Source organism: Amblyomma maculatum, chromosome 1, assembly GCF_055883805.1.
Source record: "Amblyomma maculatum isolate TAMU_Amacu chromosome 1, ASM5588380v1, whole genome shotgun sequence".
NCBI lineage: Eukaryota > Metazoa > Arthropoda > Arachnida > Ixodida > Ixodidae > Amblyomma > Amblyomma maculatum.
In genome coordinates, this window is record NC_139344.1 from 238,665,206 (window position 1) to 238,735,089 (window position 69,884).

Here is a 69,884-nt window from a genome sequence, read left to right on the forward strand (position 1 = left end):
CTCTGGGAAGATTCAGTATTCCGGTCGCGCGGCCGCTCGCTCTATAAAAATGTCTTGTTTTTCACCGAGCCCGTAATCAACTCATCGTCTCTTCTCATCCTGTACGGCCGTCGCTACCGATTAACTCTGCCACTACAACACCTCATCGAAGGAGAATGCCGTGAAAATTCCCTTTTGCCACAAACTGACAGTTAATTGAATATTGTTTTCGAGTTTGTTTAAACCTTGATCTGGCTTAGTATTTTACGCTGTTTTTTAAGTAACTCTTGCCCCTACTTACTATATCTGAAATACTTGCTTTTTTACCTTTATAGTGTTCTTTTATTGCAGTAGTTTGTTCACTGTCGGCTGTTTTCCCTCGTGTCATTTACCGATTCGTATTTTATCATTATTGTGTCGTGGCGTTTTTTTTTTTATTATTATGCAGTGTAATTTGGACTACTATCTATAAATATCCAATTGTTTCTAAAAAAAGTGACTTTCTTGAACTTATTCCTCAATCGCACACCGACACACGTACTTCACGGGTTGACCTGCCTAACTTTTAACACTGTCCTCAAACCTCATAGAGGTACGGCGGGTAACCGTAAATCGGATCCTGCGCCTCTGTTGAGCGTAAAGGCGGGGGCTTGTGACACTCACCTGTTCCACTTACTCACATCCTCCCTCCCCAGAGGTGGCACTCACTGGAACAGTTCATGTCGAGCTCATCACTACAAGGTCAGCGACTCACAATCATCAGTGCCACTAACAGGCTGGTCCCGCAGGGGCTGGCGCACCGCTTGTATTGGAGAACCCGTTGCTGGGACCATAGGCCATGATGGGGGCTCTGCCCCCCACCTACATTTTTAATGGCCAATAAAGTTTACACCACCACCTAGCATACCCAGGTGCGGGGTTTATAACAAGTTTCACGGAGAATAAAACTTGAAGTCGCATACAAGACGTCGCACAGATGTATCTTCGGACACTTAGTAGTCTTAGTTCTCGTGATGAGTGCATGCCAAAGTGTTCATGAGGTTCTATTTCTTTGTTGGTCTGCTGTACAATCGATAACTTTTCTACGAATGGCATTGCCTCATGGGTACAAATAAGAACCGACAAAGGCAGCAATTAAATCGTGCGACGTCAGTCATATCGTTGGATGAGATTGTTTGGTTTGTGGGGTTTAACGTACCAAAGCGACTCAGGCTATGAAAGACGCCGTAGTGGACTGGGACTCCGAAAATTTCGACCACCTGGGGTTCTTTAGCGCGCACTGACATCGCACAGCACACGGGCGCCTTGCTTTTCGCCTCCATCGAAAAGCGGCCACCGATGCCGGGACTCGATCCAGCGCCCATGAGAACAGTAGTCGAGCTCCGTAACCGCTGCGCCACCCCGGCGGGGCAGTTCGAAGGGAGGGTTTATTAAGACGAAAGCCTTTAATGGCTCATACTGTTGTCGACAAAAGCTGTCCGCGCGAGCAGCGCACCTGATTCGTCGACAGAGAAGTGACGTCACCAGCCGCCAAATTTGAAGCGACCAACCAGAAGTATCGGATAATTTACGACTAATAACAAAATAGTTAAGCAGCTGCCAATAGAAACACATACATTTGGAGGTCATCATAATTATCACTATCATTTACTGCTTAAGGGGTGTTAAACGAACACTAACCAGACATCAACTAGTACTCAGAAAGTGCAAGTCATGGTTAACTATCCCTAATGATTAGACGTTTCGAAACGTCCATAGCCGTCACATGGTGATGTCATCGACCGTGACGTCATGACCGCATGTGGCGTCGACGTCACATTCGATCATGTCTAATAACCGAAAGCGACAATGACGTCACATCTAGAATTGACGTCATGTCTGGTGATGACATCATCAGGAGATTGACGCATATACGAAGCTGACCCCGCTGGGCGTTCTATCCCGGCGTCCGTGCGGCACCTTTCATTTGGCGCTTCCTTGAACGCCGCACCACAGAACATATATAGAAATAGACGAAGTACAGCAGGCATCAGCGGCGTTTAAAATTGGTTGACAGCAAAGAAAAGGTGCAGTATCTGCCACAATTGTAGTCAATCACTAACGGTCTCGCAGTCAATGACTAAGCAGCGCGGCGGGGAAGACTTCCGCCTTGAAGCACTTTAGGGAGCGAAAGTGCCCCTGAATTTTTGTGCAGTTCTCTCACTGAAGGAGGGTTCAACCGCACCGGGTGCAGCTGCAGCGAAAATGAATGACCAGAACCTGAGAATGCCTGGAGTTACGAATACACTATAGCAAAACTGTCTCTGCTTTCAAGGAAGGAGACCATTCTGATCCTTCACACCGTCACCGAATTTCATTAATATGCATTGCTGGCCAAATGTTACAACATATCATATGCCCCAATTCGCATTTCACCTGAACAACACCTTCCTTCTTTTCAAACAGTCAATTCAGCTTTGAATTTCCTTGCTATGCTTGCACTCAGTTAACCATTATTGCCAGCCATCGCTCCATAACTGCCAAAGTTATTTCTCATATACCCCAAGGCTCTGTCCTCGAACTACTTTTATTTTATTAGTCTTTATCAATGACATCCCTTCTGCCACTTCACGCGCAGTTCGCCTCTGGCGAATGCATATTCCGTCGTCGCATAACCATTACCGCTGACCAGTCACTCCTGCAGTCAAACACCAATATACAGAAACCTTGTGCGGCATCTCAGTATTAAAATTGAATTTGTGAAAACGCATTAATATACAAGCCTCCCGAAAGCGTTCAACCTCAGATTATTCATTCTCAACTAACTACACATCCGTTTGACGAGTTGAATCGTTCTGGTATTGAAAGGATGCATGGATAAGCCGAAGTGGTGTGTATATATCACAAAACCAGTGCTTATACCAGCCGCCTTTCCTCTTCCAGCCTAGCAAAATAACTCAATGAATGAGCCCGGGTGTTTGGCGCTGAACTCAACACACACCACTGGCGCATTCTTTATACCTGGTATAAATCATGCGTGATGATTTTCTGTTTCAATGAGCAGGTGGAGAGCAGTGCGTATCGGTTATCCTTGTCAGTGGGTGGGCTTGTTCATCTTGAATGACGAGATGAGTGCTGATCTCTCTCTCCCTCCACCTCTCTGTCTCTCTCACACCCACAACGCACGCACGAACACACACACAAGCAGCGCAAGGAGGTCGAAGCTATGATATTGGTGCCTTGTGGATGACCCCGTAATGTCTTGAATGCGCTTCCAGTAGATGGTGGTTTAATGAAACATAACTGGAGCACACCAAGAAGGGTCACCTGTTTCTCTCGCGCACAACCTTGAGACACATTTCGAGCGCCGCAAGTCGAATGGGCGATCCCTTCATTGTCCGCACAAATATGCGAGGATTTCAGCGAGGACACCCAATGTTCTTTGGACGACTTCGACGGAGCTCGTCTGCTAGGGCCGGACTTCCTGGCGGCTGCGACTGCAGCGCTCAATTTGTTATCAGACGCCACTGTGTCGCTAGCGGCTCCCTTCGCGGAAGGAGGGGCGGCGATAACGGCGCTGACTCGCCACTCCGTTCCCCGAAGTTCGCAGAGAGGCCGCCAGTAATCTGCCATGGTGGCCGAAGTGAGCGCCGAGGAATTGCAGTGTCGCCCTCGGTCCTGTGACACCGTAACGTACGTATAGCCTTACCATTTCATGTATGATCTTTTTTTAAGCAGTGTATTGCGACAGCTTCCCTTTTGTACCAACAACAAAGCGTGCGGCGTGTTTTCCTATGCTTACCTCACAGCTGTATTGTGAAGAGGGGCCGACGTTGCTACACGGCGGCCTCTCAGTCTCTGTCTTTCAACAGCAAAAGAAGAAAGCGTTATATAGGTCCTTATTTCTGTTACGCTAAGAATACGTGCACGGGAGAAGAGCTAACTGACTTCCTCTCCTTTTGCATGGGATTTATTGTTTCTTGAAGAACCAGAAGTAATGGACGCGAAGTTGGAGAAAGCGCTGGACAGTATAGGCAGCAGCACATGTACTGTGATCACTCAATGAACGTTCGCTCAAGTTTCGGAAGCAGCAAGTGGATTTGGATGAACACTAAAAGTAGATTTAAAAATTTTATATCTATCAAGTTACTTCGGCACCTAAATTTAAATTTCTGCGCACAAGTGCTTTTTTTTTTTTTTTTTTTTTGCGCTGATGCCGCTATGTTCTTAGGGCGACCGTTTGAGCTGTTTTAACGAGGGATATGGGAAACACTGCGGTGCTTCAAGTTTCGGTGGTAGGACATTTCTGATGCACCGACACCGGCCATCGGATACGGTAGCACTGTCTTGGAGTTAATCATCCGAAATTTATGAGATGAATGCTACTCTGGTCTATAAAATAAAGAATATCGGTCGTTAAACCGTGAATAAAACTCAGTAACATGGCACTCTTTCTCCCACAACCAGAAGGGAGGTGGAATTGTCGGCGTCACTGAGGTGTTGTTTCGTTTTTTTGGTCTCGACTTCGTAATGAACGCGTTCTCTGTAGCCGTTCATGGTTTTACGAGGTGGGTTCCATTTGATTATTTGATGCGATCTGTGTTATCCGTTTGGCGTAAATTGATTTTTAAATGTCCTTCAGGAGAGCGGAGCGCCTGACTGCGCTGTGAAAAGCGCTGATCTCGTTCACGCATACGGTGACAAGAATTTCCTTGTATCGTAGTGTCGACGATGAGACCTTCATTCATCGGGAAGAAACGATTCACGTGTGCGGTTTCATTGCCATGTTTTATTTTTTTTATTATGATTTAGCCTTCAGTCGAAAACAGTGTGCAGGCTGAAGCATTTACGACAAATAGATCTGAAGGCCATGAACATATTATTTAATATTACTATTTCAGCGTCCTAAACGTATATTAGCAAGAATTATTACGCAACTTTCGAAATTACGAATGTGGGTGGCTGACACAGCACTTCATGCATGGCGCTGAATACATTTCATTGCGGAAACGTGACAAAAAGCTTTTTAGTCACGGTGACTAGTAAAAAACAAGTGCCCCGCATTAAAATAACCGGGCTCCTTGCTTCGGAGTACATCACGAGTGAGCAGTTAAATAAGCCGCTTATACCAGTTCAAATCCCTGAAGTATACCGTGGGCTGTAATGCGCGGCTTGCGAAACATTAAAAAAATTATCTCACCGGCGCGTAAACCGACGATGATGAGATTGTAGAAATAAGCGAATTCCTTCCTTCTTAATATGTGGAAAAGCAAATGTTAGGGCATATCGTACATAGGGAACATGAAGATGTTTTTTGTTTTCGAAATGACCCGAATCTTGTCATCAGGAACTGAAAAAAAAAAAAAAAATGCGACCTTGTTACTCGCATACACACCGTCGTGCTATTCAAGATGTTACACAATATACTTCCCATGCAAGTTCCAGCACCTTTACACCACTGTGTGGAGAAAAACTATGGGTATAATTTTACAAATGTGTGCATGTAACTTTTGTATTGGAAGCTTTTCCATGTTTAACTCTATATTTGACCCCATCCCCCCCCCCCCCTCCCCCCAAAAAATGAGCTTCAGTGTGTTTATTTAGGCCTTTACGAAAATATTGCTTAAATATGATTCGGTGCGGTTCGTGAGGTTTAACGTCCCAAAGCTACTGAAGCTATGAGAGGCGCCGTAGTGAAGGGCTCCGGAGATTTCGACCACCTGGGGTTCTTTAACGTGCACTGACATCGCACAGCACACGGATATATCTAGCTTTTCGCCTCCGTCAAAACGCGGCCGCCGAAGCCGGGATTCGATCCCGCATCCTGGGTAATTGTAGTCGAGCGCCGTAACCACTGCTGGGGTAATAACGATAATGAAAGCAAACTTGATACACCGTGGGCACCAACAACGCTCAGGTTTTCGCATATTTGTGCTGTGTAGATTCCATAGTGCTCTCGGATTTTTTAGATATTTCAATGTAGCAGGGGCACATCCCTACACCCTTGACGACGGGGCTAATAATCATTTCGTTGTCATCGTCTTTGAGCTCAGATATCTAGTCGATTTCTTGCTGTCGAATTAGTAGATCATAAAGAGGTACAGGAGAAATAATGAACGATATCGCACTCGAAACGGTCCCAGCAATAAGGCTCAAGCTGAAACACAGGATCCTTATGAATACTCATTTTGATCCATACATCAGCAGGATTTAGCTCAATCTTGTTTGAAATGAGATTCGCGGAGCTTTTCTATGTCTCATGCTACACCTTTCGTCACTACAGGTTTTCCAGAGAAGGGATATATGAACCGGTAGTTTTTGAAAAACAAGCTTCTTGACAGAGGCTGCGATAGAAATAAAAGAAAATGACGAGGTATGGAGACGGCTATAGGTATAAAAAGAGCTTGAAATGTACTATGTCTGTAATGCTGTTTGTCTGCTTTTATTAAACGTATACGTATACAAGAAACTATCTTTTTCACACAAACGTCCCAGATCCCGCCCTCGAATGACCTGAAAAGTCAGGCTTACTTAAGCTGTAAGAATATACCGTGAAGAACTTCACGCGCTTTCAGCCGCTGTAATATTAAGAAACTTTTAAAATCCAGAAAATCTGGCTTATGGAAAACTTGCGTTTCATCTCATCTGCACTCGATATGCTGTGCGATGTCAGTGCGCGTTGAAGAGCCGCAGGTGGTCGAAATTTCCGGATCCGTACACTACGGCGTCTCTCATAGCCTGAGTCGCTTTGGGATGTTAAACCCCTTAACCCCAACTCATCTGCACTCGATCCACATCATCGTTTGGGCTGAGCAATGTGTGCACAAGCGTCGAGCGTACCAAACATAGTCAAAATTAAGCGCATATGGCTTCTGCCGACATATGTTGCCAACAAAGTACAGCTATCTGGTAGCCTTTTTTTGTTTGTCTTTTCCTCCCCGCAACATATTATTCTGTATCAAAATCACTTCATAACTACGCTGTGTCTGTCCACTTCATTTTCGCTTGATTCTATATACTCCTCCAGGTAATTGTTTTACGCTAATAGCGTAGACTTTGGTAATATTCCTTGAATTCAAAATTGGAATGTTTGTTTGAATCATTTTTTTTTTTACATATTTCACACCCTTCACGCGTCACATTGCTCATGAAGCGAGCAACGGAGACGGATGAAATGCATTGTTCCGTGACGACCATGTTTGCTCCTCATTAGTTAGCCGTAGTTACCAAACCGCTTGCAGCGAGGCGAGGTCTAATTTGAGAAAGCGAACGTCAGCTGCATGTTATATCACAGGAAAAAGAAGCGCGATCCCTATTCTTCGAAACCAAGGTAGTAGCCGATGTCAGTAAGGACATGTACAAGCAGTCTCCTTAGCCTTAGTGATGTAAACATAAGACAAGTACACAATTTTGAAAAAATTTCGTAGTAGTAGAAATCGCATTGTGCTTAACATACCATAATGGAAGATTTTGAGGACAAAATAATGTGTAGTCCGCACCCGTAGATAGCATACACGGTGCAAAATGTTTTTATTGCACCCGGAAATTCGATTCGGAAATTTTTATAGGCATTTGTAAGGGCCGACCCTCAATACACTTATACGCTGGTCACCAACGTGCCCTGAGAAGGGCGCGGGAAGAGGCACCCAGAAAACATAGCGCACACATCGCTAGCGGGAGACAGAATGACCCTCCTCGTTGTACGCTGGGAGAGCGTTTATTCCGCTCTCCACTTTCCCGCTTCTTCCCCACGCAGACCGGTTCTGGTGCCGTAGAGAAGATGCTCATGGTAACGGGAAACACACGCTTTGAGGAATCGTCACAGGGGTCTAGGTCACTTCTTTTTTTATAGAGAGTGTCACAATCATGATATCATTCAAATCACACTTGTCAGTGTAAGCTGTGGAAAAAAAAAGAACTTCATGGCGCTTTTTAATTATCAATTTGAAGGCTCTTAGACCAGTGCGGTGCATCATCGGGCCTATGGAGTGACCAGTGTACTACTTGCGGGCGTATTGGATTACGACCCTACAACACGGGATGACGTCACTTTGATGTGAACATCTCAAATTCTCAGTTTCGGAAAGTTTTCTTGCTTGTTTCGAAAAGGACACTGCAGGATTAAACAACTTGAAGTTCACTTGCTGTTTTATATACAGCCGGTGTAAAAAAAAAAACTATCGACAGAGTTACACCCCATTGTTACAGACATAACAGTGACAGATGTCACCTCGTTTCCATAACGTGAGCGTCGCCAGAATGTATCAGTAGAACGTATATAGCTGGCGATTTAGGAAGCATTCAGATTGCGTGAATAGAACGAAGACAAGAATGAAAGCCACGAACGCATCACTTTGTCCGCGAAGTGATTGTGTGCGTGTTTTACTGAAAAATGAAATGCGTATAAGTGTCGTCATGAATCTCTAACTCTTCTGCAATCACGAGGACACTTATAGCAAATCAGATTTCAGTAAAACACGTGCGCTATCGTTATCGGCGTCCGTAGCCGTCGTCGACGGGCGCCCGGACCTCTGCTGAGCTGGACGACTTCACGGCCGTCTGTCAATGCTTTGTGCCATTTTAACAGTCACAATCAGCACATCGGACTGTGGACTACGGACTGTGAGTGCACTACGAACTGCGAGTTCTGCAGAAACGCGATGCTCGTAGTGCGTCCGAAATGGTCTAAATTGGTTTAGCAACAGAGAATGGTAATTGTCTTTTCAAAGTTCTGAAAACATATGTGACCATTAATAATGATCAGCTGAATATCTTGAATTGCAACTAGACACATATATGTAATACTTTAAAGGTCAGCTATAGAATTTAGTTAATTGTATACATCGAAAAGATTATTAAGGCGCAATTAAGTCTTTAGGCTCATGAGTGTGGACATGATATGAGCGTCTGAGGAGGGTTTCACATCGTCACTGTCGTGATATGGATTGATTGATGAGTAAAAGTATAGTTGTATGAGGTAGGGGGTGAAAACTTTTCTGTGTGAAAAATTTCGTTGATCCGGAATTCTTAGGTAATTAAATAAAGGTAAACAAGTCAATTCGACGTCAAAATAGCCGAGGGCGTCGTGTGCAGCGTCAGAACAGACACAGAAGTCGAAATTCGTCAAAATACGTCAAAATTTTGCAAAAAACCTGCAAATATGTTACAAAGCTTTAATTTTAAGCCTCGTCATTGCGTTACAACATCAATAACAATGACGAGTAAAAGAGGAAAAACTGTGAAAACAGCAGAAAAAGAGAGAAATAATAACGAAAAGTGAAAAAAAAGTAGAAAGAGTAAAAAAGAGAGAAAAAGGGACAGGGCAAAGAAAAAAAGAAGAAAGAAGGATATGAGTGAAAAAAATAGCAAATAAATGCAAAAAAATCGCTGGAAAGGTTTTCGCCTTACCTCATTCAAGAGAGATCCAAGTGCTACCAACGAATTTTTCACCTATTTCCTGACGTCCGCCAACACTAGTATTACTATTCGAAAAACACCATATCTTATCACATTAAAAAACATATTTAAAAACAGTACTAATAGCTGGCTTCTCTGTCACACTTGATATATGTGCGTGTAGAAACGAAGCATTTATTTCAAACAAATGTTCGGAACGCACGCACGCGCACAAACTTGCTATCGTGTTGTCGGTAATGAAAGCACCAATCGCCTCGCTTTGTCCGCATTTTCGATCTTGCGGATACGTGCACCCAGGATTTCCGCATTGGAAACCAAATTCTCGCCAGTGTACGTACCTTTGGTAACATGCTGGATCACTGGTGCGCCAGCGTGTTTAGCTACTGTAAAAACTATGCTAACAGGGCGAGAAGGTTTAGTACAGCCACGAAACGAATTTGGCAGAACTCTAACAGGGCTGCTAGAGCATTCTTCCATTCATTTTTCCCCTTTCTTCATCAGGAAATGTAACCACACCGCGGTGATGCGGTGGTTTAGGGTTCTCGTCTGCTGCGCCCAAGGATGCGGGATCGAATCCTGGCCGCGGCGGCCGCTTTTATTGCGAAAGCAATACTACTCTAGGTTTCGAGCCTTCAGCTACTTCAGCGTAGCGCGGCGGTAGCCACGTATGTCTTACCCACGTGACGCTGTGACGTCACACCCCATGTGACACTAGGGTGAGAGCTAGGCTACCAACTCAAGCGGTCGGCGTAGCGTGGCGATAGCCACGTCTTACCCACGTGACGCTGTGACGTCACACCCCACGTGACACAAAAGCGAGAGATGGGCCCTGTTAGGTTTGGGGTCGCGAGTGCCGGGGTAGCGTACCGCTGCGGCGCGCGGCCCCTTGGTAGCGTTGGCCTGGCGGCTCCGTGGACGGCGGACGGCATCAAAGGTGCCAGCAAAGACGAGGCGTCTTTTAACGAAACAACCTTTACTACAACATCGAGAAGAAACGGGCAGTGAAGCTGACCCGGAGAGAATACAGACACTCTCACACAGCTGGTGTCTAGCGTCGTCTCAACGGCGCGTCAATGTAGTCTCTCTCTCAGCGGAGTCGGCCGCTGCTTTTTATAGTTTTTCCAGTTCACAGGGAAAGGGTAAACCCTCACAGGAAAGGGAGAGCCAAACATGTTGGTTCACGGCGAATGACTCAATCGCAGGTGTTCCGACCTCATCTCCTCCACCTCCTGCAGACAGGAGAGGGCGACGCACTTTCCCTCGAGCTCCAGGCTTGGCCAGCTTTTGCACACACAAACGCACGCACACACATTTGGCGCGTGGCAGGAACACGCTGAGACTTGTCGACGGGAGGAAGCGTTGCGCGGCCGATGAACGGCGTCGAAATGGCCGATCCGCTCGCGGTTCTGCCTGTTGCTATGCGGTGGCCGCGTCAGCTGTCCAACTTCTCGGTGGAGAAACGTAACAGACTGCCCCGCCGGGGGAGGGAGATCCCGAAGGGCAGGGGACTGCATCCGCTGTCCGGAGGGATCGGGATGTTGCTGCTAGCCGGGGTCGCCCAACTCAGCTTCTCTTGAACTCAAACAGCCTGAAGAAGTCCTTGGCAAGTCCGGGTTTCCAAGGCACTCTGCAACTTGTCTTCAGGAGAGATTTCTGGCAACCCACAACGTCACAACCACGCTAAAAACTCAACCGGTCAGCCAGCAGCAAGCACGGCACAAACTTCACTAAGTTTTGCCAGACTATTTCCCTCTTATGCCCCCATCTACATTAAAGGGCAGCTCAGCAGCACTTGGAACGCGTCCACAAATTTGAAAATTGCATTTTCAAAAACAGCTCTTTAAACAAAGATAATGCAATACGAATGTTCAAAATCCTATGCCAGGAAGAAAAACACAAACAAGTGAATACAGGCTTCTTCTCACGTTATGGGCTCCGACTTAAGCCATCGGCGTTACCATTGAGATCACCCTTTTCACTAAAACTTCGGTTGTCCGTTTCACGGAGCAACCTTACCTTCCTGTTTCTGTGCGAAGAAACGCATGAGCATGAGTCGCTCATTTTTCTAAACAATCTATCCCTCTCCTTACGTGTGGCGCACCAATCACGCATTTTCTTTGCACGGGCGCATTTGTGCCTTTGGGATAGTCGCTTTCTCTTTCGCGATAGCTTCAACTTTCTCGCTTCTTTCTCGCGCCTGCCTTTCCGTTTTTTTCTACGGCAGCACTGAAACACATGCTTTGTGCTTTCTTTTCGCAATCTTTGGAGTTTGCTCTCCTTACGATGGCAGCATTCTTTCTCGCGCCTGCCCTTTCGCATTTTTCGTCGGCAGCACGGGAATACTAGCCTTCCGCTTTCTTTCTGCAATCGTTTGCTCTCCTTACGATGGCAACCTTCTTTCTCGCGCCTGCTTTTCCGCGTTTTTCGGTGGCAGCACTTGAATACTCCAGTCCCACTTTCTTTCGGCGCGAGCTCTGGCAAGCTAGCGGTCAACGTTCTAGCGGTAACCGGAGCGAGTAGGGTACCGGTGTCGTCAAAGTGCGGCGCCGCGTCTGCACCGCGGCCAGCAGCGCATGACTCATTTTCAGTCAATTCCGAACCACAACTACGGCTGACGTCAGTCCCACTTCTAGGCATTTGCTCTGGCAGCGCCGCGGCTGCATCGCTTGACTCACTTTCATTCAAATCCGAACAACCGCTCATGCCAGCCCTCAAGCTAGGCATTTCCTCTGGCGGCTCGCCACTCACGTTACACGGGTCCTCCGATGAGCCGCATTGCTCAGCGCTAACCGGCGCACGATCAAGCTCATTCGACAGCTGGGGCGCTTCGGATAGCGTGAGGGTCATGTGTGCTACGTCCGCGTTCGCACTGGGGTTGCTTTCGCGAATACAACCTAGCGTGGTATCAGGGCACGAACGATTCTGACTCTGCTCTGGTCGCTCGCTGTCGCCTTCGCAAGTCTCGCTCTCTACAGCGGACGCGCATTCCTCGTCGGTCTGCCCTGGCTGATCACAACTCGCGGGCTGCGCAGTTTCGCTGATCGGCACTTCGTTTTTATGCGTGCCCTGCTCTACGACACCGCTGATTTCGGAAACTGAAAGTTTCTCCTCTCCTAGCTCATTTTCATCTCCGTCGCGCTCTACACAAGCTTCTGCTTTCGACTCGAGAGACGGTTCAGTTACTACCAGTTCCCCACACTCATTTGATGGAACTGTATCTCCTACAGCTACTTGGGTCGGCATGCAGTTCACCTCGCTTAACGGCGTCACTTCGGACTTCTCGCCGATTAAGCCTATGCTAACCGTCTCAGCTAGTGGCTCGACCAAGGTAACACGATGCTCTTCTGTTCGAGAATCGGTCGGCTCGCTACTGCGGTCACATTGCTCGGCCGTTTCCCCAAGCTGTTTCTCACACTCCGGTGCAAATTCGATTTGCTCCGGAACTTCCGCACTGTCTAGCCATTCGCTTACAGCGGCTTTCAACTGATAGGCCAAATCAAAGTAAGCCGTGTTACAATGTTTCTCGCTCTCATATCTTTTCCGAAGATCCTGAGGCGTTATCTGATATCGTATCAGCAATGACTCTTTTAGTGCATCGTAATTTTTCAAGCGGTCGCCAACCAATCGCTTGATTTCTTCCGACGCTTCAGCGGAGAGAAGAGCTACCAACTTCTGCGCCCAACTATCTCGCTCGAAGCGTTTACATCTACAGACATTCTCGAAGTCTGCCAAATAATCTGCCATATCCTCGGCGATGAGGAACGGTGGTAGACCATCTCGCGGTATTGAACCGTTACACCGCATGGCATTGTTAATGGCATTGCAAAGCTTTTCCGCGCTCATTCCATGTGCTGACGCCTCCAGCTGTATTAGTTTCATTACGCGGGCAGACTGCTTTTCTCTCTCCTCGCGACGTTGCCTACGTTCACGTTCCTCTTCCTCGTGACGTTCGTCAATGATCTCAAGGCATTCCAAAAGCTCGTCATCTTCAGCTTCCAACGCAAGAATAGCCTTTAACACTTCTGGTTTTTTGAGTTTGCCTGACAAATTCAGACCCAACTCCTCCGCAAGCTCCAGCAATTTCGGTTTGCGCAACGACTTCAAATCCAAATTCATGGCCGTTCCGAGTGCTGCCTTCTCTACTGCCCACTATTGCCTTGCGGCAATTAACCCAGCAACAACGACAACACAATTACCAGCTCTGTTCTCTACTTAACAAAAGCCTGGCAAAACTCAGTAGAAGAAAGTCCCGCACTCACCAAACCTCGCAGCCAAGAATCCAACGCAGTCGTTCCGCTGCAGGCAACCAGTCATCACACAGGGCTCGTTGCACTGCTCCCGCCTTTCCGCTGAGCTGCTTTGATTCACGAGTCACGCCTCGGACATCTCCGCTCTTCCCACCAGATGTTGCACCTCGGTCAGGCCTGGCTCGTTTCACCGACCACGGTCACTGCTTGGTCGTCCTCGTACCTCTGCTGTTCACGTTGGACGATGGTATCGTCTGCCTCGTCCCTCCAACCACGGTTACGGCTTGGTCGTCGTCGTCCCACGTACCACGGTTACGGCTTGGTCATCCCACCGCTGTTCACCAATTGTTACGTTTGGGGGGTTTGCGAGCGCCTGGGTAGCGTACCGCTGCGGCGCGCGGCCCCTTGGTAGCGTTGGCCTGGCGGCTCCGTGGACGGCGGACGGCATCAAAGGTGCCAGCAAAGACGAGGCGTCTTTTAACGAAACAACCTTTACTACAACATCGAGAAGAAACGGGCAGTGAAGCTGACCCGGAGAGAATACAGACACTCTCACACAGCTGGTGTCTAGCGTCGTCCCAACGGCGCGTCAATGTAGTCTCTCTCTCAGCGGAGTCGGCCGCTGCTTTTTATAGTTTTTCCAGTTCACAGGGAAAGGGTAAACCCTCACAGGAAAGGGAGAGCCAAACATGTTGGTTCACGGCGAATGACTCAATCGCAGGTGTTCCGACCTCATCTCCTCCACCTCCTGCAGACAGGAGAGGGCGACGCACTTTCCCTCGAGCTCCAGGCTTGGCCAGCTTTTGCACACACAAACGCACGCACACCCATTTGGCGCGTGGCAGGAACACGCTGAGACTTGTCGACGGGAGGAAGCGTTGCGCGGCCGATGAACGGCGTCGAAATGGCCGATCCGCTCGCGGTTCTGCCTGTTGCTATGCGGTGGCCGCGTCAGCTGTCCAACTTCTCGGTGGAGAAACGTAACAGCCCCCAACTCAAGCGGTGGCGTGGCGCGGTCGGAGCCGCGGCTCAGTTGGCAGGAGATGGCAACTTGGGTCTCTCATTTCACATGGGACGGTTATGTCAGAATCAGCTTGCTAGGACCCTGGCATTCACGTTACCCCTATAGGCCACTAAGGCACGTTCATATGGCTTGGTTAAAGCGGGGCTTTATATGTGGGCTGAGGAAGAAGAAAAAGAGAAGAAGAAGAAGAAGAAGAAAAACGTTCGGTCACCCGCAGCTAATGCTATCGCTCAATATTTGGTTCAGCAGCGTTGAACTCTAGTAATTTTTTGATGGAGACGAAAAGCAAGGCGCGCGTGTTCGGTGCGATGTCAGTACACGTTAAATAACCCCAGGTGGTCGACATTACCGGAACTCTCCCCTATAGCGTCTTTCATAACCTGAGTCGCTTTGGGACGTTAAATACCATAAATAAACCAGGAAATGCAGCCGTTGTAATGTTCTGTGCACGTGAAATAACCCACGTATACCTTAAGGGTTTCACTGCTTCTTTTCTGTTATGAACACTTGTAGTTGTTTAATTGTACGGGCACGCGTGCGCATGCGCCGTTCCCTAGCGGAGAGTGTCGCGATGACATCCGCATGATCTCGGCGGGCAGGCTAGACGATATATAAGCCCATAGGAAGATTCTGTCGGGAGCGCTGCTGGAACGCGGTCATGCTATCGGCGCCATGGCTCGTCGACTATCGGTGCAGCGCCGTCTGTGCTGGTCAAGCTCGCAGTGACACAAACTTGGAAGCAGCACTCGAAGGCCTCTGCATCCCCGTGACTTCCACCACATCAAACTTGTATTAAGTCTGCATTCTGCCTTTCAAACCGCCGAGTTCTTGTTTGTTTTTTCATTTGTTGTAGTACACAATTGATTAAGCATGAAGTACTGCCCTTAATACAGCGTCCCGTTTCTGAGAGCCCATGGTTATACGCATAGCGATGCCGATACTTTTTGCATTGTGCCGTTCAATCAAAGCACTATATTCACATTGTCTCATCATTTCAGGAGCCGCAACGATGAGTCGTCTGTCCTGACATGGATCAATGGATAAAGAGGTAACTAACGCCCTGCCAAGAGAGGGAAAGACATCACACACTCCGCACTCAGCGCTAAAGTTTACTTAAGCTGAAAGCCAATTCTGGGACCGAAAGTGCCCTCTAGCCATGCAGCGAGGCATTCACTCACAGAAATGTATGTTGAAATCGTAGGAACGTGGATACCACGTTGGCCGTTTCAGGCGTCCTTCAGACCAGGCAGCAAAGAAGCACTACTATACCATTCCGCGCCGCTTCGGAGAGTGCGTACGCATAAGAGAGAATACCAGAGCTGTGAACATTTACTGCCAGGAAACTCTAGTGTCGATTCGCTATCGCATTAGCCACTCCTCATACGGTTTTTTTTTAGCCGAGAATAGTGTATCAACCGCGCCTGCGAGGCCGCTACTACCCATTTAGTTTCCTTGTGACTTTTGTAACAAGTGCCTGCAGTTCCCGTGATACGTTATTGCAAAGGTGTCCTGCCGTGGTGGTGCATATGGCTATGGCGCTCGACTACTGTACCCAAGAATGCGGGATCGAATCCCAGCCACGGCGGCCGCTTTTCGATGGAGACGAAAAGCAAGGCGTACGTGTGCTGCGCGATGTCAATGCACGTTAAAGAACCCCAGGTGGTCGAAATTTTCGAAGCCCTCCACTACGGCGTCTCTCATAGCCTGAGTCGCTTTGGGACGTTCAACCTCATAAACTAAACGAAACCATTATTGCAAAGGTAAACTGCATGCAATACGATACACTAGCATGGTACTGAGAGCAATGCAGCAAGATAACACAGCGTATGAAAAGAAAAAAAGTTCGAAACGAGTCAGTGTCAGCGATAACATATTTTGGCACAGCGCAGGTAAGCACATGATTGCAGACGTAGAAATAATGTACTGCAAGTGATCTTCTCAATAACTGTTTCAGAATCGGAACCACAGGCCATGTCATTTTGACAATAAACTTCAGTCAGCAGTTGTGAACAAAAAAAAAAAAAGAGCACCCTAATTCATTAACTCCTTGTATGTATTGTCAATGTTGCCTTGTCTATCAGGTGCGCAGCGTGGCTGCTTTAGATAGGTATTTTTATCAGTTCTATTGCACTCATTGTAAAGCCTGTGTTGAGATTTCGCCTCATGATTTTTGCCGCACAGATCGTGATACCTTCATATTCAAGTTATAATTTCCTGTCACAGGCATTGCAGGCCGTTTGTGTAGCCTTTCCAACTTCTCTGTTACAGTGCCTGTGAAAGGATTTCTTTCTATAGAAACATAATCTAAGAAAGGGCTGACACTCAACAAATACTTTTTCTTCATCGCCCAACGAAATTTCTTAAAATCCTTTTGAAGTACAGATGACAAGAAACTTTAGCAGTTGTCATATCAATGCAGGTACACCAGTCAATAAGGATGTTGTGAATAACGTCGAGATGTTATCTTTTATGTGTAGCCTGAACAGCGTCATGGCTTAACAAATATGGTCCAACTATTTTTGCTCGTGTTTTGTAAATCGCACGTTGCAACGCATATATATGCACCTGGCGTCATACCTGATTTCAAGTATACCAGTCAGAAATTGTGTTAAGGTCGTTCTTAAGTACACTTCTCAAAACGCGTGATGGAATACAAAACGCTGTCTTTGACATGCCGCACCTTCTAATGAATATTTTAAAAGCTGGATTGACATTTGAGAGAGTACTCAGTCGCTGTAGCTCTGCGTTCGGGGTGCTCCACAGCTGCGTGTTCGACCCAGGCCACGGCGACCAAGGTGCGATGAAGCCCAAACTTAAGGAGCCCGTATTTATACTGTGGGACATAACTGCGCGTTAAAAAGCCCCAGATGGTCAAGATTTCCGATGCCCTCCACTACGGCGCCTCTCACAGCCGATGTCACTTGGGGACGTTAAACCGATAAAACAAATCAGTCACTTGAAAGGCAAGATATTTTACTGGATTCTAGCCATAACAGGTGTTTGTGTGAACAAATAAATGTATTGAAGGGACTAAGGTCTCTCCGCCTCTGGTATCACGCTTGAAAAAAAAAAAAAAAATAGACAGCTAAAAGCTATTTTCCGTTTTCCGTACAGACCTTATTTTTTCTTGAATTGCAAAGTCTGTTGCTGTTTGGATACGGGACACTATTGAATAAAAGATAATACTTGAGCCACTTCACCCCCACCCCTCCCCGACCTCCTCACCAAAAAAAGAAGAACTGACGCCTATGGATATATGTAAAAGAACTCTTAAAGACGCTGACAATTTTATAGCGCTTGTGCTTCAATGGATGGAAAAGCAGCCTGCCTTATCTCAGACGTCCACAGGAAGTATAAAGGGAACATTTTACTGAAATCATGCGGCGGATCCGACTGTGCGTCCGACCTTCACCTACTCGGCACTGCAATTTGCGCAGGTATGAGGACGCCAGCTCAGCTGACTCTGGCCGGCCTCATGCTGATTGCGGCCTTCAATCGGCGCCAGTGCGAAGTAGTTGAACCGGGCGGCCGATGCGCGGTCAGACTGGACTGGTGCGCCTGCAAAGTGGTTCGTCGTGGCCCCCGCGTCCTGTGCAATGCAACCGTCGACTTCGACGTGGTGAGCGCTGACCTCACCAAGCTCATGGGCTTAGCTATGGACTCGCTAATCCTAGACGGTGTGAACCTCACCACTCTTCCTGGCAGATACTTTGAGAACCTCACTGTGAAAGCTCTGGTGGTGAAAAACACCCCCTTGCAGTCTACGGATGAGGACAGCTTCGAAGGAGTGGCGCACCTCACGTCGTTGCACATGAGCCGTAACAGGCTGCGCGCGATTCCGCGCGGTCTGACAGCGCTCCCGGCACTGCAAGTCCTGTGGCTACCGGGCAACTATATAGCCGACATTGGAAACCTGCGGCCCCTTGTGAACCTAACTGATCTTGACTTATCGAACAATCTCATTGAGAAGCTTAATGACAATATCCTCAAAGACTTTCCCAAGCTGCGGAGAGTGTGGCTAGGCAATAACCTCATATACTTTCTATCAACTTATTTCTTTAAAGGTGTGAAGAATATAACGTTCATTGACTTGCACAGTAATATGCTCACAAACATCTATACTGCCTTTCAAGGTCTTCAACATCTCATGGTACGTAAACGGATATCTATTTTGTAATCTCAAGCACATTTTGTACTTTTCACGAACTGCTTGCCTCGTTATTCAAATGTGCACGAATTGTTTTCGGTGTCTTGGGGAACTTCTGCTAAGCAGAAATTGGGTGCTCGCTGTGTTTTGGGCTAACTGCTAAGGATACAGACGCAAAAGTACTTTTCTCTGCATCGAGTTCATTTAGATCTATGCATGCAGAAATGATAGAACGGCACATTCAAGCGCAATGAATGCAGCATTGCCTACCTGCATGTGTGCAAGTTTACAATAAGCAATACCGTATGTTCCCAAATATATGCTTCGTTAACCGCTATCCGCGGCAGCGCAGCATTGCAATGGTGACAAGTCCCGTTGGTGATTGCGTAAGAGGGACTTTCGCAGAATCCAGTACGAAAATATATATATATATATATATATATATATATATATATATATATATATATATATATATATATATATATATATATATATATATATATATATATATATATATATATATATATATAAATAAATCCAGATTGTTTAGGTGATACTTGCAACTTATATATACGCGCACATGCGACAAGAGAACTGCGCAGGAGTTTAAAAAGTGCCATTAATGAGGTTTCAAAGATAACGACGTCTGGATGCAAGCTTTATTATATATTATTTGTTTCCAGGAGCTCGACTTGTCACACAACAAAATCATTGGCATCGACAAGTTAGCGACGGGATCTACATCCAGGCTCAAAATGCTTCGTGCTAGCTACAACAACATCTCGTGGCTTTCTAAATTTGGTCCTATCAACACCGCACTCGAAACTATAGAACTTACGCATTGCAATATAAGTGAACTGCGCCCTGAAACGTTCGCCCAGCTTCAAGAACTGCAGAGACTTGATCTCTCTTACAATGCCATTGAGTACATTCCAGGCAACTATTTTCACAAGGAATCCAAGCTAAAGTATTTCTTTGCTGTTGGGAATAAACTCATCAGCATAAACAACACTTTCAGAGTGACCCGGCGCATGGAAGTTTTGGACCTATCTATGAATTTTATTGAAGACCTTGAGGATTCTCTCTTCACCATGCAGGCCTTGAAAAAACTGACGTTAAGAAACAACCGCATCAAGTTTATTCGAGACGGGACGTTCAAAAGTAACTCTTACATCAAACATCTGGACCTGAGCGGCAACGAGCTTCAGTGGGTCGGAATCGACTCGTTTGAACGTCTTTTCAGCCTCGAAGTGCTTGTTATGACCGGTACCTTTGTCATGTCGCTCAACGGCTCCCTGCACGAACTACCCAAACTTCGGTACCTTTTCATTCACGACAACCGCTTGAAGAAGCTTCGTGCGGCGGACTTTGCAAATAGCCCGCAAATAGTTTCCATTGATGCGAATCGGAACAATATAACCGACGTTCAAGGAGCCTTCAAGAAACTCGACAACCTGAAGAGCCTGAGCCTGAGGCGAAATCGTCTCAAGTCCATCCACAGAGCTAGCTTCCCCAATAAACTTGACAAGCTGAAGACACTGGTTCTGGATGGTGAGTTGATATTATTTCTTCGGCACCTTCTTTACATAAAGTCTTCGCAGGCGCTTATGACGACCATGAGCTCATGCGAAAAGCTGCTTGCTTTAGTACTTGGTTTAATGAGCATTATAAAAAGCTTACGCCTTTAGTCAGTTGCAATAAATAGCAACATAAAATGCAGTTTTAGGTGCTTGGTTTTTGTCTTCCTTTCTTTAAAGGGGCCTGCACGCAACCTTTGAATCGTGAGCATCTGCGCTGTTGTATTAGCTGATTCAATACAGAAGGTATCCGAGCAAAATGGGTGAGCAGACATCTTGGATTTTTTGCAGGAGTAAACCTACAAATTCGTCACAGGCCGGAACATCGACAACTAAGCATATTTAAATAGAAACCAAATGACTAACCAGCTTTCACTCAGAATTGTTCTCATTCATAGCTATCCCGATTTCAAATTCAAATTCAAATGGTTTATTTATCATTCAAAAACAGAATAAAAATGTGTCCAATACTGTTTGCACCCTGTTTGGATTCTGACCTCATCCGAGATTTCTACGCAGAGAATGCCACAGCTCGGCTGCGGCAATGACACCATTACTGGTGTAAGCTTAAAAGACTGTAACGTAATGGACTCGCAAACAAATTTCGCCCTCGGAATTTCATGGGTGGAAAAAAATAATCTTAGATTCATATTTATTTGGTGTTTCTCTAAAACGCTATTAAAGAGCTTAATTGTCATATAATCAGTTCTTTTGACAGCAATTAATAAAGGCATTGGCTTTATGGGCAGCGAATGTGCACGGCACGAATTCAGATTATTTATCGAGACGAGAGCGGACTACGTGCCTTCAAATCTACATCAAGCAACGCCTTCCGCAAGAAAGGAACTTCTGTCCACGAATAAACATTACGATCGGTATCGCGCGTTTTGAACAATATTTCCGCATTCAGTAGCGCTATACTTTCGAGCTGGATATGTTGGTGACCAGGCAACCATTAACGTTTTCTCACAGCTCAAAAAGAAGAAAGAATGATCAGTCTGAGCGACTCCGCAAACGTTTCTTAATGATGGCCTCGTCCAGTGAATCATCTTAACGAAAGTGTGGAATGCCTCGTTCTAATGTAGTTTTTTTTTTTTTTATTTGACTCGCTTTGACTGTCAGGCAGCAGGTCTGGTTGTAAACGAATACCATTCGTTGGAAATTAGAAAATCATATAGGTATAAAGACGGAAGGGAAGAGGGGGAGGGTGTTGGGTAAGAAATCGCTCGGCCAGAACAATTAAATTAGAGTCCTTTACAAGCAAAAATACTTATGAGTGAAGTTTCGTGAACGGTTATCACAGTCATAACTGCATTTATCGTGTTTTACCCATCTGCACGAAAATATTTATGCGCGATATAGCAGAAAACGAAGTGGAGTTTAAGCGACTGAATTCTGAACTTTTCTATAGCTTCCTAACATAGATTCGTAATGTCATGCTTCTGTATAGCATGGAAAAGGGAACAAGAGCCTCATTTGGCCATTGTACAAGTCCCCGATCCCGTCAGCTTTGAATTCAGTATTATTACTACCCGTATTCTTGGATTTCGTCGGGTGGCTTCGAAGCCTCAAAAGAAGGAGAAAAAAAAAATCCTCGCCGCCTGTGGGCTTCGGACCCACGCTTAGGCAAAGAGAACAGATTTACTGACCAGTGCGTTAGGCCACTGCACCTATATTCGAGTGCGATAATAATAAAAAAAAAGGTAGTCAACTGTGCCACCGCGCTTTTTTTTTATTATTATTCCCTTTTAGCCGATTTCTACGTCAGTCTTCTGTCAGTCCACGCTGCCGCTTCTGAATGCATTCAACAGGATAGTTAAGCGGGCCAGTTGGTGATACATCATCCAAAAAAACAGCGCAAACAAACGGGGACGACAGGAAGAAACAACAGGAACAGGCGCTGACTCTCAACTAAAATTTAATCGCAGAAAACACATTTATATAAGGTACAGAAAACAATAAAACACCAAAACCAGACCGCACGTGTTACTATGTGATGTCCAGATATGCAACTTCGCAGTCACGCAGGAGCAGGGAAGGTTTGCTGACACACAATCTTTCTTTCTTGGCCATATTATACGCCTCGATGATTTCCCTGGTCAACTGGTCGGGGTGTTTGTACAAAATGTCAGTATAATGTAAAGACGGAAAACAGGATTGACACTCTAGTTGATCATTGCCGTGAGTGTCAATCCTGTTTTCCGTCTTTACATTATACTGACATTTTGTACAAACACCCCGACCAGTTGACTAGGGAAATCATCGAGGCGTATAATATGGCCAAGAAAGAAAGATTGTGTGTCAGCAAACCTTCCCTGCTCCTGCGTGACTGCGAAGTTGCATATCTGGACATCACATAGTAACACGTGCGGTCTGGTTTTGGTGTTTTATTGTTTTCTGTACCTTATATAAATGTGTTTTCTGCGATTAAATTTTAGTTGAGAGTCAGCGCCTGTTCCTGTTGTTTCTTCCTGTCGTCCCCGTTTGTTTGCGCTGTTTTTTTGGATAAAGTCTGAATGCATGTTTTGCAACCAGTATGGATACATTTATCATATAGTGTAGACTCACCAAGAAACCCAAGCGATAGCTAGTAAAGAAAACCCAACATAATCGGATTGGGAGACGGCCGTGTGCATCTGCAGGCACAAATGTCCTTCATTGGTTGAGAGAGCTCTGGTAGCGGCATCGGCCAACGGACTCGAACTAACCCCTAGATTATTTTTCTTAAATAAATGTGTATACTACTACCACTGCTGCTTGTGCTGCTGCTGAGCTTCTGACGTCTCATATTCATCATCTTACTCTCCTCTGACAAAGCTTAAAGCAGCCGTTAAATACTCAGCTAAACTTTGCAAAACATGGCAAAGTAAATTTAAACAAAGGAAAACATGGCTAAACGAGTTCAAAAAGTTGCTTTTGCGTGTATAGCCGTGCTTAGACAAGCAAAACTACACCTTATTGTTTTGTTTTGTTTTTCTACAAGCTCTATCTGAAGCGCATCCTCGATCGCTGACCGTCCGCCGCTCATATCTCACTTTGAGCGGCGGATGTTTATTGCAAGCACAGTCAAATAAGTTGCCTCCGGCTCAGCCGCCGAAATTTTCAAAAATGATTTACCTTTCAATTAGGACATGATTGGTTTCGATAAAATCGTGAAGCCAAAAGACGAGTGCTACTCCACTTTGCTTTATTGCAGAACAAGTACTCGTTACAGCTTTCGTACGTAGCCTCCCCCTCCCCCTTTCTGCCCTTGCTGTGAAATTCTCCTGTACATCGTCGTGGGTGCTGAGAAACAAGTGCGGACAAAAGTAAACTGAAATCCCCATAAGCTATGCTGCCTCGAAACGCTTTTTCATTTTACTTTACCAAATATAAATTCGGTGATCCAATACAGAAGGGTATCCAAAAAAAAGTGTGGGCAGACACCTTAGATTTTGTGCTAGGGTAACCAACAAAGACGGCACATTCTGGAACATCCACAACTTAGCACGTTTAAACAGAAACCTAATCGCTAGCGGGCTTTCGCTAAGAGTTGTTCTCATAGCTATCACTGCTTGACCTCATCCGCCGAAATTTTTACGCAAGGAATGCCACAGTACTGCCGCTGCAATGCATCGTTACTGCTGTGAAAGAGTTTAGGCACAGGGTGCAAATTATGTATATATCCCCGGACAGAGCAAAAAGAAATTGCAGATTTTAAAGAATCCTTGGACCAAGTTTCACGAGCTAACGTTAGCCGTCGGCCGCAGCCGCACTTGCTGTTGCCGCCTCGATCTTGGCTCGCTTCCGGGCTTGGTAAGCTTTTCGGCAACAGACTAGACTGGATTCTCATTGTTCGATTATCTTGGTAGCCTGCCTGGCACAGCTGCGGTTTCCGCCTTCAGCGAGATGGCGTATGTGTATGGCGTATTTACCTATAGGTTAAATGAAGGAGCGTTGCAGATGGAACTTGGTGAAGACGGAGATGTTCATTACACAGCGCCAGTGTTCTGCAGTTGGAACTTGACGACGATGTTTATTGCGCAACGCGAGATGAAACATGCGGCGCACGAGTACGTGGCACCATCTGTGGAACGCATGAGATACACATTAGGCCCAGGAATAACGCGATACTCGCAAATGAACGCGTAGAGCTAACGTTCGAAGAGGATGCTCTACCGACCTGCTCAATGTCTTTATTATACCTATACTTAACAGTAGCTCATGAACTCATATTCTTTCATTTCTATAAATAACACGTGACTACAGTTATTTAGTTTGAGGTACATCATTATTATCATCATCATCCGCCTGACTATACCCACTGCAGGGCGAAGGCCTCTCCCATATTTCACCAATTAACCCGGTCCTGTGCTAGCTGCATCCACTTGACCCCTGCGAACTTCTTAACCTCATCTGCACACCTAACTTTTTGCCGCCCCCTGCTACGCTTTCCTTCCCTTGGAATCCAGTTTGTTAACCTCAGCGACCATCGGTTTTCCTCTCTTCGCACTACATGTCCTGCCCATGCCCATTTCTTCTTCTTACGCACTGCTACGTATTTCTGCTTTGCACATTTATATGCAAACGAGACTGTGGAGTGAAAATGACGTTCTGGAAATAACTGAGCATTTGTTAATGAAAATGAGCCCCACTTGTTTCGTTTAGATGCAACTTCGTCCTTTTTTCTCATTTGCATTTCGTCGGTCGTTTCATAATACGGACTACAGATTGCATTATTACGTTGCTGTTCTTTGTACTAATTTCCTATTAATCAACTGTTTTTACTGTTTTGAGAAGAAATCTTTAGAGCCAGTAGCAGGCTTTGTTGTCTGCTTCCACGCAACGTAAACGCATTCCTTTCTCGCAGAAAATCCGCTCTTCTGCGACTGCCAGCTTTCCTGGCTCGTCGAAGTCGCGCCTTCACTGCCTTCGAAAGGTGACCCACTATGCCACGGGCCTCACTGGAACCGAGGGCAGCTCTTCAGGCTATCGCCCGACAACCTCACTGATTGGTTCGCCAACTGCAGCCGAAGCTGCAGCTGTGCCTGCCACCAGAACACCAGCTTTTCTGCGGCGATCCTTGTCAACTGTTCCCGAAGAGAATTACAAGAGCTGCCAAACGAATTTCCATGGAAAACGTCCCTGCTTGACCTGAGCGGGAACCGTCTCAGACTACTGGACGACAGATTGGTTCGCAAGACCCCATTTCTCGATTCACTGCTCATGGCAAATAACATGATTTCGTTCATCGGAACCGGTGTTATTCCACGGTCGACGAAAGAGCTGGACCTCGCAAAGAACAGCTTGAGACGGTTTCCTTTAGGCTTGGTTTCCGAGAGAACAGTGTCGTCCGTCTGGCTGTCCGGCAATCCATGGAAGTGCAGCTGTCAGGACTACCCATTTCGCCAGTGGGCAGAAGCCCATAGCTATGCGGTGAGCGGACACGAAACATTTTGTGCTTGCTTTGTTTTTACACATTTCGTTTTTGAATCCTGACGCTTATACCTGGTTCTGTTTCCACTGTTACCGCTTACGAAAATGCAGATTCGAGATTATAATGAAACCCTTTGCGAGCAGGGACAAAACCTCCTTACATCTGGCAAAAGGTTCATGGACCTTGGAGAAAAGGATCTGTGCCCATCGCGGAAAGTGTTCATGATATTAGCCTATGGAGTTCCTTCTTTAGGTAAGTGTTGGTTAATGTCGGCATTTGCTAAATGAAATGTTTGAAAAGCTGGTGGTGCGAAAAGGTGCCCATAATCGTACGCCACAGTCGGCGCTGTTTTTGCTGTGGTCTTGAAGTTCTGGGGGAGGTGCAAGCAAAATCTTCTTGTTTTAAAGTTTTTGTTTCTTTTACGTGTCATGTGGAAACAGCGGTATGTGCGTAGCAATAACAAATATCAATGTTAAACGAAAAAGTATGCGATAAAAAGGGAGCGTAAAAAAGTTCTTGACTAATGAGCAAGTGCATTAATAGTTTTGCCATCTTCGGACAACTTACGCGCGATTCTTTGCATGAAAAAACCGGGCTCTTGAGGGTAGCCTCAGTCTGGTGCAGATAATAGCGAATGACAAAAAGCAGCTGACTGTAGTGCTAAAGCATGGAAGGCAACTGCTGAAATGCATTGAAATAATCGTCAGTCATGTCCTCTTCATTATAGGAAACCATTGCCTCTCCCACCGATATCCAGTTAGCTGTGTAACTGGTTCTGGTGACCTTGGCGTTTTGGTATTCGCCCACTAAACTTTTCGATCTTTTAAATCACAGGAATTAACAAAGAATATGTAGTTAGAACATGTTCATTCAGCATGTACAAAAGCAAATGTGCTCTGAACACCTCAACACCTGTTTCACCTCAACAACTGTTACACAACATGTTTCCTTTTCCAGTGTCACTGTTTATAGCGGCGCTGGAGATGCTTGCGATGTTAATAGGTTTAAATTTGGTTTGGTTTGGTTTGGTTTGGTGTTTGGGTTTCAAAGTGACTCAGACTATGAATGACGCCGTAGTGGAGGTATCCGGAAATTTCGATCACCTGGGGTTACTTAACATGCGCTGACATCGCACAGCACACGGGTGCTTTGCATTTCGCTTCCTTCGGAAAGCGGCTGCCGCGGCCGGAATTCGATCCCGCAACCTTGAGCACAGCAGTCGAGCGCCCTAACCACTGCAGCACAGCGGACGGTAGACGAGAATCTGATTCAACATAAGCGGTATGATGAGCATTTTCAGGTTTCTGGTACGTTGTGCATGCATGGCACTCTGCAACTTTGGCCATAGCCTCCTACTTTGGCCTGCACCTCAATAATTTGCGGTACATAATCCGCACTCTGTGTATAGTCCACAGGACTCATTGCTGCTAAAAAAAAAAAAAAAAAAAAAAAAAAGCTTTTTTTTTTACTATCCGCGCTCGATGCATAGCCCGCGCCCGACCTATGGAATCACGCTGTGTATTTTAGTCAATACGTCAATACTGGGAGACACAGAAAAGGAAATTTTGTGGAGCACGTAGTTATATATAGTCCGCAAAACCCAAGTTTGCAACGATTTCGGCTAAATACCGAAGCGCTGGACAGGAGAGATTTGGTAAGCATTGAAGTACACACCGGAGCTGAGTTCGTGTGGCCTCGACATAAGCTTATGCTTTGAAATAGGAGATAGCTCAGTTTCTGGTATAACCTCCTAAAAAAAAAAAAAAAAGAAAAAGAAAAAAAACGTGCACAGGGCGTTCGCAAGAAAACTGTAATTTTCAAAAATGAATTTTCTTGAAGTAAAATGATATGTCTTTCGCGATCATAGTCAAAGCATTTGCTGGAGCCATTAAGTGTATGAGGTAAGTTTGTTACCACTGTAATTGACTAAAGTCTATGAACATCTAAATTTTGGAACTTAGGGGCTGGAATGGAAATAGAGAATTATGGCGGCCTGGCACGATATCCTAAACCTTCCGCATGTGCAAAAGGGCATTGCCTTTGGCGCAATGAGGCTAGGAACTTCGGCAGTCCAAAAGTGGCGCGCGCCGGCCGCAAAGCGAGTTTAGTTACGCCCAGCTCTTTCCCACCTGCAAGTGCAGCGCGTCTCATCCAGCTGCTCAAGCCAGAGACAAAGAGCGTACGGAGAGTGGTCCATCCGCTCCGAGCTGCCTTTACCTAATTTGTGAACTGGTTATCGGCTGTCCACTGCACAGCCGGAATCCTTAGCATCGTAGCGCGAGCAGCAGTTAGGTTTTTACGCATATATTAACTGGCGTTGGATGTCAAGATGAGCCGCTATTATTCTCCAATTGGAGACAAACGCCCGTTCACTAAAATTAATATGTCAGTTAAAATTGAGGTTATTATAGTAGCAATCAACTTCTCTCATAACTTTTATGACCCCCTGCAACGCTGCCGCTATAATTCAAAGGAATCGTTGTTTGGTCTGAAAGCATAATTTTTGAAAACTACAATCTTTCCACCAAATAGACACCGTGCAGAGCATTGAAATACGGGCATGAATGAAACTGGTTTTAAGTCTGCTCCGCCGCTTTGGAGCGTTTCACTTGCAGGTGTTGAAGTTCGAATGAAGAGTGCATGATACAAAAGAAACCTTGAGAGGTTGCGTTAGAAAGAGGAACTGGACACAAAGTGTAACACCTGTGCATGAGAGCTGCTCAAACCAACACGGGATGGGGCGTCTTGCAGCGCTGAAAGTTGGGATGCCACGAAAATTATTCGCAGAACAGTAATCGCATATGGTGATGACGGATTATAAGGTTTAACTGCCCACAGTGACTCAGACAGTGAGGGACGCCGGCCGTTGTAGAATGATCCTGACATTTCGACCACCTGAGTTTCTATAATGTGCACTAACATCTCACAGCACACGGGTGCCTTGCTTTCCGCCTCTGGCAGCCGCAGCCGGGATTCGATCCTGCGCTCTTCAGTTCACTAGTTGAGCGCCCTAACCACTGAGCCACCGCGGCGGGGCAGGACTATTAGTTACATGACACTCTGCCGTGCTTCTTCATGAACATAATTTTTGTCACCTGTCCAAATATTCAGAAATTACATTTTGCCAGAATAAGGTCTATATAATATGCGCTGCTTTTAATGCAGTTCCAATAACTGCTTCTATAATGACCCAGAGCGAGTAATTGTTTATCCATAACTTTTGAGGTCCTGGTAACAAATTCTAGCTTTTCCCGCAGTGGTGGTGGTCACTGGAATGGCCGCCGTGACAGCCTACCTCAAGTACAAGCATGAGATAAGGGTGTGGCTGTACGCGCGAGGCGTCTGCCGCTCGCTCCAGTGCATCAAGGAGGACGATATTGACGAAGACAAGGACTTCGACGTGTTCCTGTCGTTCAGCAGCAAGGATCGTGAGTGGGCGTACAGCGAGCTGCTCCCGAAGGTAGAAGCACACGGCTTCTCGGTGTGCACCTACGACCGAAATTTCAAGGGCGGATTCCTGATCCAAGACATCGTCCAGGAGGCCGTTTGTTGCTCCAGGCGCACACTTCTGGTCGTCACACAGTGAGTACTTTTAGAACTCGGTGCGTATAAAAAATACCTTCAGGAAAATAGCGTGAGTACGCGATATAGCAAGCTCTGTGCCGCCTCAGTGAGCAAACATCATCATCCATATGAAAAAGCTTATCGCTGAACAGAGATGTATTACTGACCCCATTTGGACACGGCTGTTTATTCTGATCTTAAACAAGAATAGCATTTCTTGTCATGCTGAAACATTACATTTACTTTTACTGACGGTGTCGGGTATATAAGCACCTAGCTATTGCCGCCAGCAGTGTTTGCGATGTCTAGACTTCGGATAATGAGCGCAGAAAATAGCGCGAGTATATATGAGACAGGAATGGTCAGATGCAAGCAGATCTTGAGGATGCTTGACTGGGCAGTCATCAGCACACCAGGCACATAGCGAGAACATTGTCGTATGATTAGCCAAACATAAGCAGTTTTTCACGCGCCGTACTAGGAGAGTTGCGCGTGGCCCTCCTGGCGTGATGCAGCAGTGATTCATCAGCACACAAATATGCTTCCATCACTGTGCTTGCATGGCCATAGCAACGCCGAACTCGAGAGCGCATGCAGAAACGGTCGCTGTGATAAGCGATGGATCAAAGATCATTCAGAAATAAAAGGTTGAGTGGAGCTCACAGGCTTAGTGTATCAATCAACGAAAGCTTATTGTAATTAGCGGCTAAGTGGTGTGTAGTTGCAGTCCTGTTTTTGCGTTTCACAGGCATCTGGTTGAGCGTCTCACAGGCCATTTTAGCTTCTTTTCGTTCACGTGTATACTCGACCTTTTTTGCGGTCTGGAGTTCGACAGTGCTCCCTAGACACACTTCACACACAGCCTTTGTCAAAAGTGTCGAGCCCAGGGGGTCTGCTTCTGAGCTGTGTAGTGGCGCTAATTGAGCATTAGTGGAGGTCCTTTCCAATGAAAAGGGTAGGGTAAAAAATCTTGTTTGCATCAAGAGATTCAAAACACTGGAAATGCATTGCAAGCCGCACGAAGTGGCTCAGTAGCAGACCCCCTTGACTCTACTCTTTTTACAAAGACTGTACTTCAGGCTAGAACGCCGTCGTCGCTCCAACGCAGCATTTTCACTATCCTGAATAGAATACGTACATTACAAACCAAATTTGTGAACCGAACGGACCGACAGCTACATCTCGATAAACAAGTAGGCCGCTGACACTATGTCACTCGCGCCGGCTACAAATCGCTTCTGCGGCTTTGTGAGTCACGTCTCGCCTCCGCAGAAAAACGAGCAGCCGGCGCTTCGGCCACTTCGGCGCGCCGGCTACTCGTTTGCTGCGGAGGCGAGACGTGACTCACACAGCCGCAGAAGCGATTTGCAGCCGGCTCGAGCGAAGCTTTCGCTGTAAAAACCATGGAATGTTGCCACCAATATGTAATACAGAGGTGTCTCGCTTCTGCTTGCGCGTCGTTATTTATAATCATTGCTTTCAGTATGGCATCGCACCCCTGGATCATCGTATCTTTTAGGATTCGCTTTTGCTTCGGCAGCTCGCACTTCTGAGTCCCGGCGTCTTGCTCTTTCTGCTAGCGCTGTCAAGCCTCAACTCCAAGAACTGTCCCCCAGGCGTTGGCGCATGCGCCGGAGAGTTCCGTGACACTCCGCTCCAGGGGCATGCATCTCCGTGTTCCTCGTGCTAGTTCGCTCACCCCCGCATGCTGACTGAAAGAATTTCAAGCTGCGCAGAAAAGAGAAGAGATGAAAAGACCGAGTCTTGAAGAGGCGCAAGCATCCTCTGTATCTCCTCCGATAAGGAAGCGAGGGAATGTTTGTTCTGAGCTCGAAACGAGTAGTTGAGTGCCGCAGAAAAGCAGTGGGTTGCGTTTTAACGCGATACTGCTGAAGGTCCCGTTATTCGAAAAATATGGCGTCGGTGCTGTGAGCAGAGTATCGCGGGAATGGTACTGGCAGGTGGTAGCTGGCAGCTGGAATGGCCGACTGCCAGCTACCGCCTGCAATAATTTTTCTGTGCTTTGTGTGACTTAACGAGACCACAGAGTACCAAAGAGTTGGAAGGAGCGGCCAACTCGGGTTGCTCGATCTTTTGAAGTGGAAATGAGGAACAAGAATCAACCTTTCAGTGTTCTTGGATGCCAAGCTAGGCACGCTACATCTAGGCCACGCAGGCACGTTCATACGGCTCGGTTAAGGCGGAGCTTTATATGCTGGTTGGTAGCCTACGCTACCACGTCATACCCTAAAGAGAGAGGAGCGTAAGTGTCCCCCATAATTTTTCGGCAACGTGACGCAACAAGAAATATCTTAAATAAAGAATGGCATGGTGCAATCTTCCGATGCATAGCAAAATCTTGATTTACCGGAAGCTGCACCGATTTCAGAATTCCATATGTTTCGATGGATCCAATGATTAATTCTTATAGTTTGCGCATGGGTTATATCTTCGCACAAGAGTTTTAAAAGTAGCGCAATAAGTGATTAAAATCTCGACGGCGTTACGGCTTCTCTGCACCGCGCACCGCCGGGCTTTACGACGATGTCAAGGATGGTGCCGGCACATTTCCCGCATAGAAAGAGAAAAATTGATTTTAAGCATTAAGAACAACGCTACCGAAAGAAAAGGTATAACAAGCGTTGTTTGGTGGAATGAGAGAGCGCAACCGCAAGATGTGGGTAAAGACAACGGAAATTAGAAATATTGCCAACTGTGACGTCCTTACCGACCTTCTCTGCAGTCCCGCGTTGTACTAATTCTTATCTTGAGCTTTGTCCGTCGATTACGTCGTCAGTTTGAAAGCTAAAAGCTAGCCCACACAACAAAAAAAAACTTTGTATTTATGGCCTATTAAGTAAAGTAACATGGAGTCTGCGCATACAGAGCGAGAAGTGATCAGCTGGTTAAATGCTGGAGGAATGGGACAACCACGCAATTGGAAAAGAAATCCCAGGGGTTGTCTCCTACTACTATTCCGTCGCAAGGCAAGGAGAATTATTTTACGGCAAAAAGCTGCTTCTAATCTCCTAGGCATGGATTTAAGCCACTGCTCAAGTATGGAGAAACTACACTTCATTTCACAAGCGGTTTGCCGCACTACAAATGATAAGGGTGGCCTGGACTAATCAGCACGACGGACGTACACAACATGGTTGTGTTTGTTCCTGTGGAACAATCGTACACCGCGGCCAATAGGCGCGTGTACGAACACGATCATGCAGTGCAGACGCTATCTTGTTTGGCCCAGCACACCTTTACATTTCGTATTGATACAAACAGCGATGATGAACTACTGCATACGAGTGCCCTGTTACACGCACAAGTAGCGCGAGACAATCTCCCCTCCTCTTTTTTTTTTTCTGCGTTCATTCTGTCTACTTTCTTTTTCCTGATGAGTGTAAAAAATGTTCGTGATTCAAAAAGATTGGCAAGCACAGAGAATTCCTAGTTCTGCACATTTTTTTTCTGTTTTTTTCTTTCTTTCCCACGAGGCACTACGTGGAGAGTGAGTGGTGCCGCTGGGAGTTCCGCGTGGCACAGCACCGGGCCCTGGAGGACAACGTCAACCGGCTGATCTTGGTGGTTGTCGGTGACGTCCACCCCGAAGACATCGACGAGGAGCTGCAACGCTACATGCAGGAGACCAACTACCTGCGCTGGGGCGAAACGCACTTCTGGGATAAGCTGCTCTACTCTCTACCCAAAAGAGACGCCCTGACCAGAGTCATTCCCAACGCGCACGCACTCACGCCACTGGAGACACCGGCCTCCTCCTGAGGGTTACGCTACAGACCGAGTCCGTAGCTGCAATCGCTTACGACCATCTCTCTCCCCTCTCTCTCTCTCTTTCTCTGTTTTTAGTATTTCCATGAGAACCTCAACGCTGTTACTGAGGCCACGGATGTCGTGTGTGCTATGTGTACACGCCACGTGACGTCTGGAGCAAGTAAGGTTCAGGCCACACGTCAGGTATCCGCCCGCAGAGAAGGCTCAAGAGCTCAGTGACTATAGCGTTATCCTGTTAAGCCCGGGGAAGCGGGAATAAATTGCGACCCGGCATCAGCATTTCGATTGAGTCCGACTGCAAAAATGCCCGTTTGCTGAGCGATATAAGGAAAATTTGAAAAACCAATTTTCCATTTGCAGCTTTGGGGAATTAAATCCCATGCATTATACCCATACCATACCATACCATACCGTACCATACCATACCATACCATACCATACCATACCATACCATACCATACCATACCGTACCGTACCATACCATACCATACCATACCGTACCATGCCCCAACCATACCATACCATACCATACCATACCATACCATACCATACCATACCGTACCATACCATGCCGTACCGCACATTCCTATCCATTCTTCCTCTATTTCAAGTACAATTATGTATTTCTGCGCATCAAAGCTTCGTATTAGTAATTATCAGCCTTCAACTCACTATTTATTTTACATCTTTTTCACTATGCGTACGGCGAGCTCGGACAAAGACCATTGAAGCGAAACTGTTCAGATGGTGATGCGTGTGTTCCCACGCTGGGTACGTAGTCAGAGTAACCATACTAGCTGTATAATTTATATCCATTTGTTTGTCTTTTGTAAGAGGGGGCATTACGCCGTTGTGAGGAAATAATTACTTGTTATACAACACTGAGAGCAACATTAAGTGTTTATTTTGTCCTTCGCCCTTATGAGAGGTTTAATAAAAGAACTGAGTGAAGAAACTTCCTTGCTTTTAGAAGGGGTATTTTTCTCCATTTGTAACACGATATATAAAAATGTTTACTTTCACTTCCCGCTCGTACGTATATGAATTACTAAATATAGCGTCACTTGAGAATACATGTAAACAAGGTGTAAGATAAAATAATCACGGCTAATTATTTCTCGTCTCCTGAGCCGAGAAATGACCTGAGCAGTATCTTGCTCCTTTCGTCCTGTTAATTGGCATATATGTTCAGAAGCAGTGAACGAGATGAGAAGAAAGCATTGGCAGAAGAGCCAAGCTGCACACACGCGGTAGAAAGTACAGGTTGTAGCAGACGGTGTACAACGATTGCTCAGTTGATTTATTCCTCTCCTAACTCATTTTACTCGCTTAAGTGCTTCGATTCCTAATAAATATCAAGTTGCACGTCACTGCATCCATGCTGTCAATTGCTTTGGTGCGATTTAACAGTTTCGAATCTGCTATACAGTAATGAACAAATAGGTATGCTATTTTAGGCTTTGCACACAAAATAAAAATTTTTTGAAAAAAAAAAATTCCTCACTTCCTTTTAATGTCCTGGTTGAACATAAAACAGCGCGAAACACACAGATGAAAGAATAGAATTATTTCGTCTGTTAGCGCTGTTTTATTATCAACCATGTATCACCAACTCGCCCGCGTAGCTATTCTATTCTAATGTCCGTTTGTTGAGCGAAGAGCTGTTTTTTTTTTTTTTTTTCCCGAAAAGTTTGCCACAAGGCATAGGTTGAGAAAGGGGAAATGGGATGCAGGAGATAGAAAGTTAAAAGAAGGAGTGAAGTCCAGATTCACTAAGGTATTCGCAGAGGTTGGCGGTGTAGTGATTGTCCATTGTCCACTTCTCGTAATCACAATCGCGGTTCCACCGCAGGCCCACCTTCATGAGTAGCCGTTGTCTAACTGGAGCCGTTGCTGGGCGCGTCCGCAACAAGTGACGCACATCACAGATATCAGGTGCAGTGTCACATTGAGGGCACCTGTCAGTCACTGGTAGATCTTTATCACGCCAACGATGACGTACAGAGTGGGTCAGAGCCGCCCCTGCCCTGCATGGCCGCGAATCGAAAATGAAAAACGAACTGATGCCCAACAGTTACGCCTCCAAGAGCTGTTGGGGGCGTAACTGTAGGGGGGGGGGGGGGGGGGCGTAACTGTTGTGCATCAGTTCGTTTTTCATTTTCTTGCTTTCATGGGAGCTTCATATTGCGTTCAGTTTCCGTCTGTTCTGAATTATTATTAACTCCCTTTCAAGTGACATGACGTGCGGGTGCATGCACGGCAGTACAATTTTATAAGCGATGTGCGAAGTACAGAGTGCATAGTGCACGTAACGCACACCTCAGGCGGTAATTATACACGGCCAGAACTCTTGCATCAAAAAGCAATCAGCTCTCACTTCTTTTCAATGTAGCGTAATCGGTGGCCTCAGTGCATGTTATCAAGAGAGACAGGATCAAATGAGATCAGGGCCGGCTTGCACGATAAAGTCCGAGCTAAGTCCAGACTTAAATGGTGTCTTTAGAAAGACCAAGTTTATTTAAGACGGCTCGTGTTCCGAACGTCGAACGCTTCGGGTTCATGTTCACCAGAGTGGCTTCCCAGAACGGCCTCAGCAACCACTTGGGGCATTTTTCCTCGTAACACAATCTTATGCCGCAAAAAGCAATGGCACGGATTTTACACAACGCAAAATTGACGGAATGTGCACGTCTTACAGCAGGGACAGTGCCAGCGCATCCCTGTATTTCCTTAATTTCTCTACTTAGACACCTGGCGTCCTTGTGTCTTAACCAGGACAGCACCAGAGTCGTAATCATACAAGCGACATATTCAAGTCAGGACTGAAGCCCAGTCTTGACTCCAGTCTTAAGCGGCCATGCTAGTGGCCTATTCTTTAGACTCCAGTTAAGTCTGGACTTAGCTAAGACAGTCTTAAGATTGTTTTGTGCAAGCGGGCCCTGGTTTCTATATTTTCACTGGGACACTCTAGAGAGACAAACTAAGTTGTCGAAAAAGAAGCAGTTCGCTTTAGCAAAAAAAAAAAAATCTTGACTTTCTATTGCTGACATTTCCGAAGGTTTTTCACTGGTATCCAGCTCTCCTGCACCTGGATCCTCCTACAAATGTTGATAAACGCGAATTATAAAGAGTCTAGACCTTGTGGCGTTGTGGCATTAATTACATGTGGGGCGCCTATTATAGTGGGGCGATTATTATTATTTTCTTTTTTTTTACGCTGTGTGTATTCTAATAAATGAATACTGTCCATCCAAGGGCTGCAAAACATCATGTGATATGTCGTGAGCTAAAAGAAATGACCGCAACTCAAATTCCTCGCATCATTGAAAATTATGAGGCTTCCAGAATTATGTAATCGACTAACATCTGGCGTAGAGGGGTTACTAAGAAAAAAAAAAGGGGATTTTTTTAGCGGAATCGAAGTCCATGTCGTGTGATAGTGACGGGATTCGTTGTATGCGTTGCCCAAGACGCACTTTTTGTGAACCTGGTCATCAATTTTCCACATTGAACCATCGAGTTGGGAATATAGCGGCACAAGCCTCGTTCTCCGATCACGGAGTTCGTCTCTTTACTCGATTTCAGGTGTCATGAGCAGATGGTTTCCAAGGGATTAGTTAGGAAATTCATTCTGTGATAGATACGCAAAAATCTTAGCTTTGGATAGATGTTTTAAAAGAATGGCGACCCAAAGCACTCATCAGTCCTTATAAAGCGATGTAACTACAGGAGGTCTGATCGCAGAAAGTAAATAATCTGGTATGCATAGATTATTTCAACAGAAAGTATTTGGATACGCTCCGAGCGTCATCCGTGGGACAGAAAAGGGAACAACGCTGAGGAGAAGTTCGACCAGCTGCTGTGGGAGTAGAGATCATAGACTGCACGCTTATTACAACTTCCGTGCGGTGTCAAGCTGTGACAGAATCAGAAGGCTTGTGTTCAAATCACTGGCTAGGCTATTGTGAGGAGTCACCTTTTTTTTTTTTTGCAAATTTCTTATTTATTTCGTATCAAGAGCGCATATTATCGCCAGTGCGTTCACGAAGTAGATTTCTAATGTGCTTGCTCCGTATGGAAATTGTGGCCTGATATGGGGATAATCACCAGTTTATACTGTGTAAAAACCGCGAATCGCTTTCCCGTCAAGCTTATAAGCAAGTTTAGGAGACGAAAAACAATTTTAATTCAAAAACTAAAACATCACGTTCGTTCACTCCTGCATTTGCACACGCGCGCCATATGCGCAAATTTTCAGAGCACTCTCATCTGTAACTCTGTGGGGAGCATTATGTAAAACAGAACAAACTGCAGAACGCGCAACGGTGTTCGAACACTTTTCACGTGTGATACGCAGCAGAAATTAGGGTTTTTGCTAGTTAACCCCCTAGCTGCAAACGCTTCTGACCAAGAACAGTGATGCTTGAGATCAATGCTAACTATGTGTCTGCAAGCTTGAGAAGCGTGACATGAATCGTGCAAAGGATATAAAACAAGCTTTATCGGCATTCTAGATCACGCCACCGAAGTGTTAAAAAAATTTGACACTAATTACGCTATGTCGCACAATGCTCTGAACTCAGCGAAGGCTGTGCTACGTGGACGCGCTGTGTATATTTGTTTTTGTCCCTGAACCGTCCCCACTCGTCTACGCGCACCAAGGGGCGTTCCTAGCGTCTGGCGGCGCCTTTGGACCGCGCATCCCTTTCGATGACCTCAAAGACTGTACGAAAGCACAGGGCTCGGGCTTCGTGAAGGCTCATAAGATTGCGCGTGCAAGGTTGCGGCTGGGAGTGGTGTATATCGAAAAAAAAAAAAAAGCAACACGGATAAAAGAAGGCAGCACTTGCACTGCCGAGGGGGCGGATGCGGCTACAATGTGCGCCCCCGTATTTTTCTTACCTTTTCCTTCTATTCTGTTCATCCCCAGTGCTGCATATTCTTAACCGTCGATCAACTACAGGGCAGTATGGTGTATCGTTGCATGGAAACAGGATCTCTGATTTGCGTGCTTCCAGTGGAACCTATGGTGGCTCTTTTTCAATGAATGAGTGCTTCAGATGAACAGTTTGTACGACTTTCACTTGAGAGACGGAATGTTTGCGTTTTCTTTAGGGCAAAGGCTGGACTTCGGTGCATGCTATGAAAATCGAGGACGGTGTTAGTCTGCCGTGTTGCAGGCGGGTTTTAAGCGCAGCTGAAGCATACCTCGCCGAAATATTGTCGACCCTCTCTGCAACGATCACTGCTGTTTTATTCCGCTCCCGACTTCGATAATTCATTGGGGTAAGGTTAGTCGGGTTGTAACGAATCTTGCAAGGATCACAACTAGATATTCAAAGCATGAACTGTTGGGAGACTTGGTTTTGCATGACGAAGGCGTAACAGCGCGAATGCCACGCGTCCAAAGACTGCTAGAGAGCTAAGGGAAGAGAAGGAACGTACACAACACAATGCCCGCGTTCCCTTTGGTCGTGTGCTATTTGAGCGCTTACATTGTCGTAAATTGGATACGCCAACGAGTTTCTGAAGTAAGAGGCGTCCCTTGACATGAAAATTTCCACCATGGGTCGACTTCAAGCAGAATCTCTTTGTTACACGCGCAATATTTTTGCATGTTGAAAATGAAACAAACGCTCTGAGAGCGCTATTATAAGGCAAATATTTCTTGCTATATAACAAAAGGGAAGCCAGGCCATAACCGCGTTGCTATGTTCTTAACAACTTCTCGTGAAAGTTTGCTTCATGTACACTTGTGTTCGTCAAACTTTCCCGCTGAAGAAGTTGTAGTGTCTATATTGCCAGTATTTTTATCGTGTTAGTAATACCCGTCATTGTACAGGCAATTTAGGCCCTTCGAACTGTGATAAAAGTAATCTCTTTTAATTAAAAAAAAAACTTGATTATTTCTTTTTTTTTTTTAACGGAGCACTGTAATCAAGGTGGAATACTGACAAAAGCTTTTGCCCAATGTTCGCAGTGAACACTTCGACTGTGATTGTTTACTTTGTGATGCGAACGCTTCCCTTCTAAAGAACATCATGCCGACAGAAGAAACTGGCTCGGTCAAGCTGTAACGTACTCTCATGAGTTCTTTGTGCACTGTAACTTCTCCTGTAAGGCATCCAATGTAAACACTGCAAACTCTTGGGTGACTACAACCGAGCAAATATTAGAGGGGCCAATAATTACTACCTTAATATGCGAGTGTAATATTCCTTGTCCTGGTGTATTTTGTCCTCTTTCTTGTTTATTTCCAAGGTTATGCACTCATTATATATAACACTCATTTAGCATAAGTGTTATATTTTGAAATGTTCTTATTATGTGTGCGCCTGTGCGTGCGGCTGCGTTCGTGCTGGTTTTTTACTTTGTGCAGCGGTTCTTTCCAGGTTTAATTTTTCTCCCACAGTGCATGGGAGTTTTGAGTACTTTGTACATTGCATCAATATGCCTAATTTATTGTCGGCTACATATCTATTGCAATCTATGATATTCTACTGCTACAATAATGCCCCGTCTGGACGCCGTAGGAATTGTATATGAAGATAATTAATAAACAAGAATTGAAATGAAACGCGTTGGCCTCTTCACGGTATGTTGCTGATGCCCTGGGGAGACCCTGCACCCAAGGATGCGGGATCGAATCCCGGCCTCGGGGGCCGCTTTTCTATGCAGGCGAAAAGCAAGGCGCCCGTGTGCTGTGCGATGTCAGTGCACGTTAAAGAACCCCAGGTGGTGAAAATTTCCGGAGCCCTCCACCATGTCGTCTCTCATAGCCTTAGTCGCTTTGGGACGTTAAACCGCACAAAAACAACCAAGAAACATTTTTTTTTTTTTTTTTGTGAGGGGGAGGGGCAGAGGTCAGAGGGCGAACGTAGCCATATTTAACGCTTGACCACGGTCTGTGCCGCCTCTTTCTGTTTTGTAATATATGAGTCCTCAGAAACTTTCAGAAAACCGTTTAAAGAGATAATTTGAGGTGTTAGACTAATGTATATAAGCTTCTTCGGTTTCGTCGCTTTTGACAGCTTTCTCCTAGAGTACTGGATTTAGTGAGACATCATTTCCTCAGTTTTAACATGCATAAATGTATAATGACTCTTCTGTATTGTTTATCAATCAGATTGTTACGGATGAAGAAGCGGGCAGTGGCACGGGTAGGACGCTAGGCCCGCCGGGATGCATTAAAATAGTGTCATCGTCATCGCGGATATCTTCTCTTGTTCTTTTCCAGCATCCATTGGCTTGCCGCCCTGTAACAATATGTATTGTCATATAGTCACTGCTATTCCGTTTATAAATATCCGTTGGGGCGAAATGCTAACTGTGACAATGCCAATTTGAACGATGTCTTATCAGCCATCGGAAAGCTCCTGTTTGCAAGTCATGATGTTGATGACAATGGTACAGAATTGTTAGTGCCTGCGAACGTCGCAAACACTACATGAGTACGGACCGCAGTGGTTGCCCAGTAGTTTGAGCGTCTGCCTCGCACACTGAAGGTGCAGGGTTTAATCTACAGGTCCCCAAGGTACACAAGGGATGTACAGCGCGTGGGTGCAAATCTTCCCCTGCATGGCCTGGATCTGTGCTCATATGCGATGAAAAGCTAAGAAAATGGGTTGTTCACCCCACCTTGAGTAAAGTGAAATGTCTCGCGCCATGGCACTCTTTCACCAGTGCTGCACTCTGGCGCCAATAGAAACATAATCATCGCAATGTGAGAACGATGTGCTGGGAGAGAAATGTAGCATTCCTGCAAAGCAGCGGTATCAGGCATTTTTGAAAGGCCTGCTTGCAGGCTAAATGCCTTCAAGTGTTCCAGTTACTAACAGTAACCTATGGGGACCAAGGTTCTCATTCCAGAATAGTTTCAGTTATAAGTGGTGTGCACGTAATCGCCGCCACCACCGGTGGAAAATGTTTTATAAACGCTGTGACAGACTACCTGCTAGCATGAATACAGACCACACCCTTTTGTGACACCAGACCACATGCAGCCTCCGGCGTTTGCTCCAGCCGAACAGTGTGTGGAAAAGTCTAGAAGATGGTTTTGTGGTTTTTCAATTGTGCGTGGTTTAGATCTGTAATTATTTTCGACAAAACGATTGGGTAACGAATCAATGGATTGGGTTAGGCGTGAAGATGTAAATAACTTCAAACGATTCAGCTCCGAACTTTTCTAGGTTCTCCTTCAGGTTACAGAAAATAGAGTTGCTCTGTCGTATATACTTGTCTACGACTATGACCAGAAAAAAAAAATCCAGTCACCCCTCCCCTCCAGTTTATTTATGCGATGCCTTTACGCCTGGTTGCCATAGCAACTGTGACGCCAGCCATTGTCGAGTCACCGAAGCGGCGAGTGAAGTATGGCATACGCAACATGTACTACTTCTGTGGCAGGTTCCTCTGTGACAAGTTCCCATCCCCTACTGCTTCTTGCGCGCCATTTGCTTGTACGCATCACTAAGGAGCCTTCATGCGGTGTCAGATTTCGCTTATTTCGCATAAAAAATGTGACGCCATGATGTAAATATCTCCATGTACACGCAGTGAAATAAACATCTTTAACACTCGCCAAACTCTGTGCCAGTCTCTCAGTGTAAAGCCTAAAAGCAAAACAGTCGATCTTGAAAATGTGGCCGAGCGACATGAAGAACTTAAAGAAAAACGTGAGAGTCAGAAGATGGTATAGGAGCTACTGAAACACCAGAATAACGGATTGCGAGGCTGGAGGCTGACCGTAAACGAAAGTGTGTAAAACTCGCTGTTCACCCAGAACGTCAGCTTTCGCACAACCATTGGTTTAACCGTGTTTAGACCTCCCTAATTTTTTTTTTTTTCATTTGCCCATTGTCTAGTCGTCATCAGCATGGCTTTTCCGCGAACTGTCTTCGAAGTCACCTCGATCGAAGGCCGTTCACATTTCACCATTACAGCTTCGGTTTTCAGATGGGATACGATTGTTTGCATGAAACGGTGTGACTCAACCGTAGTCTAAAAACAAGCGTGGTTCTGCCTAATTGTCTAACCTCATTACAGCCTCGATTCTCGTAATAGCCGTCGTATTAAAGCCCCTTCTATCCCGCCGTAAAATGTGTGCTATAGAAAACGGAGCCGCCGACGTTGCCTTCTAAAATTTCCTTTAGCGTTGCCTATTTGAAGTGGGCAAATACGACACATGCAGGCTAGTAGTGATCACTGTTAGGTTTTTTATGAACGCATATTCTTCCTTCACTATCTATTATAACAGACTCGATTTCATTTCCAACAGTTCAAGCATGTCTGCAGTCTGCACCTGCGTGCATTTCTAGTTCTTGTAAAATTATGGCGCATGAGTGGGGTCTCAGATAGACTATGAGACAACCGAAGTACTGCTTAATGAAAGTGGGGCCCTACCTGAATAATTTAGCTGGAATCTATATATTTATCTCATTTACATTTCGTCAGTCAACATAGTGCCATGGGCTGCACAATGAAGTCGCGCTTACTTCGAATTCTTGCTGAGATGTTTTTCTTGCCTTTGAAAACAACAAAAGAGAAAACGGTGAGCTATCTTTCCTTTATGCACGCAACGTTGGTGTCTGCCTAATTTCACAGAATCACCGGCAGTGTACTGGGATTACCACTTTAATAAAATCGCTTCTTCACTGCCTTAAGGAAAGAGTGGAAAACAGCTACTCGGCCTATTAGCATACAGCCTCGCAGAGCGGTTCACCATGTGCAAGGAACCTGCAATTGTGCGGAACTTTGCAGGAGCTTTCAAAATATTTTCCGTGGAAAGAATTCCTTTCGTTGCATGAGCGCAAAATCATCTCAGGCAGCTAGCTAGACAACAAATTGGTTCGCAAGACCCCCTTTCTCTATTCACTGCTCATAACGAATAACATGATTTCGGCCATCGGTTTCACAGTCATTCCGCAGTTGATGAAAGGGCTGGACCTTACTAAGGATGGCATCAGAACATTTCCTCGTGGCTTGGTTTCCGAGAAAATGGCGTATTCCATCTGGCTGTCTGGCAATCCTTGGAAGTGCTCCTGTGAGGACTGTACCATTCGGTATAGCTCTGCCGTACCTGCATCAATGTGATGAGCAGGCACTGGCAGAGCGTACTTTGAGCTTCCTCCATTTCTGTGCATCTGCTTTCGAATTGGTTCCTGACCTGTTATTTATTCATGCTTCTGTTTGCACTATTTCCGGCTTAGCGTGATTAAAACGAAACCCTCTGCGAACAGGGACAAAACCTCTTGACGCCTGGCATGCAGTTCACGGGCCTCAGTAAAAAGGATAAGAAAGTGTTCAACATATTTGCTACCGATGAACTCGAAGCGTTCATCATATTCGCCTACGGAGTTCCTTCTCTCAGTAAAAATCATTAAGCGGCTATTCCATACGTCCGTGCTGTCGTGATATGTTTTGAGGGTCATAACGAAATCGCATCATCGATACTGTATTTTAAAGCTGTCTTCAAGAAGTTTGAAAGAAGAAAAAATATGGAACCATTGACAAAGAAGAGCGGGGCAAGTGAGTAAGGTTGTGAAGGTTGATTTTAAGGGAGTAAAGGTTGTGGCAAGTGAGTAAGGTTGGTTAAGCGTGTAAGTTAGCGAGATCATACACCGCGTGAAAAAGTTTGTATAGGAAGCTGTTTTGTCCGTGAGTGTTTATATAGATTGATTTTTACGCTCCCGAGCAAGTCTGTGTGCTATGAGGCATGCCTTAGTGAAGGGCTTTCGATTAACTGCGTACGCTTAGGAATGTGACGTGCTCTGGTGGGTTTGCATTTCACCTCTATCGAAAACAGCCGCGACGCGTTCGTTCTTAGCAGACAGACGCGTGCGAGACGTGACGTGACGCACTTCAAGTACTGCGTATACACCTTACAACGATCAGTGGTTACTCCACCCAGCGTCATCCGCCCGTTCCTTCAAGCTAAATCTCTTGACATTACACCTACATTACCCGAGTGTTTCTAGAACAACATGTACGTAATCGCGTGGGACCAGTTTCCTTCCAGCTCAAAGGAGAGCCCGGAAGCGGCGTGTTCGTCTGCTCCGAAGTCTCGGCAGCCGTCAACGCTACTGCTTTCTTCACGCCGAGTCGTGTCTCGGAAACTAACAGGAAAGTTTTGGCGCTATCGAGAGAAAGCCACCAAAATGAGCGCGAACCACCTTAGACAGTGAATCCACCCGACGCCGCCACTCAGAAGTCGCACTTTGGTTTCGCTGTCTCGCGTTAAGTCGCCGAAGCGCCCTTCAGCATGGCTGCGGTTGCGCGAACAATTCAGAAGTGCGGACGCATAGCGCACATAGCTCTGCCGACTACGCTTGCTGCCTGAGAGCGAAAAGACAAGCCAGTGACTCTCCCTCAAGCAATATGACGCGTGCAGCAGGCAGTTACAACCAAGGACGGGATGCAGTTGGTGAATATGCAGTCTTCCCTCGATCATTGCCGCCTGCAAAGGCAACGGAGCGTAATCTGACTGCTCCCTTGCTTGCTTTTCTCGGCGGTGTGTTTTATCTCGCTCGGTGAATGAAGGAAAAAAAAAAGGCGTTCGTTATCTCCACTGGTGCTGCCCTGGCAGCCAGCTTAGCTTTGCGTCGAGTGTCCATCGTGCAGGCACGCCGCGAAAATTGTACCGACGGGGAGGCGGTGCAGTATACCTTCCGTAAAAGAGCGGATCGCTAGACAAACATGCGCACGTCGGCGGCAAACACAGCGAGTCCGGTGGATTTTCTCGCATCCGTGTTGGTGATAATGTGCGCGTTCTGCTCGACCGAGGCGCGGCAGTGGCGCAAAGTGAACGTCACCTGCCCGAAATTGGAGCACTGCCACTGCACCGCCGTCAGTCAAGGGGCACTGACACTGTGCAGGAATATCTCCGACGCCAGCGAACTTGATGCTGACATGGTTACGTTAGAGGGCGTCATCCACAGGAAGCTCACTTTCGACCACGTACAGACTACCGAGCTCCCTGCACGGTGGTTCACCAATCACTCGGTGATCATGCTCATCGTCATCAACTGTCCCCTGCGCGACATCGGAGAAGCAGCCCTCATCGGAATAGACTTGCTGTCGCGTGTCATGCTGGAGAACGACCAGCTGGAGGCTGTTCCGAGCGGCTTGGCTGCCGCGAAGCGCCTGCATTGGCTCGAGGTGCGCAAGAACCGCATCAGGTTCCTGAGGGGAGTGCTCGTTCTCCCTGAACTGTATGAGTTGGATCTTCGTTACAACGCAATTGAAATGATCGATGACGCATACTTGTCGGGCGTGCCGGATCTGCAGGTTTTGCGTTTGTCGAGCAACAGGATCCAGCACTTATCGGCTGCTTTATTTAAGAATACGAAGAAATTGAAAATAGTCGAATTTCGCAACAATCGCATCATTGTGGTAAACAACGTGTTCGACGACATGCGCTACTTAGAGGTGAGTGTTTGTCCTTCGTTATTGCATTGACAGAGTAACATTGAGTATGCGCGCAGACTGGTCGATATCATTGAACGTGTAACAGCAGAGAGACTGTGCTAGCATGAACTCTTCTAGTAAGCTGATAATGGCTAGGCCAGGAAACGAAAAATAAATTTCTGGTGCTGAAATTATTGCCTCCCCAAAGAACCGAGCTTTCCTGCATGCAATGAAAGATCTGTTGAATGATCGGAGACTGCCGCTTCAGAAAAACTGAAGAGCGCGGTACCTAGATGACTCGGATAAATTGTCATCTGATTTTACCGCGTAGCCCTCGGCACGCGCATGATATGCTGTTTAAAATGACGAACGATAATGGGAAGGAAGAGGGGTGGACAAAAGTCTCTTCAAAAATAAGGACACACAGTGTAAACGTGAAGTGTTCTAGGTGTGACCAGCTTTCTCATCCGTATGAAAACTGATGTATACACTTCAATGTTATAGCCGCTGTCATCATCAAAAGAGAAAGCATAGGAGAAAGTCCTACTAACTCTGCGCGAGTATGGAAGACATTGTGAACTGGATCACAGGATAGCGGATGAACGGGATGCAGTTACAATGTTTGTCAACAAATCCCGCGTGTGCGGGCGTCCCACTGGAAATTATCGTTCTCTGAAGCGTGTAACGAGAGCGCCGAGCGTACGTTCGCGCTTTAATGGCCGCGCTTCGTCCCTCCCTTTATTTACCTTTTCTTTAAGGGGGTGGGGGGGGGGGGGCTCTAGTATACAAGTGCATGTTTTGCTTCTTGCTGGGGGATGTACCCGCATTTGCGTAATCAGATAGATATGACAGTCTTTAGGTTCGATCTGGTGTGGCGCGTGGTGTGTTTCGTGTCGTGGTCGATTGCGTTGTGTGCGATGTGTAGTGCTGTGCGGTTTGTTGTGTGAAGTGGTATGGTGTATGGAGTTTACTTTTCCAAAGCCTATAAAGGATATTGTATAGCTCCGACACTTCACTGTTTTGTCTCCATCGAAATGCGATCGGAATCGAACCCCTGTCCTCCGGATCAGCAGTCGAGCGTCTTTAACCACTGAACCACCACATCAGGCCGTGCGTGCGTGAACGTGTGTGCGCATGCGCGATGTTCAGCTTTAGCCAAAAATTATTCTCCACGCCTTTATTCTCAGTTACTTTCCCATCACTGTTGCCTGCCGGTGCAGTGCGTAGCCTCAAAGCGGACTGTACATCAGTGGAGAGTAAGGACAGATAAAGTTCAAGACAAACTGGGGTGTCGCTACTGAAGGCATTAGAAAGGGGCACTCACAGGTCCATCTTTAATCTGCATTCCGTGGTCAGCCTCTTCTGTATCGTTTCGTCAGAATATTTCCTTTTACTCGGAAGCTGGTGAAACTGATGTGTGGTCTACCTTTCTGTCAATTCTGAGTGTAGAAGCAACCCCATCATCAAATGCACGATTTCCGCCACATATTTTTGTTTCCTTGGTGACCGCGTGAGGTCGCCCACACCTGTTTCGCCACCCAGTTACATTGTAACCATTTATCATGCCTGGGTTATTTAAACGGTCACTTGTCATGTATGAAACGCTGCTTTTTAGAAAGCTGTCAAAATGTATAGCTTATACAGTGCACCAACTTCCGCTACTGACCGTACGGCATGCTGATTACTATATCTGCTTGTTCTTCAGACGCTCGACCTGAGCTACAACATGATAACTGACGTCGAGGAGATATTCAGCTCGAGAATGCCTTACTTGAAGATTCTCAGACTGGATCACAACCGAATTCAAGTCGTGCCCGAGCTTTCACCGTACAATGCCATGGTCAAAGAGGTGTACTTGAACGACAACGAAATATCCCAAGTCGATTTTGGTGCCTTCGCGGCAACAGAAGCAATGACTCGTCTGTACCTCAACAACAACAACATATCCCACCTGCACGAGTCGGTGTTTCATGTAGAATCAAAGTTAGAAATCCTTTCACTTGAAAACAACGCGCTCACTAATTTGGTAGGAACGTTCAGAAGGACGCGCCGCATGAGCGACCTGAGGCTGCTCTCTAACCGGATCGAAGACATCAGCGACGCTTTCAAGGGCCTCACGCTACTGAGAAAACTTTCGCTTATGGACAACCTGGTGACGCGCGTTCCCGACGGCACCTTCAGCGATAACAGCGGCCTAATGGAAATTAACCTGAGCGATAACAAGATTCGGTGGGTGGGAAGGTATGCCTTCAAAGGTGTCGTCACTCTGGAAAAGGTACTCCTCCAGAACAATCAGCTTTTGGCACTTAATGGCTCCCTCAAGAACCTGCCCAAGTTACGATACATGGACGCCTCGCATAACTCAATCCAATCGCTGGAAAAGGGCGAATTCACGAACAACGGTCGCCTGACTTCCATCCACCTGTCCGCGAACAACATCAGCAACGTCCAGTGGGCATTTACAGGCGCCGCAAACCTGACGGTTCTCGTCCTCAGAAATAATCAAGTGCAGCTGCTACGCCGTGGCGACTTCGCCAATGCGTTAAGGATCAAGCCGGCATTCACCATTGACGGTACGCTTATTCCCTTTACCTTCATGCCCCTGCTTCGTTTTGCTAGCTGCACCTACCTCTGTCCTGACTTTAGTTTATAGCATTACGTTGTGGAGACGGTAGAGAGCAAATGACACATGCAGATGCGCTGAAAACTCCGACTAGTGTCCTCAGAAAAATGCAGCTGGGTGACGGCGATAACGCCACGTGCAGTCGGCAGGCGTCAAGGTTAGAACGTACGCCGCTCTATCTAAAGATTACTGGGAACTATCTAGATAAGACGTCTAAAGTACCGAAAACAATTCTGGACATTGTCGAAACCGTCATACGCTATCCTGGTCGTTCTACGATAACCTGATGGCGTCCCGCTACGGAAGCATAAAATGGTAAAACCGCGTGCTGGATTCGATCAAGACAGAAACAAAGTTTCCCGGAAATATAAAAGCGCTGCTCAATATACATTTCCTGTATAAATTATAAATTTTGAGCTAATGAGGATGGCAGCATTGTTCCACCAGCGTACTGTGTAAAACCGCCTATATGGCCGCCTATAGGCATGACTCATAGTCACTCGATCGGAGCGACGATAGAGCAAGTAGTATTGTTGCCGACTGGTCCACCGTGGTGAAAAAAGGCGTAGTGAGGCCATTCACTAAGCAGGCAAAAACACAGGGGGCAAATGAAAGTGTGCACAACGTGCGAAGCTTGGTGTTCTCTAATCCAGTGATTTACAGCCGGGCTTTACTTCGGGCTGTGAGGCAGTGAGTGGCGCGCCATAGTGGAGTGCTCCGAGTAAATTTTGATCGCCTGAGATTTTCTAACGAGCTTCAAAATATCTGTAAGTAGGTGCTCTTTCATTTGGCTGCATTAAAGTGAGGACGCCGGAGCTGGCACCGAACCTTTATAATCGCCCCCGCCGTGGTCCTCGACTGCTCATTCCGAGGAAATGGGATCGATCCAGGCCGCGGCGACCGTGTTTCGATGAAGGCGAAACTCAAGGCTCCCGTGTATACTGTGCGATGTCAGTGCGCGTTAAATAGCTTAAGGTGGTTGTAATTTTTAACATCTCAGTAGTCGCTGCTAGCACCAAGTTCTATTCAGAATGCCAGCATGTTGCGGCGTGCCCTCCTGCAGCCAGCGAGCGCACCCTCGTAGACGCGCACGGAATCAAGGTATACGCGTGTATGCGACCGCGCGTTTGCAATCCTAATCGGCTTTACAGGTTTCACTTCCATCATGTCAAGCATTACTGCACGTCCCTCTGACTGGGAGCTAGCTCAAAGAACATAATATCACCTAAACCAGCAACGTAGTTTTGCGTGCTATGATGCCTTGTGAACTTGAAGGATAAGCTTATGCTGCGATGGAGAACACGGGAGAAGGAGGAATGCATCTATAACGAACGTATAGTGCAAATTGGTTCGTTTGAAACCTTTTGTACGTAGATTGCATTCGCCATTCTGTATTTGACTTATGACAAGGGAATGATTACCGAAGCTACTTTTCACCGTCGTACGAAATGGTAGTGCTTGGTGCCTAGAGCAAAACGACTGTCGAGCTGTGTGTTTCACGCTGCAAAAGCGGCTGCAAAACCCTCGCTAGTGTGCCGCAATATGCTCACTTCCAGCCCATATCGAAAAGTGTTATCGCCTGATGCGTGCGAAATCCGGTACGTGTCCAGAGCGCGCAGCTCGGGTTTGTATTCTGTGCCTATAAATACCTGCCTGCGCGGCCGATGAACTAACGAAGCTTGCGTTTCACTTTTGTGTGTTTTATCGAGTCGCCCGATGGTTCGCTAATTGACAGCCACCTGAAATTCAGTTGATTTTGTAATTATGCCGATTTCTTGTTTATTCCCTCTGTCAGATATATAGTAGACATCTGAAGCCCTAACCTCATATGCAAGCGCTGACATGGGAAGGTTCGTAAAGAGGAACTCGGCTAAAACGAAAAAAAAAATTTTTGAAAAGTCAACTCGCATTACTGCGCAGTGTTTGTGATTGGTGCAACTGCTGTGTTCATAAAATCAGATTTATATCCTATTGTTATAAAAAAAATTAGGGCGACACTTCAGCTCCGCCGTTACGCTGTTAAGGATGTGATGCGATAGCGTTTCTCTCCGCATGAACGCACGCACGCACACGCACACACACACACACACACACACACACACACACACACACACACACACACACACACACACACACACACACACACACACACACACACACACACACACACACACACACACACACACACACACACACACACACACACACACACACACACACACACACACACACACACACACACACACACACACAATGTTTTCTTCGTGTTTTAAATTTTTAGTTTTTATGTTTCTTTTATTCATTTATTTATTCTCTTTATTTTGTTATTTTATTTATTATTTTACAATTTAATACACCACTACTCGGCATCAGCAAACTTTGACTTTCCATTCTGAGCCATTTGACACCCTTGAACACTTCTTCTATTACTTCAATTAATCAATTACACAGAAGACAACTTCGGTTCGTCAGAGTTTAGCAAGGGCGCTCACAGAGCGTCAAACCGACCCGGAAAGTCAACAGGCATCCACTAATAAGTTTAGCTTTCTTCTGCGAAGCGACGGTGATGCGCAAACCCAGTAAACAAACTCGCGATCGTCTCTCATAGGCTTCTAATAGTAAAGGCACACAAACAAACAAAAATTCTCCACATTATAAAACTTTGGATACTGTATCTGGATAGGGATGACGTTGCGCGGATCAACAAGGTTTCCGTGTACGACTCGCAGAGCAGTTTGTAACAGCACTCAGCAGCCCGTCCGGTGGGCCCCGCCACGCCTCGGCTGTCAAAATACGCACCTAGGCGTCGCTGACAAAAACCGCCAGAGACAGAGGAGAGGTTCCTCGACCAGGTAGTGTCTTCTCTTGACATCGAAAGGTCGGTCCAAGCTCAGCACATTAGGTTAAAATGTGACAAGCGCGAAGAGAACGGCGGGCACTTATGGACGGACATGGAGCTGAAGGATGAAGCGATCAAAATATGGCCGCTAGCTCAGGATCCGAGTGCCGCTCACGGTTTCCAGACTTACTTTTGTAAATCCTCTATTGAAATAAAAATAACGGAGGGAGTGGAGGGGGACACGAGCTTATGGCGCGACAACGTGAATGGTTCCCGTCTGCAGTTCCGCTGATGGATCCTCGTTCGCATAAATGCACTCTCCCTACTCCCTTATTTGCTGATCCATAAATGTGCACCAGTTATACCTCTCAAGTACCTCTTAAGTCTAAGCTACCATACGTGAAAGACTATCCGGCATAGATGTAAAGCTTTAAACAAACCCTGCGACCCTGCCTGCGTAGCCAAGGCATAGCGTGTCTGATAAGATCGAAGGGTTCCCCAGGGTTCGACTACCATGAGCCTTCCATCCCTAAGGAGAAACACGAGTTGGCAGCTCCTGCCAAAGCGGCCAAGTCATGCGGTCTCGTAATATCAAGCAATCCGACGACGAATCAGTGCTCGACCATGTCATATTCCAGCCAGGACCTGTCAGACCTGTCAACTTTGGCTCACAACTCAGGCATCGCCGACGCCGAATTTTCTGGAGAACGGGGCATTTAAAGCCGTGCGTTAAACAAGACAACGCCTTCTCGACAGATCGTGAATAACCGTACGGGCAAAAGGGCTGAGTTTGTGTTATTAGTGGGTTACTTTAGAGAAAGGGAGATAGATTTAAAGCCTACATATGCCAAATCCTGAGACCTTTAATTTTAAATGTTTTTTTCTCGGGCTGGTAACAAGGCGACGCTTCTGTGCACATTATCTAGCATAAGAACCAAAGCTTGCGGTCGGCGTATTGCGATCTCGAATTCTGCTTTATTGGTGCGGCAGCATTATAGCTGTCACGCAGACATCCAGCGCTTCCGCGATGCCTGCAGCAGTGACGCTCGTGCAACACACTCGTCCCTGGGTCGGCAGTTTTTGTGATGTCGCGAAGCTAATATTGGGACAATTGGGACAATATTGTGACCCGTGACAATATATGGCCGAATTGCCAGGAGCTGCCAATTTGGGCAACTCTTGGGAGATGGGAATCCAACCCATTGGAACCCTTGGATACCGAGTCAGATACCTGGACCATGTAGATACATTCGTACGCTTTGGTAAAGCGGGACTATACTATATATGTTGGGTGTCATTTCACATAATGCGATAGATTACGACTTATGCTAACTGACTGTGTGCGACTCAAAATTGAAGTAAAATAGAAGTTCTGTTGCATATCTAGGACGCATTTAGCCTAACCATGCACGTCATTTCTGTTGCACTTCTAGACAATCCTCTGCTATGCGACTGCCGACTTGCTTGGCTAGTGCGCCCTGATGCCGAGGCACGGATAAGGAATTACGCTACGTGCGAAGGCCCGCCTTGGCTAAAAGAAAAGCTGCTGCCCAGTTTAGCGGAGAACGACTTGATCCAGTGGCGACAAGACTGTCAGCAGGGCTGCAAGTGCGACTGCGTCGAAGATAAGCTTGGTGGCCGAGCCATCGCCGTCGACTGCTCGTCGGCAGCACTGAACTACGCACCGAATGTCTACCCAGAAGACACTAAGCAGTTGGAGTTGGGAGACAACCACATCCAAGAGCTGGACGACTCTCTTGTGACTGGCGCGCCACTCCTCCAAGTCCTCTCATTGAAAAATAATCTACTGTCCAGCCTGAATGTCACAAACGTTCCTGAACGGCTGCGCTCTCTCGATCTCAGTGGAAACCGACTGAAGCACTTTCCGCACGCCCTTGTGACACAGCGGGACCTGAGGAAGTTGCGGCTGTCCGGCAACCGCTTCGTATGCGAATGCATCGATTACCCCTTCAGGCAGTGGGTCGAAGCTCATGGCAACGTAGTAAGTTTTCCCACTAAACCATGCTAATACATTGCCGGCTAATACTACGTTCTGTATATGTATATTCAATGCTCATATTTTATGGGGATCTTGAAGTTCCTATACGCGTTCTTGATTTTATAGTGGCGCTTAAACATGCATTTTTTTTAACGCTGCTTACTTTTTGACAGGTCCTGGATATCGAAGATGTGATATGCTTGGAGAGCTCAAATTCATTGGTCTCTCTGAAGCCCTTCTTGAATTTGGGGCAAAAGCAACTTTGTCCAGCAGCTGTACCAAGGGCTGTAGCTATCCTCCTGCCAATTTTGGGTGCGTATACATTTTTCCAGTGTTACATACAGAACTTCAGTATTGCACAGCGGCAATGGCAAGAGCGCAGCAACCACGAGAGCTACGATAACGACAAAGGCAAACATTCTCGAGGAGGATCTGATGATATCGCGGACAGGAGAAAGTCTTCGGGTGCTCGCACTGAATGCGCTAATGGGTCTTCTTGTCTGTATCAAAGAGCAACAGTTGTCGGCTGTGTTTTCTGCGATCGCGTAGGTGCGGACTTGTGTACAAACCGATAACGCCGCATAGAAGTAATTGCTAGAGGCGGCTACCACTATCCAGGTATTCCGAGATGTTAAAAGGAACGTAGTGTAGCATGGCCGTGATCCCGTCAAGCAATAAAAAAAGTGCTCCCTCTTGTGGTGGCAAGAACATTTAACATACTTTGCGTAGCGTGGTGTATAGCGTATGTGAATGTATATTTAGCAAGGATGCATGGTGGTGAAAGCTCCAAGAGGTGGCGGCGGACAGACAAGCGCACCCACCTGGAGCGGTGCGGCATCGCTTATGTCCCGGACAGATGTCCTCCTGAAAACACCCCCATTGCAATACTCAGTACAGAGTCCCTCAGAAAAAAAAACATAGATGGAGAAAAATGTTTGCCAGACAAATAGTTGTCTTGTTCATGCTCACATTTAGCACAGAGGTGGGATTTAGTGGCAATCTGGTTCATTTCATGTTCGGGTCAGGTATTGATCTGGACCGGTGAGAATCAATCGTAAGTCCGCACCGTATGCTGCGATGAGAATCGCAACAGCTCTGGAAGCGTCAGCCTTTGTCTGCGACAGAAATGAGGAGACAAATGCGAGACATGGAACGAAGAGCGCTCCCAAACTTTACGGCGGCGAGAGATAGCGCTACTGCTGCAGATGTGGCATGTTCCGAAAACGCCTTTTTTGTCCTGGCACACCGCATACGATGAAGACTTTCAATTAATTATTCAGGTCAGCATCTGACCAGAAAGTCGACTGAAACAAAAATAACCAATTAATGCTACATATTCATCAACACTTCTTTCTGGGCGAGTTGGTTCATTTTTGGAAAACTTTGTCTCGTCTCGTCTCTTGTCCTTAGTAGTCGTGTGTGTTTGCGCTCTATCAAAGTTTTCCAATAATGCTACATAATTGCGAATTTTAGACAAGACAAGACAGCAGTTCAGGAAGATACTTCATGGATTTTACCTGAGCTACGCAACAATCAGCAGAATGCAGATCGCGTTCGTACTATTGGCCAGCGGTCATCATCATCACATGTGTCCAAGTGCTGCCCGCTGGTCGCATGTCTGTGCAGTGGCCTTGGCGATCGGCCTGGCGCTGTCGGCGGCCTACCTGCGCTACCGGCGCGAGCTGAAGGTGTGGCTGTACGCGCGGGGCCTGTGCCGCTCGCTGCAGTGCATCAAGGAGGACGAGCTGGACGAGGCCAAGCTGTTCGACGTGTTCCTCTCGTTCAGCAGCCGCGACGCTGGCTGGGTGCACGCGCAGCTGCTGCCGGGCGTCGAGGCGCTCGGCTTCTCGGTGTGCACCTACGAGCGTAACTTCAAGGGTGGCTTCCTGCTGCAGGACATCATCCGCGACGCCGTGGCCTGCTCCAGGCGCACGCTGCTCCTGCTCACGCGGTGAGCTGCTGCTTTTCCCCGCAGTTGCAATGAGTGTGATCACTTTCAAGACATCCAATCAGTCACTTAGGTCGCGAAAGTAACAAAGCAGTGCCGCCGTTGACAATCGCAAACTGTTCTCAGCTAAGTACTAAAACTGCATAGGCGTACACTAACAAACCAAATGGCTCGGCTCTGACTCAGTTTTCTGTAACGACATCAAGTTAACGATCGACACCGAGTTGTTAGCGATGCCCCCACGCAGTAATGGCTGGTGAAACACGGAAGGCAGTCAGCCCACGGAGAGCAAGCAGCCCTCGTCCATCTGTTTCGAGTGAAACCATAATAAAATTACGGATCTTTTCCTTTTTAAGCTGAAAGTCTCTCTTGGCTAATGAGTGGCGTGAAGAGGAAGTGTCCACAGCAAGCGAATCCCGTCGTGTTTTGCTCGTTGTCATAGCAACTGTGAAGTCGCTTGTCGAGCCACCGAAGTGGCGAGTGGGACGGCGGTATCCACGTGATCTAGAATAGCGGGCGTTGTCAGAAGGAGGAGGAATAGAGAGGGCACCGTCAGAGAAGCAGAAAGAGTACAGAGGGCATCGCGCTACCGGTCGCGTTGTGGCGCGCTCTACAGGCGGAAGCTGAGAGGAAGCGTGGAAATCGTCAGCTGTGGATGCACATTTTGTGAGAGAGCGTTCCGTTTTGCACACGTAGGTGGACCTAAGTGCCTTGCTGTATTTTCTTTCCACAAGTTTACTGAAATCTGGTCCAAGGAGGACGGGTGACAAGTTAGGGCAGCTTATAAGAAAACTACGTCCTCTTTATTTTCACTGCTTCCTGTGCTCTATTCTCGCTCCAAAACCTGGTTCCAATATAAGTCCATTGAGACTAGAAGCAGGTTTAAAAAGAGAGCGAATACTGCTCGCCATACATTAAAAATTCGACCAAGTGTAATTAAGGGTATTCAGCTCATTTCCAGCTTGTGTAGTTTTGTTCAGTATTGCTCCTTGAATAAACTCATATTGTTCATTTCAGAAAATTTGTCATAGATCATGGCTGTACTTTAGGCTTCAGCTATGGCTCTGGTGCGTCTATGGGCATTATGAGCATGTCCAGTAGGAAAAGAAATATTTCTTTGTTACCTAATTGATGTGACTTTAACATAGCTGTTGTGACAAATCGCACAAATTTAACTAGTCGTGCAGCTTTCTAAGGGTGCCGCTGAATCAAATTTTCAGCAATCGAAAGGCAGCAACACATTCTTCAAAAGTTGATTGCAGTGAGCCCGATGACTGGTTTCTCTCCGAATTCAGACCGTGGGGCATGCTTCCGTTACTGCAGGAACTTCGTGGAGAGCGAATGGTGCCGTTGGGAGTTCCGGCTGGCGTACCAACGTGCTCTGCAAGACCACATCAACCGCCTGGTGGTTGTTCTTGTCGACGAAGTGGCCCTTGGCGTACTGGACGAGGACCTGCGCGAGTTTGTGCGGGCCGTAAATTACATTCGCTGGGGCGAGGCGAACTTCTGGGACAAGCTGTTGTACTCGCTTCCTAAAAAGGACGCCAGTAGAAAGCTCATCACAGACCGAACACAGCACTATCCTATGACCCATACGAGCGGCGCTGGATGAAATTAAACAATTTTTCACAAGTTTCACGCCTAACGTCAACTGAAGCCGGAACATATTGACATCAGTACAGCCTTCTGCAATTAACGCCTACAGCTGTCAAGGACTATCAGCTGCTGAAGGATTCTATATCATTTGGCGTACTCTCATGTAATACCAGCGCCCGTTTGTGGACCAAGCGGCGTTGAAACGCTTTGATCTCTCCAATGAGGCGTTTGAAAACTAAACATTGCGACAGATTTGCCTGTCTGGTTGGGTTAAATGAGGCGTTTGTGCTGATTTTATTGCTAAAGCAATACTACGACAGCCAAAGCGAGACCTCGGGTGGCCGCAGCTACGCCGTGAAGAGGCTACGGTCTCAAAAAATTACTTGCGGTTTAGTTGAATCGAGAAAGCAACGGCGGAAGCTTCTTTTGCCTGCTACATTATTCCCATCACGCCCTATCAATGTAAGGTGCTACATTATTGGGGAGACTTATGCTCATCCTTTAAGGGTATGACGCGAGAGCGTAAGCTACCAGCCCACATATAAAATCACGCTTCAACCAAGCCGCATGGACGTGCCCGCGTGTCGTAGGAGTAACGGGAATGCAAAGTGTCTGGCAGGGTGATTTTGATATCACCCTCCCGTATAAGAGTAGCGACCCAATTTGGCAGCTCCTGTCCGTGGCATAGAGGGAACGTGAATTCAAATGTCATGGCAAGCTGATTTTTTCATGAGGAGACCATAGCTACGCCTCTTCAAGACATAGCTGCGACCACCCGAGGTCTCGCTTTGGCTGTCGTTGTATTGCCGGGTTAATTGGAGACCGGGTTAATTGGAGAAATATGGGAGAGGCCTTCGCCCTGCAGTGGGTATAGTCAGGCTGATGATGATGATGATGATGATGATGATGATGATGATGATGATGATGATGATGATGATGATGATGATGATGATGTATTGCTTTCGCAATAAAAATCAGCCTACCATGACATTTGAATTCACGTTACCCTTATGCCACGGGCAGGACTTGCCAACTCAGGTCGCTCCTTTCGTGTGGGAGGGCGATATCAGAATCAACCTGCTAGAACCGTTCACATTCTCGTTACCCCTACGACACGCAGGCACGTCCTTACGGCTTGGCTGAAGCGTGACTTTATATTTGGGCTGGAAGCTTACGCTCTCGCGTCATACCATTAAAGGATGAGCTTAAGTGACCCCAATAATGTAGTACCTTACACTAATAGGGCATGATAGGGGAATTATGTAGCAGGCAAAAGAAGCTTCCGCCGTTGCTTTCGCAATTCAACTAGGGTTCACCAGAGCTAAACCAAACTAATTTTTTACCTAAACTAAGCAGTCAATATATGCGAAAAACGAGGAAATAATTACTACTGTCATCCACCTAAGTGTGCATTACTCCGAAAGAGGAAAGCTAAAGCAACTCTGCTGCGACATCCCCAGCGAGGCGATGGTCCCGTGATCCAACTTCGAACCGCGAAACGAATTTCCCTGGAAGAGCATAAGCGAAAGTTGTATAAGGCTGTTCTTCGCAGCGGGGACACCCACACGAATTTTATTGGCAGCTGTTTCGTTGTTTGAAACCTTTGTCTGGAGCCCTTTGGCATCCAGCTACTGATCTCGGCCGAGGCCACGGTCTCCCATCCCGGCCTTCATCCCGGCCTCGACGCCTGGACTTCATGATTGCTAAATTCTAAAAGCCCGTGTGCTGTGCGATGTCTGCGCATATAAAGGGACACATGTGGTGTTAATTACTTCGTAGTAGCTGCTCTCCACTACTCCTGTAGCCCATGTTGCCAATTCACAATTATTTGCGCGGAAGTAAAGTCTCCTTGAGGAATTGGTCTTAAAATGTATTAACCACGATATTTATGCTTTTTGATGTGCTAGAAGCCGAATGAGAAGGCGAGAGCACTGTTGGGAGCGGCAAGTGTGGATTTCGGCAGCTACCAGGACGCTTTGACGATCAACGTGAGCTGGCCGTCGTGTTCAAGAGAAAATAATTGAGCTCGGCTTGAGTGGTGCGCGGTAATATTGTCCGACACAAATGGTGCGCAGGATTAACACCGAGAAATATTATCCCTCTGCGTGATATGACGTGTGCACTCTAAGGTCACGTATCATAGTAACTCTGTGCATATATAGCTATAACAGTACGTCTCTTCGACGCACACGCACGGACACACTCACGAATTTTCTTCACTGAAGACCATTGTGCTAATGGTGGCTCAATCACAACCGACTCAAATGGTACCGACTGCAAGGTACTTATACTAAAGTTCTCGTGACACATCGGCTTCATTTTGTGAGCGAACGTTTACTTTAGCGCTGTGTTTCGAGTTGTTTAGGTCACTTCTAAAGGACAACGCTGCTTCGGGTGCGGTATTCAGCGGCGTTCTGTTGTATTCTGAACTGTCTCGCGAATGTCGGATATCAACGCAATATGTAGTCGGCAGAAGTGTATGCGAATGGCCGCATCACTTCATCCACATAAGTATTTCATTTCAAGCATTACATAAGTAGTTAGGTTGCAAGCGTTAGACTAATTTCCAGATGATCACAATGCAACATAAATGTTTAGTTACATACATAACCGAATAAATTCGATGGGTAGGTGATAGCAGCAATACGGTATAACAATCTGGAACAGAGTAAGCAGCCTCCTCTACACGATGAGTCGATGTCACTTAAGATATACCCTTAATTTAATTACATTATTGAAATAATTGTGCTTAATTATATTCAGGGTAATATGCAAAGAAATGAATTGTCTTCCTTGTATATTTAGTAATGTAATGAATTACTTTAGGACAGTAATTTCAAGGAGAGTCATTCATTCCTTTAGAAATTACTTTTACTAAAATACACCACTGCTTTTGGTACCTGCAAAACTACGTACGCCCAAGGTAGAACACCTCGAAAGTAAGAACGACGTGCAGCAAGTTTGGCTGGTGTAGATTTTTGGCAGGACGAGGTCGAATTGAGCAGAGCTGCGCGTCTGGGACCGCCAGTGTCCTGGGTTGCCGACTCATATACTGTAGGTATCATATGCGTTGTTGTGACCTTTCCACCAGGAACAGGATGCCACTTAGGACTCGGGAGCGGGCAGTGGCACTCCCTTTTATTGCTTTGGCACAGGGGCGCCTGGTTACACTCATAGCCAGTGGGGAGGGGCTCGGGAGGCCCCTGCGCGACCATCACCATATGCAAGTTACCGACGTCGATTCCAAGGACCACTGAAGCAATAAATAAGCAGCTTCGAAGGCGTCACGTTGTGGAAACAGCTCAGGCAAGTAATGCGCTGGGTTGTGCCTTGTGTGTGCCTTGAGCGCAGTTAGAGTGCACGACGAGTGTTCGAACATGGTTCTGCATTCATTGTTTCGTTCGTATTGTCTCATCTTTGCAATGGTACGTGAAAGACGGGAGAATGGCATGCCTGGGACGGTATTTGTCGAAAATTCAAAATAATTCAGCCTGCGGTGTTTAAAAAGATTAGTTTGTGGGGTTTAACGTCCCAAAGCGACTCAGGCTATAAGAGACGCCGTAGTGGAGGACGCCGGAAATTTCGACCACCTGGGGTTCTTTAACGTGCACTGACATCGCACAGCACACAGACGCCTTGCTTTTCGCCTTCATCGAAAAACAGCCGCCGAGGCCGGGATTCGATCCCCCATCCTTCGGAACAGTAGTCAAGCGCCGTAACCACCGCGCAACCCGGGCGGGGCTGTTTGGAAAGAGGCTGATATTTCGTTTGATCTGTCTACTTAGTTACTTGGCCTTATGCACGAAAACCAAAAGGTAATTTGAGATAATTTCATTAGTTTTTCGAATTAATTTTACTGTGACTACTTTTGAGAGCAGTAATTGGTATTGTAATTTATTTCCTTCTTAAAGGTAATTTTTCCATGCGTGGTCACAATTCTTGTGGCGTTTGCGGGATAATAAAACAAAAAGATTGAGGCACGTACACATACAGTGTGTCCCGCATAACGTAAGCCAAATATTTACAAAGTCTTATATGTTTTGTGAATTAAACTAGAGCAAATCTGCTTACAAAAGCCGCGAACCGACGACGGTATGTTTTAGTTCGCACAGGTCGAATTAATCCCCAATCGCCTGCTGCCTTGTCGCGTATACAGCCGCCCAGGTATTTAAGTATGGTATATGCGCGATGGCCGCCTTTTCTGTGCTGCTGCGCCTTGGGCGGATAAACCTTGTCGGAAGTCAAGATTAAGCAAGGGCTTGGTCAGGCCTTCCTTATACTTGGACTTTTCACAAGTTAGCTCCTCTGCAACTCTCAGAATCACAGAAATGCTGCTGTCACGCAAGTCAATTAAAGATTCGGGCGGGTGTACGTCCGCTGCAGAAAAAGGGCCTCTGCTATTGATTTCCTATTTGCCCTGTTCTGTTCTAGTGGATGCCTCGTTATCTTATTGCAGTTCCTGTAATCACGTATCCCGATTGGCATTCCTGCTACGGCCGACGACGCTTCTCCACGACTGGTATCCGTTTTGTTCCCCAGCAGACCTCCGACTGTCAGTTCTGCGGGTTACACTTCCCACCACAATACATTTGCTTAGCCTAATTTCAGATCCCACAATTTCATCATTTTGCAACCCGTTTTAACAACGTCGTCTTGAACGGTAAAAAAAAAAAAATGCTCCAGGTTCAGAAACCGTATTTCAGGTAATGCGGTCAAGGATTTTCAAAGATCATCCCCGTAATAATCTTAGAAATTGGACAACGGTATGCAGAACCGCCAATATATGCATGTCCATGCATTATTCCGGTTAACAGTTGCTGGTTTAACGCCCCTTTCCCGACATATCACCTTTCCTATACGTTTCATGCGAAATCATATATTTGTTCACAACATTACTGACTCAAGTTCTTGCCGCAACAACGGAAGTATTGATAGTGCGACTCAAAATGATGCCGATCAGTGGGTACGAAGCTCACGTGTATTACAGCGTTTTTCAACTGGATTCTCATAATTACATAAGTTGGAGCAAATATATAGAACACAGACGTCTGTCTTCGTAATTGAAAGGACGTTGTTACGGCTATGGCTGATGTCCGTACGTTAGTTGTAGTTCGGCGCGTGCGAAAATTCGAAATTTTCGAATATCGAATCAAATAATATTCCATGGTTATTCCATGCTTCAATTGGCTGAATCAGTCAAATAGCGCATGTTCAAGGTTATTCGAAACGAATCTTAGCGACCTCAAATATGCGAGTAGTTTTCGAAAAAACAAGAAGTCCAAACTGGGCACGCCGTAATTATCTGCGAGGATTGTTTCAAAATCATGCCCACTCAGACGCCGCACAGCAGGTCGACGTGACTGCCCTGCACATTAATGATGATCAAGCATACGGCCTTTTACCCTTTTATTCATCCTCTCATAAAAAAAAAATAAGAAAAAGTGAAAGAAGCGAGAGGGAGCCCGGACATACAAAATTTTTCTGGGTATAAACCAATATAACGTAAATTAAAAGGAACCAAAACGGTTAAAATAGAAGAAAGTAATTTGAAGAAAAACGGGGGATGTCAAAACTAAAGCAATGAAAGTTTAGCAAATAACAAGACGACGTAGTGATGGCTAACCGTACTGCGAAGCACAAAAAGGAGAAAAGAAGAATACAGAGAAAAAAATTGCCCGCAGTCGGAGGTCGTGACTCTGGGGCTGCTTTTATTCGCCGCCGTTTCTGTAGTAATAGAAAATTAGTAGGCAGGTTTACGCATAGTTTAAACAGTGGTCGTGCGAGAGCGGTACGACGTTCCGACTGAACAAACCGTTTAACGCGCGTTCGATTACGGTCGCCCTCTATTGGGACTTGGTTAGCGACGCCATCGGCTCCTCCGGTGTCGGTGCCGTGCTCGAAGAAGCGAGAGGCTCAGTTGAGAGGAGAAGAGAAAGAGACTTTATACAAGAGGTTACATGTTCCAGGTTCACAGTGAGAGAGAGCTCGCATACGATGGAGCCCGGTATATCTACCGAAAAAGTTCCCCAAGTCCCCACACAGAGTCCCTAGGAACGCACGTCACATCACGTAACTGTGGGAGAGAGTCCAGAGGAACGCCCACGATCAAAGGGCAGCTTGACGCGGGTTAAAATTTATGACCGCGGCGGAAGCGGCCGCTCCTTGGAGGTGGTATCCGAAACCCTTGGAAAGGGCTGCGCCGCCGGCTCCGTCCGCTCCGCTTCACGGCAAATGGCCCCGGAGTCGCGTCTCGGCCGCGGCGCGAAGTGACGAAAACCAAGCAGTTAGACAGCACCGCGTAAACGCAGTTCTTGTAAGATCGGCGCCAACTGCTCTGTGTGTTTCTCTTTTTGGGCGGAGAAGGCGCAGACAGTCATAAATTCCCGATACACGTCGAAACAAGGACCGAAGAGAATGCGTGGCACAGGCAGTCGTTCACTGTGGCCTCTTCGAAAGGCACTTGGCCAGATGTCCCTTTGAAGCCGCCGTCCGGACGCAACAGCACCCCCGCCGCCAGACACTGCATCAGGAGGTCGCGCAGTTTGGCGCTGCTCGGCTGACTTGATGCGTTGACTCGAAGGCTCGAACGAGTGGTCGGCTCCGCTTTTCTCCGAATCTCTGGTTCTCTCTGCTGCATGGTGTCCTCCTCTCAGCACTCAGCGGCACCCGTCGCTTGTAACTTGTGTGTATACGCTTGGCGCGCTCAGCAAGACTGCTTTGCCAAACACACCCAGCACAGCAAGCACCCCGTGAAAACCACTCGAAACGCCAGATCTTCAAGAAAACAATCGTTTCTGCTAATATGCTATATAAAAAAAAAACGAACCAGAGTGCCCGACAAATGTAAAAGCCCAAAGAAGACCTCCCGCAAGGGCGCCTTTACATCACGGCGCCATCTGATTATGGAATTCGACTAAATGAATGTCTAAAATGCTAGAGCATATCAGGCAGGCGAAGGGGACAGCTCATTGTACTAGGAGCGTTGTATTATTCCCTTCTATATCTAGCTGTTTCGATTTAAGGTGACTTCGAGGCCCCCAAGGTTTCGCACACCTTTTGACAACCTGCACACATTCCCTAGTGCGCATTAAACATAGTGGCACTGCATTAAAACTCAAAGCGCGCTTATTAGACTGCATGCGATACATACCATTCTGAAATCATAAACGTCTATGAATACAATGCATTCGGTTACACAGATGCATAACAAGGTAGGAAAGGGGTTGAATTGATTTCAGTATGCTCGACTGAGACCGTCAGCGTTGGTATGCAGCTTTCCTTTCTTGTATCGCACTTCGAAGTTGTGCTGCTGAAGAGCTAAACTCCACCTAAGTAGGCGCCCGTTCTTTGAGGATATGCTTTGCAGCCACGTTAAGGGGCAGTGGTCAGTCTCTATAGTAAACTTTGACCCGGCAACGTAGCAGGCGAGCTTCTGTACAGCCCAAATGAGGCCTGCACACTCCTTTTCTGATGTGCTGTACGTTTCTTCTCTAGTGCTCAATTTGCGACTAATGTACAGAATGGGTCGCTCTTGCCCATTCGAGTCGGTCTGACAAAGCACGGCTCCCAAACCTCGGTCGCTGGCATCGCACTGAATGACAAAAGGCTTCGAAAAATCGGGCGCTGTGAGAACAGGTCTTTGACTCAACACCCTTTTCAAACTTTCGAACGCGGCCTCTTTCTTGGCGTCCCACTGAATGATCACGGGCTCTGTTTTTCGCAGGCAATCTGTCAAGGGACTTGCAATCTCGGAATATTGCCTGACGTAATGCTGGTAATAACCAGTAAGCCCTAGAAAAGCCCTCATTTCTGTCTTAGTCTTCGGGCGACGATAGTCTGCCACGGCAGCTATTTTCAGTTCAGATGGTCGGCGTCTACCCCTTCCAACGCTATGCCCCAGGTAGGTGACTTCCGCGCAGCCCAAGTGACATTTCTCAGCTCTTACCGTGAGCCCTGCCGCCATCAACCTCTCCATTACCTTACGCAGGTGATCTATATGATCCTCCCACGTGTTTGAAAAGATCGCTACATCGTCTAGGTAAGGAAGAGCGAACTTCCCCAGTCCGTGTAGAACCCTGTCCATTAGGCGAGAAAAACAGTAAGGGGCATTCTTCAGCCCAAAGCTGAGCATCACTGGTCGGAATGTTCCTAACGGGGAAATAAAAGCTGCGTAGCGACTGGCACGCTCAGTAAGCGGAACTTGCCAGTATCCGCGAACAAGGTCTAAGGTTGAAATATACTTAGCCTGGGATACTGTCTCAACCCTTTCTTCGATGTTCGGTATAGGGTACGTCTGATCGACCGTTACCGAGTTTAAACGCCGGTAATCTATGCAAGGTCTTGGATCTTTGCCAGGGACTTCAACTAAAATCAATGGCGACGTGAAATCGCTTTCGGTTGGAATTATCACCCCTAATTCACACATCCGGCGGATTTCAGCCTCCATAATTTCCCTCTGCTTGGGAGAAACCCGGTACGCCTTGCATCGAATCGGCTTATCATCTGTCAACTCGATATCATGTTCTACCAAGTTTGTTTTGCCTGGTCTGTCTGAGAAGACGAGAGAGAAATCCTGGACTACTTGTTCTAAATCCCTCTTTTGACTTTCGCTTAAACCGGGCTCTGCCTCGATTTTGGCCAGCAGGACACTGTCTGCCGCAGTGGTTCCCGTCATGACAGGTGGAATATCAGGGGTTTCCTCCTCTGGGAGGTTAAGTGCCAGATTCACCACCGCCTCTCGCTGAATGTAAGGCTTCATGAGGTTACTGTGGTACACTCTAGAGTGTTTTCTTCCAAGCTTCACCTCATAATTGGTGTCAGAAAGCTTGGACACCACTTTGGCTGGCCCTTCCCATTGAACATCGAGTTTTGTCTTTTTCGAAGGGCATAGCAACATGACTTCATCGCCCTCTTTGAAATTTCGCCTGCGAGCCGTCCTATCATAGCGTGCCTTGGCAAGCGTCTGCGCCGCTTTCATATTGCTTTCCACTATCTCTCGGGTCTTTCCCAGACGTTCCAGCAATTGCAACACGTAAGAGACTACGTCAGGATTCTCGCCTTGACCCTCCCATGATTCTCGCAACAATCGTAGCGGACCCCTCAAGTTACGCCCGTACACAAGCTCTGCCGGACTAAAACCTGTGCTCTCGTGAGGAGCCGATCTGAGGGCAAACATTGCCGCAGGAATGCAACTTTCCCAATCACGTTTTTCTTCAAAACAAAGAGCCCTTAAAATTCTCTTCAAAACGGAGTGCATTCGCTCAACTGGATTCGACTGCGGATGGTGAACCGAGCTATGCACGACCTTGATTCCACATCGCTCAAAGAACGTCGTCGTGAGACAACTTGTGAACACGCTTCCGTTGTCACTTTGGATCTCTGCTGGGAATCCGATACGCGAGAAAATAGCCAGCAAAGCATCCACGACGCATGCCGAAGTTAGCTCTCTCAAGGGGATCGCTTCTGGAAATTTAGTGGCTACGCACAGCGCGGTCAAGACGTAGCGGAAACCTGATTCCGACATTGGTAGCGGTCCAACGATGTCGATAACTAGCCGCCGGAATGGCTCAGTAATTATCGGAACCAATTTCATCGGTGCCTTCCACTTGTCAGTGGACTTCCCAATTCTTTGGCATGTGTCACACGAGCGAACGTAGTCCTCTACCTCTTTCCAGCACCCGGGCCAGTAGTACTCTTGTACTAACCTTGCTTTAGTTTTTCGTATGCCCAAGTGGCCGGCCCAAGCGTTGCTATGTGCCAGGTCTAGAATCTGCTTGCGATACTTCCGCGGGACCAACAATTGGTCGTATACTTTACCTCTACTGTCAGAGTATCGAGTATCGGCGGTACATTAGATCATCTTTTTCATAGAACGAAATGTTCTTTCTGGGGGCGCCTTGTTTGACACTCTCTAGCAAGGCGCTCAATGAAACATCTCCTTTCTGCTCGGCAACAAGTGTTACCTTGTCGAGCAGAGCGAGCTGCTTCCAGCTGTCGGACGCCGGTGACAATACTGAGCCTGCGCCCGGGTTTTCCTCAGCAGGCGCCTCTGTGCTTTCAGTGCCCTCCCCTTGATTCTCATCGCCTGGAGCGCGGGGCTGAACAACCGGCGGAACAGCGTCGGGCTCAGCTGTCGCATTTACTGGCGCTTCTTTTGGCGGTGTGCTTCCGGGCTTTCTGGAGAGTTCGCGAGCCCTCGAACGGGTTAACGCCATGCAAGCTATGCTATTAGAGAACGACTGACCCCGTTCCTTCAGTATCTGCTCAGATTTATTTGAAAACAGATAGGGGAAATGATCAGGTAGGTTGGGAGAAATCGCCGCCTCTGTGCATACTTTCCCGAACGGGCCTTCTATGACCACCTTAGCCAGTGGCAGGCAGACACTCTGCTCTTCTACTACCTGCCGGATCCATGCGCATTCTCCCGTAAAATGTTCCGGAGAAACACAACGCGGATGCGCCACATCCATGGTGGCCGCAGAATCTCTCAACACTCTGCATTTCTTGCCATTAACAAGCAGCTCCTGCATGTACGGCTGTAAAAGCCTCATATTCTCATCAGAATCTGCAATGCTTGCAAAAGCGACTTTCTTTTTGCAGCTTCTAGCCAAGTGGCCCCGTTCCTTGCAGTTATAACATACAGCTGGCCTGCGCGCCTCGAATGCTCTTGCGTTGTCATCAGGTGACTTTGACCTTTCCGCTGGATTCGTCGATTTTGCCTGGCCCTCCGTTCCGCTCCCCAGTGCCTGTGGAGGAGCTTTTTCAAGGTTTTTCGGAAGAGGAAATCTCCTTCCTTCGAGCCTGCGTGTAACAAAGTCCGTTCTGTCGCTTTTTTCCTGTTTTGCCAATTTCGGGCGTACATTTCGGCGAATGTTGTATTCTTCAGCCAGTTTGGCTGCTTTATCCAAACTTAGTTCCGTCATTCTATCCTGCACCCAGAATCTAACTTCCTCCGAGATTCCTCGATAGGATTGCTCTAGGCCAATGCACTCGACCACTTTATCGTGATCTTCATATGCGCCTGCGCTCTTTAGCCATTCTGTCATATTAGCTCTGATCTCATAAGCAAACTCCTGATGAGATTCTGTACCCTTCCTCGCGTTTCTAAAACGCTGCCGAAAGGCCTCAGTCGACAGACGGTATTTCCGCAACAGCGCCGCTTTGACTTTATCGTAGTCTTTAGCCTCGTCGTTGCTAAGGCGTGCGACTACCACGGAAGCCTCGCATGGAAGTACAGTCAATAGCTTTTGTGGCCATTCGTCCCTTTCGAAGCCGACCTTTTCGCATGTGCGTTCAAAGTTAACGAGAAAAAGTGCTATGTCCTCGCCCACCCTAAACGGCTGCAGAAGGTCCTTCATTTTGGACTGACCACCTGAAGAAACAGAGCGTCCCGTGGAAATACGAAGTGCCTCTATCTCGAGTTTCTTCAGCTGTAATTCATGCTCTCTTTGTTCTGCTTCCTTTTTTCTCTCCAGCTCCTTCTCTTCTAGTTTTTTCCTCTCTAGAACTGTTTTCCAAGCCTCGTCGGCTTCTTCCTCAGTCACCTCCTCTGCCCGCATTAGCTCTAGAATTGGCTTTTTGCGCTTTGTTGGGCCAACTGATATGCCCAACTCCTGGCAGATTTCAGGAAGGTCTTGGACTTTAAGCTTGTCCATCCTGACTTTGCACTCTGCGTCGTTTGCTCCCTGCTAAATTTTGTGCTCAAACCACCCAATTCTTGGCCTGTGGCAACAAAATTTTTCTGCAATAATTAAATTGCACCAAACTCGACTAACGACTCCCTGCGCTAGACAATCTGGCGAATCGAGAGACAAACACGCGGCACTCACCGCACCAGGATAGCTGACGCCGGCTCATCCCACCGAGCTGCCATCCACTGTTGGGACTTGGTTAGCGACGCCATCGGCTCCTCCGGTGTTGGTGCCGTGCTCGAAGAAGCGAGAGGCTCAGTTGAGAGGAGAAGAGAAAGAGACTTTATACAAGAGGTTACATGTTCCAGGTTCACAGTGAGAGAGAGCTCGCATACGATGGAGCCCGGTATATCTACCGAAAAAGTTCCCCAAGTCCCCACACAGAGTCCCTAGGAACGCACGTCACATCACGTAACTGTGGGAGAGAGTCCAGAGGAACGCCCACGGTCAAAGGGCAGCTTGACGCGGGTTAAAATTTATGACCGCGGCGGAAGCGGCCGCTCCTTGGAGGTGGTATCCGAAACCCTTGGAAAGGGCTGCGCCGCCGGCTCCGTCCGCTCCGCTTCACGGCAAATGGCCCCGGAGTCGCGTCTCGGCCGCGGCGCGAAGTGACGAAAACCAAGCAGTTAGACAGCACCGCGTAAACGCAGTTCTTGTAAGATCGGCGCCAACTGCTCTGTGTGTTTCTCTTTTTGGGCGGAGAAGGCGCAGACAGTCATAAATTCCAGATACACGTCGAAACAAGGACCGAAGAGAATGCGTGGCACAGGAAGTCGTTCACTGTGGCCTCTTCGAAAGGCACTTGGCCAGATGTCCCTTTGAAGCCGCCGTCCGGACGCAACACCTCCAGCCTCGCAGCCTGTTCTTCTGGTGCTCCAGCAGCTTGTACATCTTCTGCCTCTCATGTTATGATGCCATGCGTTTGTGATGTCATACCAGCAAATGGCGCGCAAGAGAAGAGAAATGGTCGTATCGGTGGCTCGACAACGGCTGGCGTTGGAGTTATGGCAATGGGTGCCCTCATAGTTGCTATGGAAACTAGCGAGGCGGCCGACGTGTCAGTTGCTACGGCAACGACTCCGCCGACCGGGCGCCGATCACACACAAAATGACATAGAGGCATGGCTCGATGAGTACTTTTGCCCTAAAAGCAATTTTCCTCCCCCCCCCCCCCCCCAAGGCATGTCATCACGTCATAGAATTAATGTACTGACTTCATGTTGCAAGCCCCTGATGAGGAAGAGGAGAAGGACAGGCGAGGTGGTTACTGGAGAACAACCTAGTCTTACACGCTGCGAATTGGGAAAGCATCAGGGAATAGAAAGGTTAAGGAGAAAAGGGGAGCAAAAGCACAAAGCGTACAGCTAAGTCATTGCTTATCGTGCAGGCGCGACACTCTCCAGAAACGGAGCAGTGGTTTACAGGCCTTCACAGCCGATGGTCGCGGCCACTAGTCGAGAATCTTCACTTCCGTGAACGTCGCTGTTCAGAACGCTTCAGTCCACGGCGTAGAGACTGTCTTTAGGACTACTAGAGTTTTAATTCCGGGATTCATAGCTCCGGGCCGCTCTAGCGCTTCGCTTTTTCACATCAAATTCGTTTTCTTGAAATGCTCGCCAAGTAAAAAATAATCATACCAATATTA

General features: G+C 46.9%; 2 protein-coding genes across 3 annotated transcripts; both read left to right on the top strand.

Moving 5' to 3' along the window:
• The first annotated feature begins 3,516 nt into the window (after positions 1-3,516).
• On the top strand, positions 3,517-39,716 carry LOC146206004 (uncharacterized). Of its 2 annotated transcripts, none has more exons than XM_084590642.1 (8): positions 3,517-3,651; positions 15,645-15,694; positions 18,084-18,796; positions 19,477-20,344; positions 25,220-25,785; positions 25,897-26,038; positions 29,044-29,368; positions 32,845-39,716. In XM_084590642.1, exons 3-8 carry the CDS (start codon positions 18,086-18,088, stop codon positions 33,128-33,130), a joined length of 2,898 nt encoding a protein of 965 aa, XP_084446768.1. In that variant the 5' UTR covers positions 3,517-3,651; positions 15,645-15,694; positions 18,084-18,085; the 3' UTR covers positions 33,131-39,716. The 2 variants fall into 2 exon arrangements, with proteins under 2 accessions (XP_084446768.1, XP_084446769.1); XM_084590643.1 differs by having other exon boundaries at positions 25,930-26,038.
• Positions 39,717-44,158: 4,442 nt separating this feature from the next.
• On the top strand, positions 44,159-57,523 carry LOC146206005 (uncharacterized). The gene is made up of 6 exons (XM_084590641.1): positions 44,159-45,565; positions 47,250-48,117; positions 52,440-53,008; positions 53,179-53,317; positions 54,632-54,956; positions 56,277-57,523. The coding sequence occupies exons 1-6, from the start codon at positions 44,834-44,836 to the stop codon at positions 56,563-56,565; spliced, it is 2,922 nt and encodes a 973-aa protein (XP_084446767.1). The 5' UTR covers positions 44,159-44,833; the 3' UTR covers positions 56,566-57,523.
• Positions 57,524-69,884: the final 12,361 nt, after the last annotated feature.

Coding starts and splice junctions, on each gene's coding strand:
- LOC146206004 (XM_084590642.1), top strand. CDS start 18,086: ATGAGGACGCCAGCTCAGCTGACTCTGGCCGGCCTCATGCTGATTGCG. Junction 20,345..25,219: donor GAAGACACTGGTTCTGGATG/GTGAGTTGATAT, acceptor CCTTTCTCGCAG/AAAATCCGCTCTTCTGCGAC. Junction 25,786..25,896: donor CAGAAGCCCATAGCTATGCG/GTGAGCGGACAC, acceptor ACGAAAATGCAG/ATTCGAGATTATAATGAAAC.
- LOC146206005 (XM_084590641.1), top strand. CDS start 44,834: ATGCGCACGTCGGCGGCAAACACAGCGAGTCCGGTGGATTTTCTCGCA. Junction 45,566..47,249: donor ACGACATGCGCTACTTAGAG/GTGAGTGTTTGT, acceptor CTTGTTCTTCAG/ACGCTCGACCTGAGCTACAA. Junction 53,318..54,631: donor TATCCTCCTGCCAATTTTGG/GTGCGTATACAT, acceptor ATGTCTGTGCAG/TGGCCTTGGCGATCGGCCTG.